Source organism: Salvelinus alpinus, chromosome 11 (genome assembly GCF_045679555.1).
Source record: "Salvelinus alpinus chromosome 11, SLU_Salpinus.1, whole genome shotgun sequence".
In the NCBI taxonomy this organism is placed as follows: Eukaryota; Metazoa; Chordata; class Actinopteri; order Salmoniformes; family Salmonidae; genus Salvelinus; species Salvelinus alpinus.
The window spans coordinates 69,595,230-69,667,318 of NC_092096.1; the positions used below are offsets into that span (position 1 = coordinate 69,595,230).

At 44.0% G+C, this 72,089-nt stretch overlaps 3 protein-coding genes and 1 long non-coding RNA gene across 5 annotated transcripts; 2 read left to right on the forward strand and 2 right to left on the reverse strand.

Annotated features, from left to right (window-relative positions):
- Positions 1 to 10,781: 10,781 nt before the first annotated feature.
- Positions 10,782 to 19,308, forward strand: LOC139534712 (butyrophilin subfamily 1 member A1-like). Of its 2 annotated transcripts, XM_071334100.1 has the most exons (10): positions 10,782 to 11,253; positions 11,484 to 11,541; positions 14,054 to 14,419; positions 14,617 to 14,910; positions 15,136 to 15,228; positions 15,500 to 15,529; positions 15,866 to 15,892; positions 16,033 to 16,068; positions 16,351 to 16,395; positions 16,500 to 19,308. In XM_071334100.1, exons 1-10 carry the CDS (start codon positions 11,206 to 11,208, stop codon positions 17,600 to 17,602), a joined length of 2,100 nt encoding a protein of 699 aa, XP_071190201.1. In that variant the 5' UTR covers positions 10,782 to 11,205; the 3' UTR covers positions 17,603 to 19,308. The 2 variants fall into 2 exon arrangements, with proteins under 2 accessions (XP_071190201.1, XP_071190203.1); XM_071334102.1 differs by lacking the exon at positions 16,033 to 16,068.
- On the reverse strand, positions 14,520 to 29,354 carry LOC139534715 (uncharacterized). Its single transcript, XR_011666984.1, has 5 exons — positions 27,351 to 29,354; positions 26,975 to 27,070; positions 20,045 to 26,866; positions 15,119 to 15,214; positions 14,520 to 14,901 (listed from the first exon to the last, which is right to left on the reverse strand). It is a non-coding gene; the product is annotated as an uncharacterized lncRNA (long non-coding RNA).
- A 2,828-nt stretch (positions 29,355 to 32,182) lies between these two features.
- On the forward strand, positions 32,183 to 44,719 carry LOC139534713 (butyrophilin subfamily 1 member A1-like). Its single transcript, XM_071334103.1, has 9 exons — positions 32,183 to 32,537; positions 32,769 to 32,826; positions 35,020 to 35,385; positions 35,551 to 35,844; positions 36,110 to 36,202; positions 36,443 to 36,472; positions 36,809 to 36,844; positions 37,128 to 37,172; positions 37,277 to 44,719. Exons 1-9 carry the CDS (start codon positions 32,490 to 32,492, stop codon positions 37,942 to 37,944), a joined length of 1,638 nt encoding a protein of 545 aa, XP_071190204.1. The 5' UTR covers positions 32,183 to 32,489; the 3' UTR covers positions 37,945 to 44,719.
- Positions 44,720 to 46,822: 2,103 nt separating this feature from the next.
- LOC139534714 (L-rhamnose-binding lectin CSL1) lies at positions 46,823 to 56,922 on the reverse strand. Its single transcript, XM_071334104.1, has 13 exons — positions 56,710 to 56,922; positions 56,291 to 56,314; positions 56,105 to 56,167; positions 55,460 to 55,571; positions 53,932 to 54,047; positions 51,888 to 51,935; positions 51,666 to 51,801; positions 50,750 to 50,859; positions 48,165 to 48,209; positions 47,839 to 47,968; positions 47,592 to 47,698; positions 47,176 to 47,234; positions 46,823 to 47,069 (listed from the first exon to the last, which is right to left on the reverse strand). Exons 1-12 carry the CDS (start codon positions 56,738 to 56,740, stop codon positions 47,221 to 47,223), a joined length of 936 nt encoding a protein of 311 aa, XP_071190205.1. The 5' UTR covers positions 56,741 to 56,922; the 3' UTR covers positions 46,823 to 47,069; positions 47,176 to 47,220.
- Between the last annotated feature and the right edge of the window lie 15,167 nt (positions 56,923 to 72,089).

The window sequence follows — 72,089 nt, forward strand, 5'->3', positions numbered from 1 at the left end:
CTGATCGGGTGGACTCACTAAACAGAGAACATCCCTGGTCATCCCTACTGCCTCTGATCGGGTGGACTCACTAAACAGAGAACATCCCTGGTGATCCCTACTGCCTCTGATCTGGAGGACTCACTAAACAGAGAACATCCCTGGTGATCCCTACTGACTCTGATCTGGCGGACTCACTAAACAGAGAACATCCCTGGTGATCCCTACTGACTCTGATCTGGAGGACTCACTAAACAGAGAACATCCCTGGTCATCCCTACTGACTCTGATCTGGCGGACTCACTAAACAGAGAACATCCCTGGTCATCCCTACTGACTCTGATCTGGAGGACTCACTAAACAGAGAACATCCCTGGTCATCCCTACTGACTCTGATCTGGAGGACTCACTAAACAGAGAACATCCCTGGTGATCCCTACTGCCTCTGATCTGGCGGACTCACTAAACAGAGAACATCCCTGGTGATCCCTACTGACTCTGATCTGGCGGACTCACTAAACAGAGAACATCCCTGGTCATCCCTACTGCCTCTGATCTGGCGGACTCACTAAACAGAGAACATCCCTGGTCATCCCTACTGACTCTGATCTGGAGGACTCACTAAACAGAGAACATCCCTGGTCATCCCTACTGCCTCTGATCTGGCAGACTCACTAAACAGAGAACATCCCTGGTGATCCCTACTGACTCTGATCTGGCGGACTCACTAAACAGAGAACATCCCTGGTCATCCCTACTGCCTCTGATCGGGTGGACTCATTAAACAGAGAACATCCCTGGTGATCCCTACTGACTCTGATCGGGAGGACTCACTAAACAGAGAACATCCCTGGTCATCCCTACTGCCTCTGATCTGGTGGACTCACTAAACAGAGAACATCCCTGGTCATCCCTACTGCCTCTGATCTGGTGGACTCACTAAACAGAGAACATCCCTGGTCATCCCTACTGACTCTGATCTGGAGGACTCACTAAACAGAGAACATCCCTGGTGATCCCTACTGACTCTGATCGGGTGGACTCACTAAACAGAGAACATCCCTGGTCATCCCTACTGCCTCTGATCTGGAGGACTCACTAAACAGAGAACATCCCTGGTGATCCCTACTGCCTCTGATCTGGAGGACTCACTAAACAGAGAACATCCCTGGTGATCCCTACTGCCTCTGATCTGGAGGACTCACTAAACAGAGAACATCCCTGGTGATCCCTACTGACTCTGATCTGGTGGACTCACTAAACAGAGAACATCCCTGGTGATCCCTACTGCCTCTGATCTGGAGGACTCACTAAACAGAGAACATCCCTGGTGATCCCTACTGCCTCTGATCTGGAGGACTCACTAAACAGAGAACATCCCTGGTGATCCCTACTGCCTCTGATCTGGCAGACTCACTAAACAGAGAACATCCCTGGTGATCCCTACTGACTCTGATCTGGTGGACTCACTAAACAGAGAACATCCCTGGTGATCCCTACTGCCTCTGATCTGGAGGACTCACTAAACAGAGAACATCCCTGGTGATCCCTACTGCCTCTGATCTGGAGGACTCACTAAACAGAGAACATCCCTGGTGATCCCTACTGCCTCTGATCTGGAGGACTCACTAAACAGAGAACATCCCTGGTGATCCCTACTGACTCTGATCTGGAGGACTCACTAAACAGAGAACATCCCTGGTCATCCCTACTGACTCTGATCTGGCGGACTCACTAAACAGAGAACATCCCTGGTGATCCCTACTGCCTCTGATCTGGAGGACTCACTAAACAGAGAACATCCCTGGTGATCCCTACTGACTCTGATCTGGCGGACTCACTAAACAGAGAACATCCCTGGTCATCCCTACCACCTCTGATCTGGAGGACTCACTAAACAGAGAACATCCCTGGTGATCCCTACTGACTCTGATCTGGCGGACTCACTAAACAGAGAACATCCCTGGTCATCCCTACTGACTCTGATCTGGAGGACTCACTAAACAGAGAACATCCCTGGTCATCCCTACTGACTCTGATCTGGCGGACTCACTAAACAGAGAACATCCCTGGTCATCCCTACCACCTCTGATCTGGAGGACTCACTAAACAGAGAACATCCCTGGTCATCCCTACTGACTCTGATCTGGCGGACTCACTAAACAGAGAACATCCCTGGTCATCCCTACTGCCTCTGATCTGGAGGACTCACTAAACAGAGAACATCCCTGGTCATCCCTACTGCCTCTGATCTGGAGGACTCACTAAACAGAGAACATCCCTGGTGATCCCTACTGACTCTGATCTGGAGGACTCACTAAACAGAGAACATCCCTGGTCATCCCTACTGCCTCTGATCGGGTGGACTCACTAAACAGAGAACATCCCTGGTGATCCCTACTGCCTCTGATCGGGTGGACTCACTAAACAGAGAACATCCCTGGTGATCCCTACTGCCTCTGATCTGGAGGACTCACTAAACAGAGAACATCCCTGGTCATCCCTACTGACTCTGATCTGGCGGACTCACTAAACAGAGAACATCCCTGGTCATCCCTACTTTCTCTGATCGGGTGGACTCACTAAACAGAGAACATCCCTGGTCATCCCTACTGCCTCTGATCGGGTGGACTCACTAAACAGAGAACATCCCTGGTGATCCCTACTGCCTCTGATCTGGAGGACTCACTAAACAGAGAACATCCCTGGTGATCCCTACTGACTCTGATCTGGCGGACTCACTAAACAGAGAACATCCCTGGTGATCCCTACTGACTCTGATCTGGAGGACTCACTAAACAGAGAACATCCCTGGTCATCCCTACTTTCTCTGATCGGGTGGACTCACTAAACAGAGAACATCCCTGGTCATCCCTACTGCCTCTGATCGGGTGGACTCACTAAACAGAGAACATCCCTGGTGATCCCTACTGCCTCTGATCTGGAGGACTCACTAAACAGAGAACATCCCTGGTGATCCCTACTGACTCTGATCTGGCGGACTCACTAAACAGAGAACATCCCTGGTGATCCCTACTGACTCTGATCTGGAGGACTCACTAAACAGAGAACATCCCTGGTCATCCCTACTGACTCTGATCTGGCGGACTCACTAAACAGAGAACATCCCTGGTCATCCCTACTGACTCTGATCTGGAGGACTCACTAAACAGAGAACATCCCTGGTCATCCCTACTGACTCTGATCTGGAGGACTCACTAAACAGAGAACATCCCTGGTGATCCCTACTGCCTCTGATCTGGCGGACTCACTAAACAGAGAACATCCCTGGTGATCCCTACTGACTCTGATCTGGCGGACTCACTAAACAGAGAACATCCCTGGTCATCCCTACTGCCTCTGATCTGGCGGACTCACTAAACAGAGAACATCCCTGGTCATCCCTACTGACTCTGATCTGGAGGACTCACTAAACAGAGAACATCCCTGTTCATCCCTACTGCCTCTGATCTGGCAGACTCACTAAACAGAGAACATCCCTGGTGATCCCTACTGACTCTGATCTGGCGGACTCACTAAACAGAGAACATCCCTGGTCATCCCTACTGCCTCTGATCGGGTGGACTCATTAAACAGAGAACATCCCTGGTGATCCCTACTGACTCTGATCGGGAGGACTCACTAAACAGAGAACATCCCTGGTCATCCCTACTGCCTCTGATCTGGTGGACTCACTAAACAGAGAACATCCCTGGTCATCCCTACTGCCTCTGATCTGGTGGACTCACTAAACAGAGAACATCCCTGGTCATCCCTACTGACTCTGATCTGGAGGACTCACTAAACAGAGAACATCCCTGGTGATCCCTACTGACTCTGATCGGGTGGACTCACTAAACAGAGAACATCCCTGGTCATCCCTACTGCCTCTGATCTGGAGGACTCACTAAACAGAGAACATCCCTGGTGATCCCTACTGCCTCTGATCTGGAGGACTCACTAAACAGAGAACATCCCTGGTGATCCCTACTGCCTCTGATCTGGAGGACTCACTAAACAGAGAACATCCCTGGTGATCCCTACTGACTCTGATCTGGTGGACTCACTAAACAGAGAACATCCCTGGTGATCCCTACTGCCTCTGATCTGGAGGACTCACTAAACAGAGAACATCCCTGGTGATCCCTACTGCCTCTGATCTGGAGGACTCACTAAACAGAGAACATCCCTGGTGATCCCTACTGCCTCTGATCTGGCAGACTCACTAAACAGAGAACATCCCTGGTGATCCCTACTGACTCTGATCTGGTGGACTCACTAAACAGAGAACATCCCTGGTGATCCCTACTGCCTCTGATCTGGAGGACTCACTAAACAGAGAACATCCCTGGTGATCCCTACTGCCTCTGATCTGGAGGACTCACTAAACAGAGAACATCCCTGGTGATCCCTACTGCCTCTGATCTGGAGGACTCACTAAACAGAGAACATCCCTGGTGATCCCTACTGACTCTGATCTGGAGGACTCACTAAACAGAGAACATCCCTGGTCATCCCTACTGACTCTGATCTGGCGGACTCACTAAACAGAGAACATCCCTGGTGATCCCTACTGCCTCTGATCTGGAGGACTCACTAAACAGAGAACATCCCTGGTGATCCCTACTGACTCTGATCTGGCGGACTCACTAAACAGAGAACATCCCTGGTCATCCCTACCACCTCTGATCTGGAGGACTCACTAAACAGAGAACATCCCTGGTGATCCCTACTGACTCTGATCTGGCGGACTCACTAAACAGAGAACATCCCTGGTCATCCCTACCACCTCTGATCTGGAGGACTCACTAAACAGAGAACATCCCTGGTCATCCCTACTGACTCTGATTTGGCGGACTCACTAAACAGAGAACATCCCTGGTCATCCCTACCACCTCTGATCTGGAGGACTCACTAAACAGAGAACATCCCTGGTCATCCCTACTGACTCTGATCTGGCGGACTCACTAAACAGAGAACATCCCTGGTCATCCCTACTGCCTCTGATCTGGCAGACTCACTAAACAGAGAACATCCCTGGTCATCCCTACTGACTCTGATCTGGCGGACTCACTAAACAGAGAACATCCCTGGTCATCCCTACTGCCTCTGATCGGGTGGACTCATTAAACAGAGAACATCCCTGGTGATCCCTACTGACTCTGATCGGGAGGACTCACTAAACAGAGAACATCCCTGGTCATCCCTACTGCCTCTGATCTGGTGGACTCACTAAACAGAGAACATCCCTGGTCATCCCTACTGCCTCTGATCTGGTGGACTCACTAAACAGAGAACATCCCTGGTCATCCCTACTGACTCTGATCTGGAGGACTCACTAAACAGAGAACATCCCTGGTGATCCCTACTGACTCTGATCGGGTGGACTCACTAAACAGAGAACATCCCTGGTCATCCCTACTGCCTCTGATCTGGAGGACTCACTAAACAGAGAACATCCCTGGTGATCCCTACTGCCTCTGATCTGGAGGACTCACTAAACAGAGAACATCCCTGGTGATCCCTACTGCCTCTGATCTGGAGGACTCACTAAACAGAGAACATCCCTGGTGATCCCTACTGACTCTGATCTGGTGGACTCACTAAACAGAGAACATCCCTGGTGATCCCTACTGCCTCTGATCTGGAGGACTCACTAAACAGAGAACATCCCTGGTGATCCCTACTGCCTCTGATCTGGAGGACTCACTAAACAGAGAACATCCCTGGTGATCCCTACTGCCTCTGATCTGGCAGACTCACTAAACAGAGAACATCCCTGGTGATCCCTACTGACTCTGATCTGGTGGACTCACTAAACAGAGAACATCCCTGGTGATCCCTACTGCCTCTGATCTGGAGGACTCACTAAACAGAGAACATCCCTGGTGATCCCTACTGCCTCTGATCTGGAGGACTCACTAAACAGAGAACATCCCTGGTGATCCCTACTGCCTCTGATCTGGAGGACTCACTAAACAGAGAACATCCCTGGTGATCCCTACTGACTCTGATCTGGAGGACTCACTAAACAGAGAACATCCCTGGTCATCCCTACTGACTCTGATCTGGCGGACTCACTAAACAGAGAACATCCCTGGTGATCCCTACTGCCTCTGATCTGGAGGACTCACTAAACAGAGAACATCCCTGGTGATCCCTACTGACTCTGATCTGGCGGACTCACTAAACAGAGAACATCCCTGGTCATCCCTACCACCTCTGATCTGGAGGACTCACTAAACAGAGAACATCCCTGGTGATCCCTACTGACTCTGATCTGGCGGACTCACTAAACAGAGAACATCCCTGGTCATCCCTACTGACTCTGATCTGGAGGACTCACTAAACAGAGAACATCCCTGGTCATCCCTACTGACTCTGATCTGGCGGACTCACTAAACAGAGAACATCCCTGGTCATCCCTACCACCTCTGATCTGGAGGACTCACTAAACAGAGAACATCCCTGGTCATCCCTACTGACTCTGATCTGGCGGACTCACTAAACAGAGAACATCCCTGGTCATCCCTACTGCCTCTGATCTGGAGGACTCACTAAACAGAGAACATCCCTGGTCATCCCTACTGCCTCTGATCTGGAGGACTCACTAAACAGAGAACATCCCTGGTGATCCCTACTGACTCTGATCTGGAGGACTCACTAAACAGAGAACATCCCTGGTCATCCCTACTGCCTCTGATCGGGTGGACTCACTAAACAGAGAACATCCCTGGTGATCCCTACTGCCTCTGATCGGGTGGACTCACTAAACAGAGAACATCCCTGGTGATCCCTACTGCCTCTGATCTGGAGGACTCACTAAACAGAGAACATCCCTGGTCATCCCTACTGACTCTGATCTGGCGGACTCACTAAACAGAGAACATCCCTGGTCATCCCTACTTTCTCTGATCGGGTGGACTCACTAAACAGAGAACATCCCTGGTCATCCCTACTGCCTCTGATCGGGTGGACTCACTAAACAGAGAACATCCCTGGTGATCCCTACTGCCTCTGATCTGGAGGACTCACTAAACAGAGAACATCCCTGGTGATCCCTACTGACTCTGATCTGGCGGACTCACTAAACAGAGAACATCCCTGGTGATCCCTACTGACTCTGATCTGGAGGACTCACTAAACAGAGAACATCCCTGGTCATCCCTACTTTCTCTGATCGGGTGGACTCACTAAACAGAGAACATCCCTGGTCATCCCTACTGCCTCTGATCGGGTGGACTCACTAAACAGAGAACATCCCTGGTGATCCCTACTGCCTCTGATCTGGAGGACTCACTAAACAGAGAACATCCCTGGTGATCCCTACTGACTCTGATCTGGCGGACTCACTAAACAGAGAACATCCCTGGTGATCCCTACTGACTCTGATCTGGAGGACTCACTAAACAGAGAACATCCCTGGTCATCCCTACTGACTCTGATCTGGCGGACTCACTAAACAGAGAACATCCCTGGTCATCCCTACTGACTCTGATCTGGAGGACTCACTAAACAGAGAACATCCCTGGTCATCCCTACTGACTCTGATCTGGAGGACTCACTAAACAGAGAACATCCCTGGTGATCCCTACTGCCTCTGATCTGGCGGACTCACTAAACAGAGAACATCCCTGGTGATCCCTACTGACTCTGATCTGGCGGACTCACTAAACAGAGAACATCCCTGGTCATCCCTACTGCCTCTGATCTGGCGGACTCACTAAACAGAGAACATCCCTGGTCATCCCTACTGACTCTGATCTGGAGGACTCACTAAACAGAGAACATCCCTGTTCATCCCTACTGCCTCTGATCTGGCAGACTCACTAAACAGAGAACATCCCTGGTGATCCCTACTGACTCTGATCTGGCGGACTCACTAAACAGAGAACATCCCTGGTCATCCCTACTGCCTCTGATCGGGTGGACTCATTAAACAGAGAACATCCCTGGTGATCCCTACTGACTCTGATCGGGAGGACTCACTAAACAGAGAACATCCCTGGTCATCCCTACTGCCTCTGATCTGGTGGACTCACTAAACAGAGAACATCCCTGGTCATCCCTACTGCCTCTGATCTGGTGGACTCACTAAACAGAGAACATCCCTGGTCATCCCTACTGACTCTGATCTGGAGGACTCACTAAACAGAGAACATCCCTGGTGATCCCTACTGACTCTGATCGGGTGGACTCACTAAACAGAGAACATCCCTGGTCATCCCTACTGCCTCTGATCTGGAGGACTCACTAAACAGAGAACATCCCTGGTGATCCCTACTGCCTCTGATCTGGAGGACTCACTAAACAGAGAACATCCCTGGTGATCCCTACTGCCTCTGATCTGGAGGACTCACTAAACAGAGAACATCCCTGGTGATCCCTACTGACTCTGATCTGGTGGACTCACTAAACAGAGAACATCCCTGGTGATCCCTACTGCCTCTGATCTGGAGGACTCACTAAACAGAGAACATCCCTGGTGATCCCTACTGCCTCTGATCTGGAGGACTCACTAAACAGAGAACATCCCTGGTGATCCCTACTGCCTCTGATCTGGCAGACTCACTAAACAGAGAACATCCCTGGTGATCCCTACTGACTCTGATCTGGTGGACTCACTAAACAGAGAACATCCCTGGTGATCCCTACTGCCTCTGATCTGGAGGACTCACTAAACAGAGAACATCCCTGGTGATCCCTACTGCCTCTGATCTGGAGGACTCACTAAACAGAGAACATCCCTGGTGATCCCTACTGCCTCTGATCTGGAGGACTCACTAAACAGAGAACATCCCTGGTGATCCCTACTGACTCTGATCTGGAGGACTCACTAAACAGAGAACATCCCTGGTCATCCCTACTGACTCTGATCTGGCGGACTCACTAAACAGAGAACATCCCTGGTGATCCCTACTGCCTCTGATCTGGAGGACTCACTAAACAGAGAACATCCCTGGTGATCCCTACTGACTCTGATCTGGCGGACTCACTAAACAGAGAACATCCCTGGTCATCCCTACCACCTCTGATCTGGAGGACTCACTAAACAGAGAACATCCCTGGTGATCCCTACTGACTCTGATCTGGCGGACTCACTAAACAGAGAACATCCCTGGTCATCCCTACCACCTCTGATCTGGAGGACTCACTAAACAGAGAACATCCCTGGTCATCCCTACTGACTCTGATTTGGCGGACTCACTAAACAGAGAACATCCCTGGTCATCCCTACCACCTCTGATCTGGAGGACTCACTAAACAGAGAACATCCCTGGTCATCCCTACTGACTCTGATCTGGCGGACTCACTAAACAGAGAACATCCCTGGTCATCCCTACTGCCTCTGATCTGGAGGACTCACTAAACAGAGAACATCCCTGGTCATCCCTACCACCTCTGATCTGGAGGACTCACTAAACAGAGAACATCCCTGGTGATCCCTACTGCCTCTGATCTGGAGGACTCACTAAACAGAGAACATCCCTGGTCATCTCTACTGCCTCTGATCTGGAGGACTCACTAAACACATGCTTCGTTTGTAAATGATATCTGAGGGTTTGAGCGTGCCTTAATATAAAGAATTTGAAATTATTTATATAGTTTTGCTTTTGATACGTAAGCATATTTTAGCGATTTACATTTACTTTTAATACTTAAGTATATTTAAAACTAAACACCTTTAGACTTTTACTCAAGTAGGATTTTACTGGGTGACTTTCACTTTTACTTGAGTCATTTTCTATTACAGTATCTCTACATTAACTCAAGTATAACAATTAGGTACTTTTTCAACCACTGTGTTTCATGCGTTGCATTTCACAATGATTAAAAATAAAAAATAAAAAAACTCTAATTGAATTAAAGGTGGTAATTCACACCAGAGTTTGCCTTTCAGCTTGATCCCTCCGACTGTAAAATAGATGTTCTTCATTTAATACAAATATATAAATGGTCTATACCTGACCATTCAACTGTACAACAATATGTACACTGTATTACAATAAAAGTAATTCTTTCAAATTATTTGAGTGAATGTGTTTTTTTAAGATAACATCTATTATTGCTATTGCTATTCTTTACATAATGGCCTGGAAAGATGTTGGAGAAGTGGAAAGGTAAAAGGACCAATCAGTAACGCTCGTCGCCGTAAGAAAGAGTGGACCAAACCGCAGCGTGGAAAGTGTTCATGATATTTATTTTCAAGAAACACTCAAACAAAAATAACAAATTCAAAAACGAACACGAACAGTTCCGTCAGGCACAGACACTAAACAGAAAATAACACTCCACAAAACCAAAACGGAAAATCACAACTTATATATGATCCCCAATCAGAGACAACGATAGACAGCTGCCTCTGATTGGGAACCACACTCCGCAAAACAACACAGAAATAGGAAACATAGATTTTCCCACGGAGTCACACCCTAACCAAACATAGAGAATAAATAAGGATCTCTAAGGTCAGGCCGTGACACAATCTGCAATTGATACATCCATTTATAGACTTTTAAATTAAAGATATATAGGTCACCCGTTGATTCTTGAAGAATATAACTTAACCCATTAGAACACAAAATTTAAAGCTAGTATTTGTAAACAAACACTGTATAGCCTCAACATGGTTAACATTTGTTATTATGGATTGATAACTCTGTCTATGAATTTAAGAGTGGTTACATTTTTCCAGCCCAATCCCTCGGATGTTTATCAAAAACTGTCGAGATGTCCACATAATGTGAGGAAGGAGGTGGGTTTTGGCCGACATTCTGCACATTTTCTCATCAATTAAACATTTGATCTCAATGCAGTGTTCTGTTCCCAAAACTATAATCTGTTACGAACAGAGGACGAAGTTTTATAGATTTGACCTTTTGCCAAAGTATAAAACAATCTAGCTGTTTAGAAGGAGTGCCAAGGCACATTGAGTTATTGCAAACGCGCCATCAGAGTAGTCGTTCCCCGAAGGAAATATGCAGATTAAATATATCATCTTTGGTGATACAGTATATTTGAACAAATTCGAAAGTGAAAGTCCTGCGACAAATAGGCACAGCACGTTTATTGTATAACGGTCTTGTCGGGGGAAGATCAGGTCTAGTTATTCGCACAAGTGTGATTGAGATATTATATGATAAACTATTATTAGCATTATTTTCTGAACTAATATTTCCCGACTTCATTTGGACGTCGTGATTTTTCAGAGATTTTACGCACGACATGCCACCTTGCGTTATTGAAAAAGACAGCTCCAGGGCCCTGTATACAGTAAGTAGACCTTCGCTTCTATAGGTACCTCATGGCGTAATGTGCTTTACCTTTGTCTCATTTGTAAGAAGCTATTGCGGAAATACAGTATTTAAATGATTTTTGCGACGATCGACCATAGGCCAATCAATATATTTTAGATTGCTATTTGAAGGTGAAAGTAATATGTGCCCACGAACGATAGGCAAGATTTCCATATAATGAAATTAACTATTTTTCATTCTCTTCAGGTTATGTGGTTGTGCATATTGGCAGCTTGGTGTGTGTCTCTCTCCACTGCCACTTCTGGTGAGTAGCCAAGACTAGTAGTGACGTTTTAACATCTTTACTGAATTATAACAATGATTCAATAAAGGAACTGTAATATATTAATTACTATATTTGTATAGGACTATTTGGAATCTTTTGCCGGCGCAATTCCTTCCCGTCACACCGACACCGACATGTTATTCAATTATTGCACCCACACTGTTCTCGCGCGCCAAAGAGGGTCTGCGTTGCCAAAGGCAAGGAACCCACACCGGATGCGTGCGTGCGCCATCCTGCATGTATTTTGTTCCCCAACACCAAACGCAATCACGAAACGCAGGTTAAAATATCAAAACAAACTCTGAACCAATTGTAAAAAAATATATATATATATAATTTAAAAAAACTCTGAACCAATTATATTAATTTGGGGACAGGTCGAAAAGCATTAAACATTTATGGCAATACTCTTTCAGTCACCCACATGGGTATAACCAATGAGGGGATGGCACGTGGGTACCTACTTCTATAAACCAATGAGGAGATGGGAGAGGCAGGACTTGCAGTGCGATCAGTGTTACAAATAGACCTGATATCTATTTTATCCCTTGGCAACGCAGACCCTCGTTAGCGCTGCAGTCTACACCGCTGGCGGCGCATGCAGGATGGTTGCAAAATAATTTTGAAATCTATATTATTCAATTATTGCACCCACACTTCTTGCGCGCTCCAATGAGGGTCTGCGTTGACTAGAAACAATTGTTTTGATCGTTTTATGTGTGGATTAATTGTCGTAGTAGATGACCTTGTGCATTTCAGGTAAAATAACACCTCAATGTTTATATCCCAGGACAAATAGCTGCAAGTCCTGCCTCTCCCATCTCCTCATTGGTTTATAGAAGCAGATACCCATGTCCCATCTCCTCATTCGTTTATAGAAGCAGATACCCATGTCCCATCTCCTCATTGGTTTATAGAAGCAGATACCCATGTCCCTTCTCCTCATTGGTTTATAGAAGCAGATACCCATGTCCCTTCTCCTCATTGGTTTATAGAAGCAGATACCCATGTCCCATCTCCTCATTGGTTTATAGAAGCAGATACCCATGTCCCTTCTCCTCATTGGTTTATAGAAGCAGATACCCATGTCCCTTCTCCTCATTGGTCTATAGAAGCAGATACCCATGTCCCTTCTCCTCATTGGTTTATAGAAGCAGATACCCATGTCCCTTCTCCTCATTGGTTTATAGAAGCAGATACCCATGTCCCTTCTCCTCATTGGTTTATAGAAGCAGATACCCATGTCCCTTCTCCTCATTGGTTTATAGAAGCAGATACCCATGTCCCTTCTCCTCATTGGTTTATAGAAGCAGATACCCATGTCCCATCTCCTCATTGGTTTATAGAAGCAGATACCCATGTCCCTTCTCCTCATTGGTTTATAGAAGCAGATACCCATGTCCCTTCTCCTCATTGGTTTATATAAGCAGATACACATGTCCCATCTCCTCATTGGTTTATAGAAGCAGATACCCATGTCCCTTCTCCTCATTGGTTTATAGAAGCAGATACCCATGTCCCGTCTCCTCATTGGTTTATAGAAGCAGATACCCATGTCCCATCTCCTCATTGGTTTATAGAAGCAGATACCCATGTCCCATCTCCTCATTGGTTTATAGAAGCAGATACCCATGTCCCATCTCCTCATTGGTTTAAACCAATGAAAGACGTCAGTGGTGGTAATACACCTTTTATGAAAGTTAGTTGCCAACCACCATCTAAGTCCAAAGAAGAAAAAGCCTGAAAGGAGGAGAGATGACTAGAAACGATTCTGTTGACCGTTTTATGTGTGGTTTAATTGTCAGAGTAGAGGACCTTGTGCATTTCCGGTGAAACAACTCAATGTTTATATCCCAGGACAAATTAACGAGCAATAGCAAGCTAGTTAAATAGGACAAATTAGCTTGCAACAGCAAAATTCCGAGCTAAATTGCCAGAAATGTTTAATGCTTTTCAACCTGTCCCCAAATTAATATAATTGGTTCAGAGTTTGTTTTGATATTTTAACCTGCGTGTCGTGATTGCGTTTTATGTGGGGGAACAAGATACATTTATGCACAATGGCGTGCGGCCGGTGTGGTTGCAGTGTTAGGCAGGGTTTATAACTTTGTGGCTGTGGTATCTAGTGACAGTTTTCTTGCTTTGCAAAGCCGCCTGATCCCGCAAGCTTATATTGATGTTGTATCTGCAGCATGAATCAGTCTGGTATTTACGAGGCTACCAGTTTTCTATTGGATGTTACAAATTTAAAGATATCGAATCTTTGGATACCAGACCACAAATGCCTTGTAGGCTATATTTTGGAGTTGCCTTGAGATGTATTTTACAAAAAACAAACAACACATTTCTGAGGCTTATACTTTTAGCAACAATAATAATAATAATAACTTTATATAACTTATGGCATTTTAAACTCACCAAGTTAAAACAAAGTAAAACAGTGTAATCAGAAGATGGTGATAGTTTGAACACCTTCTTCTTCCTGTATCAGACATTTTCACATGTTCGGTACCTGAGGATCCGGTCTCGGCTCGGTTGGGACATGTTGCCACCATGCCATGCTGGCTCACCCCTTCCACGAACGCAGAGGGTCTGGAGGTGCGTTGGTACCGGCCCAAAGATTTCGACAACCCGGTCTTGCTCTACAGCGAGAGAAAGATCCAGGAAGCCTCACAGCAGTCCCAATACGTGGGCCGCACCTCCCTAGGGCTCCGGGAGGTTACGTCAGAAGGGCTGAAGGGAGGGGATGTGACCTTGAAGCTGGTTAATGTCACTCTGAGAGACCAAGGGGAGTATGTGTGCTACATCAGCAGTAACCAGGACTATGAGACTGCCAGTGTCTTTCTCAACGTAACTGGTGAGTTCATTCAAGCAAAACATATCCAGGAAGGATGCTACAGAAATGAAATGGTCTCCATCATTCTTTCACAAATAGTTAGTTGAATTTGCTGAGGTACAAAAAATGTAATATAATTTTTATTTGATACTCTCGGAGACTTGACATTATTTAGTTTAATCCCCTCCTCCTTAATGTGCACTTAATCTCCTTCCCAGTGATGGGCACCCCTCCTCTCCTCTCAGCAGTCAGAACAGATGCTGACTCTGTGAATGTGAGCTGTGTTTCCCATGGATGGAAGCCAAGGCCCAGGCTACAGTGGTCAGATGGGAGGCAGACTCTGAAACCTGAGAAGCTGGACTACAGCAGTGGTGCCCATGGTCTGGTGTCTGTCCGCAGCTGGGTCCTCTCTTCCCCCTCCAGTGCTCCCTGGGTATCCTGTTCTCTGGTTCTGTCTGAAGGGGAGGAGTTGGAGGGAAGAGTGGACCTATGGAACCTTGGCTCTGTACCAGGTAAATAAGGATAATAACCGTGTTTCTTTCTGCTATGAGCATATGCTGATCTGGAACCAATCACAAGGAGTGTGTGTGTGTGTGTGTGTGTGTGTGTGTGTGTGTGTGTGTGTGTGTGTGTGTGTGTGTGTGTGTGTGTGTGTGTGTGTGTGTGTGTGTGTGTGTGTGTGTGTGTGTCCACCAGTTAGTTGAATGAAATAAGGGATACCTTCTTTCCACTTCCAGAGACTTCATCAGGACTGCAAACAGCTGTCATCATTTTAGCGCTGGTTCTGCTCCTGTCCGTTGTCTTCGTCGGTGTGCTCTACAAAAAGAGAGGTCAGGGCTGTGTTTTGGTTTGATAGTTATACTATATATTGATAAGCATACAATGCCATGAAAATGTTAGACTAGACTGGCCTACAATGCAATTAAAATGTTAGACTGGGTCAAATTTGAACTTGAGCCTAAGAGGGTATGGAATCCTCTTTCCACCATATTTGGATTCCCTACATGAGAAAACATTAGGCAAGTCATCAAGTCATCTCCCAAGCCCACCTTTATCCCTCCTATAATTGGATTGAAAACTCATGTGTGTTTTGCTTTTCAGGAAACAAATCAACACATGTGCCTAACGGAGGTAAGGAATCTATTTAACCACATCACACTTTTCAATGTCAGTGTTCATAATTTGATTTCCAATGCTTAACTTTATAACCATGTGTCCTAAATGTTGTGGTATATTATACTGTAACTAGGCCTACATTGATCCTGTAAGAGAATACAATTAAAACTCTAAATTAGTACTAAATCAAGTCAATGGAGACTCAATTATAAACACTACCTATGGACCATATTCAGTGCGTTCAGTCACCGCAATGTAAGAAATTCCATTATCATATGGCAAATATTGATCCAGAATACTTACTGTACAGAATACATTAAACATTTTTCCACTGTCACTGTTTTTCTGTAGATATAGAGACTATGAGACAAGCTGAAGGTAATCTATTTAGACATTTTCCAGAGAGAATCCGAATTTATTTTGATTTTGCCTTTCTTTATCATATGGCAAATATTGATCCAGAATACTTACTGTACAGGATACATTTAACATTTTCCCACTGCCCCTGTTTTCTGTAGATATAGTGGATATAGAGACAATGAGACAAGCTGAAGGTAATCTATTTAGACATTTTCCAGAGAGAATCTGAATTTATTCTGATATTGCCTTTATCATGCAAGGTGCTATCTAGAACCTAAAAGGGTACCTTTTGAAGAACCATTTTGTTTCTACATTTAACCCAAAAGGGTTCTACCTGGAATCAAAAGGGTTCTCCTATGGGGATATCTGAAGAACCCTTTTTTCTAAGAGTGTATAGCAAATATTGATCCCTAATACAGAATACTTACTGTACAGAATACATTTAACATTTACCCACTGTTCCTGTTTTTGTGTAGATTTAGTGGATATAGAGACAATAAAGACTATGAGACAAGCTGGAGGTAATCTATTTCAAAACATTTCTGATACATTCTGATTATTATCATTATTGTTGTTGTTATTACGGTTCATTGTCATCTCCTAATTCTGTGTTTGTCCTCAACAGTGGATGTCACATTGGATCCCAAGACAGCTCCTCCTTATCTGACAGTTGGTTCAAATGGTAAAATTGTGAGAGACAGTTTATATAATCCATGTCCTCCGGGTGAGCATGCTTATATACTTGGAACCCATGGTTTTACCTCGGGCAGCAATGCTTACTGGGAGGTGGGACTGGGTGATCAGAAGGTAGGCGTTAAAGAATCCTGGTGGGTTGGACTGGCAAGTGGGTCTGTTAAAAGACAAGGTGATGTACCAGCCACACCTTCCAATGGTTTCTGGTTCCTGTCCTCAGACAAAGAGAAAGGCTTACGGCTTAATATGAACCCCAACATCCTACTTCCTGCCAATCCTAGACCTCAGACAGTAGGTGTGTATTTGGACTATGACCAAGGAGTACTCTCTTTTATCAATGTAAAAGACAATAAACATATTGTCACTGTGGGAGCTATGTTCACAGGGGAGGTGTTTCCTCTTTTTAACCCAGGTAAAGGTGACAGAGCCCCTATGACGATATCAGATGTCAGACACTATAAAACAGAACCTGGACAAGTGACTGTTTCTGAGACAGAGAGACATGAAGAGACTGAGACTGATGGTGACCAAGCCCCTATGACGATATTAGATGTCAGCCACTATAAAACAGAACCTGTACAAGTGACGGTTTCTGAAAGAGAGGGTAATGTCTCTCCACCTGCTGAAGAGGCTGAGACTGATGGTGACCAAGCCCCTATGACGATATTAGATGTCAGCCACTATAAAACAGAACCTGTACCAGTGTCTGTTTCTGAGACAGAGAGACATGAAGAGACTGAGACTGATGGTGACCAAGCCCCTATGACGATATTAGATGTCAGCCACTATAAAACAGAACCTGTAAAAGTGACTGTTTCTGAGACAGAGAGACATGAAGAGACTGAGACTGATGGTGACCAAGCCCCTATGAAGATATTAGATGTCAGCCACTATAAAACAGAACCTGTATCAGTGTCTGTTTCTGAAAGAGAGGGTAATGACGCTCCTCCTGCTGAAGAGGCTGAGACTGATGCCCTTCTAGCTTTTAACCAAAGTCGCAATCATCAGACTTCTGAATCCAAAGACGGTCTTTAAATGTCTGTGAATAAACTAGAGCACTATGTATTAACACATTGTTTTGTGTATCAAGTGCACTTCATATTAGGGTGTGTACAGTAGTATTCTGTACTGGTCCAATTCATCATCATCTCCTTCCTCTTCTCCTTTGTCTGCAGTGCAATTTGATTTGATTACCATGGAAACATATGATTGGTGAAAGCAGTGTAGTACTTGGATGTAGTGGATGGATTGATGTGGTAGATTGATGGATGTAGTGGATGGATGGATGGATGGATGGATGGATGGATGGATGGATGTAGTAGAGGGATGGATGGATGGATGGATGTAGTGGATGGATGGATGTAGTAGATGGATGGATAGATGGAAGGATGGATGTAGTAGATGGATGGATGGATGTAGTAGATGGATGGATGGATGGATGGATGGATGTAGTGGATGGATGGATGGATATAGTAGATGGATGGATGTAGTAGATGGATGGATGTAGTAGATGGATGGATGTAATGGATGGATGGATGTAGTAGATGGATGGATGTAGTAGATGGATGGATGTAGTAGATGGATGGATGGATGGATGTAGTAGATGGATATAGTAGATGGATGTAATGGATGGATGGATGTAGTAGATGGATGGATGTAGTGGATGGATGGATGTAGTTGATGGATGGATGGATGGATATAGTAGATGGATGGATGTAGTAGATGGATGGATGTAGTAGATGGATGGATGTAGTGGATGGATGGATGTAGTTGATGGATGGATGGATATAGTAGATGGATGGATGTAGTAGATGGATGGATGGATATAGTAGATGGATGGATATTGTAGATGGATGGATGTAGTAGATGGATGGATGTAGTTGATGGATGGATGGATATAGTAGATGGATGGATGGATGGATGTAGTTGATGGATGGATGGATGTAGTTGATGGATGGATGGATATAGTAGATGGATGGATGGATGTAGTAGATGGATGGATGGATGGATGTAGTTGATGGATGGATGGATGTAGTAGATGGATGGATGGATGTAGTAGATGGATGGATGTAGTAGATGGATGGATGGATATAGTAGATGGATGGATGGATGGATGGATGTAGTTGATGGATGGATGGATGTAGTAGATGGATGGATGGATGTAGTAGATGGATGGATGTAGTAGATGGATGGATGGATGTAGTGGATGGATGGATGTAGTTGATGGATGTCTACTTGGTGTTTGGTTGGACCATCCTCTGTTTTTCACAGCAGTGCAGAGAACAGGAGACAGTTGAGAAGCTCCTTCAATAGAGTCACTCTCTATAGTGTTCACTGATTGTTATTGTTATTATTTCAACGGTAGAGCCATCTGGTGACATTTAAATTGAAACCGTAGATTTTTCCGTTACAGTTTGTAATATACTGCTAACTAGAAAATATCAGATTAAACTGACTGGTGCCAAGAGTATGTGCATTTAACATTTCACTGATAGTTATGTATACATAGAGAATCCGAGTTTCTCTTGAAACTGTTTGTTGAGACAGGCATGGTTTCACATGCTTGGGCTCTCCACTTGTACAAATAATATGATTTAACGGTCCAGTGCAGTCAAAAAACATTTTAATATTTCTCCACTGAGGTCAACATGATACTGTGGAGTGAAAACAATCCGAATACTTATGTAAATAAGGTATTTCTGTTTTTTTATTTGTAATAAATATGCAAACATTTGTGAAAACCTGTTTTCTCTTTGTCATTATGGGGTATTGTGTGTAGATAGATGAGTATTTTTTAAGAATAAGGCTGTAATGTAACAAAATGTGGAAAAAGTCAATGGGTCTGAATACATCCCAAATGCACTGAACATGAGCAGCAGTGTTGGAGAAGCTACTCTGAAAATATAGTTTACCAAGCTACCAATTACTTTACACTGGAACAAGTTAAGCTATATTAAAGGTACACTTAAGAAAAATATAGTTTACTTAACTCAAGTTACCTTGGAAAAACTAAAACAGTATTGTGTAGTTCCAGTAGTTAGCTACACCGCTACATGGTAAAACAGTATTGTGTAGTTCCAGTAGTTAGCTATACCGCTACATGGTAAAACAGTATTGTGTAGTTCCAGTAGTTAGCTACACCGCTACATGGTAAAACAGTATTGTGTAGTTCCAGTAGTTAGCTACACCGCTACATGGTAAAACAGTAATGTGTATTCCCAGTAGTTAGCTACACCGCTACATGGTAAAACAGTAGAGTGTAGTTCCAGTAGTTAGCTACACGGTAAAACAGTAGTGTGTGTAGTTCCAGTAGCTAGCTACATGGCAAAAGATTAATGAACTATTAAAACACCACTAAGTTTTGATTTTAGCTCAACTACCACTAAGCTACTGCAAAATATAGGTTAGTTAAATGAAGGCTGTTCATTTAACTGTTGAATGAAGAGGACCAAGGTGCAGCGTGGTGAGCGTACATACTCTTTTTATTAGAAAAGACGCCGAACAAAACAATAAACACTACAAAACAAACCGTGAAGCTAAAGGCTATGTGCCATAAACAAAGTCAACTTCCCACAAAGAAAGGAGGGAAAAAGGGCTACCTAAGTATGGTTCCCAATCAGAGACAACGATAGACAGCTGTCCCTGATTGAGAACCATACCCGGCCAAAACATAGAAATACAAAATCATAGAAAAACAAAACATAGAATGCCCACCCCAAATCACGCCCTGACCAAACCAAATAGAGACATTAAAAGGCTCTCTACGGTCAGAGCGTGACATATAGGTTAGTTACATCCACAACACTGATGTCTAGGGCTACATAATCTGTTTTAACCCAAGTTAGACCACCTTCATTCACTAAGTCCTAACTTGATGTATTGGTGATGTTGTTTCTCCTTTATTCAGTCTTCACTGTAATGTAAAAATATGGCTTTCAATTGTTGTGGACAAACACACTGTTAAATGTGAGCAGCCATCGTTGCAATGGTAACTGACGAAGTGGAATCCACCTTTGTACAATCATTTTCTTAGCAGCTGTGGTTCCTGCCAACCACATTCTACGTTGGCGTTCTGACAAGTGCCAGTCAGAGTCATCACAAAGCAACATTACTGTTGTATTTAATGGCAGTATGTCACGCCCTGACCTTAGTTATCTTTGTTTTCTTTATTTATTTGGTTAGGTCAGGGTGTGACGAGGGTGGAATGTGTGTTTTGACTTGTCTAGGGGTTTTTGTATATCAATGGGGATTTGGTATTGTCTAGGTAATGTAGGTCTATGGTGGCCTAAATTGGTTCCCAATTAGAGACAGCTGTTTATCGTTGTCTCTGATTGGGGATCCTATTTAGGTTGCCATTTTCCATTTTGGTTTTGTGTGTTATTGTCTATGTGAAGTTGCATGTCTGCACTCATTGTTTATAGCGTTCACGGTCATTTGGTTATTTTGTTTGTTTAGTGTTCTTCGTGTTGATTCGTCGTTCATTAAAAGTATGTATTCACATCACGCTGCGCTTTGGTCTCCTCACTACAACGATCGTGACACAGTATTTTATCTTTAAGTACAGAGATGACATTGTTGACTTTCCCCCAGAATTCAACCACCCCTGGGTATTTCCACAGCACATGTTGAAAAGTACCAAGTTCCTCTGTGGCGCAGAACACACATAATGGCGATGGACTAATACCTATGTGATGTCTTTTTTGATGAATTACCAATAAATTGGTAATTGGGGTTTCTAGATGATCCAAATATATTTTTCCATGTTGTCTCCCAATGTATTTGTCTGTCAGCAAGTGTAAAGTCCTTTTCCCATACAGTGGATAGAGTTCATGGTTTTTGTGCAGCTAGAATTAATTGACTATAGATATCAGAAACAACTCCTTTTGAGGGGCGTCTGTCCTTTAGAAGTTTGACCAATGGGTGTACTGCTAGTTCTGCTCCCCAGGGGACCCCATAGGCTGGCATGGATAGACTAGTTCTGCTCCCCAGGGGACCCCATAGGCTGGCATGGATAGACTAGTTCTGCTCCCCAGGGGACCCCATAGGCTGGCATGGATAGACTAGTTCTGCTCCCCAGGGGACCCCATAGGCTGGCATGGATAGACTAGTTCTGCTCCCCAGGGGACCCCATAGGCTGGCATAGATAGACTAGTTCTGCTCCCCAGGGGAACCCCATAGGCTGGCATAGATAGACTAGTTCTGCTCCCCAGGGGACCCCATAGGCTGGCATAGATAGACAGAGTTGAAGGTAAAGACAAAATTATGAACCTGAGACATTAAAACACTGGCGGATTTCCTGGAAACTGAGGAGTACAATCAAATTGAATATGTCTTTGAAAGTATAAATACCCTTAGACCAAGAATCTAATATAAATGGTTTCTTACATGCTAAGAATTCTTTATTACGCCATAGTGGAGAGTATGAATTCCATTTTAAGATTAGATCTCATATGCTTCTCTGTAGCTTTCCACACATTTACTGAGTATGTTATAACTTCTTAACTACTTCCGGCGCCGACAGAGATGGTCGCCTCGCTTCGCGTTCCTAGGAAACTATGCAGTATTTTGTTTTTTTTATTACTGCATTGTCGGAACTAGAAGCACAAGCATTTCGCTACACTCGCATTAACATCTGCTAACCATGTGTATGTGACAAATACAATTTGATTTGATTTGATAATGGGTCCAAACAATAACAGAATTTTTTTTAGGCGTCAAGCCAGAAAATAATACATCTTGTAATCTAATTGGTGAAACTATTGACTCTTCTATAGCGCGCCAAGGAACAGAAGCCTCTGGGTTTAACCAGTTCTTCAGGAAATTCTTTAGGAATGATAGGTGATAACATTTTAGAGTTGGAACTGCAAGTCTACCTGATGCTTTTGTTCTCTGTGGTGTTGCATATTTAATCTGTGGTCTCTTTTCTCCCCCAAATCAACTTCTTTATGACAGAGTCAAGTTTAGACCAATAGTCTATAGGAGGAGGCAGTGGTAACATGGAACTCATAAAATTGATACGAGGGTGTCTTGTCGTGTGTGTAGGTGGCAGGGAAGTCAGGCGCAGGATAATCAAACTTGGTATAATGGAGTAGTTTAATAACTTAAAACAAAAACTCCAAAACCAAAGTACATAATAAAATAAATGTGGGTACAAGAACCCGTTTCATACCAATCCATAAAACACGAGCATAACAACAAACAATCTCTGACAAGGACATGAGGGGAAACAGGTGTGTAGGAAGACAAGACAAAACTAATGGAAAATGAAACATGGATCAATGATGGCTAGAAGACCGGTGACGTCGACCGCCCGAACAAGGAGAGGCATCGACTTCGGCAGAAGTCGTGACAGAACGAGGACATTCATTTTAATAATTGAGATTCTAGCATGCTAAGAAGTGGCCATAGTGAACCATCTTTTTATGTATTTTTTGATATTTTGAAAGGTTTCTAAGTACTTCTTCCTGCAAGTAGTGTGAATAGAGATGGATATGGTGATGCCTAATTAGGTGATTTGTTTCCTCACTGGGATCATGGGTGGTAGTTGCCTGGTTCCCATAGCGGAGCTAAGAGGTAGTAAAGCTGATTTAGACCTGTTGATCTTGTAACCAGACCGTGAGCTGAATGCTGTGATAATAGACATTGACTGGAGGGATTTCTGAGCGTTCGCAACGTAGAACAGTATGTCATCTAAATACAGAAAAATTGCTTGTTCAGTTTGTTTGATTTTGACAAGTGAGGAAGCCACATTTTTAAGTATGCTTTGTGCCAGCGGTTCAAGCGAGAGAGAGCAACGTAAGGTTCTCCAGGAACTTCCGACAAGCAGAAGTATCAAAGCTATGTTAGGAACTGTATACATTTTGAAAGGTATGCTCTAAAAGTTGTATTTTCTATAGGATCAGATATCAGTCCCTTAGTAGGAGATCTGATCAGCTGTATTGATGATCTCGTTTCAGCATGTTTAGTTGCAGCGTCAGTAAGTGGCTAGCCCTACTCTCTTGAAAATAGTACTTTCGTCACATCCTCTGCAAAATGAATTCTGCTGTGTTGCAACAGGTCTTAAGTTCCAGTCTACTTGTTTTAAGCTCAATTTCTCTCTGTTGAATAGTTGTTTTTAAGAGTCTTCCAGCATTTTACAATGATTTTCCAATTCACTGATCTTCTGATCGTCTTAATTTCTGCAAATTAGAGGAAAAATGTGTAGTGTTTCCTCTTAGGAAACCTTTTACAGCTAACCATACCATAGTTGAGTCCTCCACTGAGTGGTAATTTATTTCTAAATATTATTTTAAATAGGATATGAACTGAAAGATGAAATCAGAGTTGTGTAGTCAATTATTATTAAACCTCCATCTAAATTCACGCTTTTTCATTGGGAAGATTTTAAATTGACAAAGAATGGGATTATGATCAGATAGAATGGCCGGTAAGGTTTTTATAAATTCCGTTACCTATAATATCAGTAGATGTTAAAATATAGTCATTTCTGAAGACAGTCTTCAATCTAGCAGAAAAGCAGGTATTGTCCTTAGTCGTGGGATTATGAAATCTCCAGCAGTCATTAAGATGATCTTTAAGAAATGGTTTAAGTGCATTGGAAGCGTTCACTTGTGATGAGCTATGAGAAGGTCCAGATCTATCTATCTTAGAGCTATGAGAAGCTCCAGATCTATCTATCTAGAGCTATGAGAAGGTCCAGATCTATCTATCTTAGAGCTATGAGAAGGTCCAGATCTCTCTATCTGAGAGCTATGAGAAGGTCCAGATCTCTCTATTTTAGAGCTATGAGAAGGTCCAGATCTATCTATCTTAGAGCTATGAGAAGGTCCAGATATATCTATCTTAGAGCTATGAGAAGGTCCAGATCTCTCTGAGAGCTATGAGAAGGTCCGGATCTCTCTATTTTAGAGCTATGAGAAGGTCCAGATCTCTCTATCTGAGAGCTATGAGAAGGTCCAGATCTCTATATTTTAGAGCTATGAGAAGGTCCAGATCTATCTATCTTAGAGCTATGAGAAGGTCCAGATCTATCTATCTAGAGCTATGAGAAGGTCCAGATATATCTATCTTAGAGCTATGAGAAGGTCCAGATCTCTCTGAGAGCTATGAGAAGGTCCAGATCTCTCTATTTTAGAGCTATGAGAAGGTCCAGATCTATCTAGAGCTATGAGAAGGTCCAGATATATCTATATTAGAGCTATGAGAAGGTCCAGATATATCTATATTAGAGCTATGAGAAGGTCCAGATATCTCTATCTGAGAGCTATGAGAAGGTCCAGATCTCTCTATTTTAGAGCTATGAGAAGGTCCAGATATATCTATTTTAGAGCTATGAGAAGGTCCAGATATATCTATATTAGAGCTATGAGAAGGTCCAGATATATCTATATTAGAGCTATGAGAAGGTCCAGATCTCTCTGAGAGCTATGAGAAGGTCCAGATCTCTCTATTTTAGAGCTATGAGAAGGTCCACATCTATCTAGTTTAGAGCTATGAGAAGGTCCAGAAATACTTATTTTCCACCATAATTTGCAAATAAATTCATTAAAATTCCTACAATGTGATTTTCAGATGTACCTATGATGAAAATTACAGGCCTCTCTCATCTTTTTAAGTGGGAGAACTTGCACAATTGGTGGCTGACTAAATACTTTTTTGCCCCACTGTATATAGCTTAGAGCTATGAGAAAGTCCAGATCTATCTAGCTTAGAGCTATGAGAAAGTCCAGATCTATATAGCTTAGAGCTATGAGAAAGTCCAGATCTATATAACTTAGAGCTATGAGAAAGTCCAGTTCTATCCAGATTAGAGCTATGAGAAGGTCCAGATCTATCCAGATAAGAGCTATGAGAAAGTCCAGATCTATCTAGCTTAGAATAAATAATGGCATTCATGTCAGTTCCAATAATAAGCGTAATAATCCGATAAATTGATCAGGCTTCTGGTTACAGAATGGAGAAATCCTTGTCCTATGAGGAGCATGAATAGATACAAATGCTATTTTCCGTCCATACAGTGGAAGGAACCTTAGTCTAAACTGAACTGAAACACCCCAGCCTGTTTTGATGACAGAACATTTCAGCTATATTTGTAATTGATTTAAACCACAATCGCCTACACACGAAGGCCTATATTTACTCTGGATTTGACAAACAATAGATTGACTAGGATCCTTTGAATTTCCCCCACGTTATATTTGTTCCCAATTAGGCTAAATGTAGTCCTATTAATGAGCTTTTAATGTTTTCCTATTCATTTGCATAGGCTAACCATTGAGATGAATGATATTTAATATCTTATCAAATAATGACATGATAATAACAGTAGCTGTAGAGAATGTAATGAAAAGTTGAAGGGTGGTTGGTAATGGAGGACATCAGGTGGATCCACATCTGGGTTTTGGGCAGAACCCCTAGGTCCTGGAGAACAGGAGCAGAGTTAAAGGGAACAAGGTTGGAGAAAGATACGTAAACAAGCAAACACACAGGTTACAGATTGATCAGGTATGTAAAAATACAGTTATTAGGGGCCTCCCGGGTGGCGCAGTGGTCTCTGGGTTCGCGCCCAGGCTCTGTCGCAGCCGGCCGCGACCGGGAGGTCCGTGGGGCGACGCACAATTGGCCTAGCGTCGTCCGGGTTAGGGAGGGTTTTGCCGGTAGGGATATCCTTGTCTCATCGCGCTCCAGCGACTCCTGTGGCGGGCCGGGCGCAGTGCGCGCTAACCAAGGGGGCCAGGTGCACGGTGTTTCCTCCGACACATTGGTGTGGCTGGCTTCCGGGTTGGAGGCGCGCTGTGTTAAGAAGCAGTGCGGCTTGGTTGGGTTGTGCTTCGGAGGACGCGTGGCTTTCGACCTTCGTCTCTCCCGAGCCCGTACGGGAGTTGTAGCAATGAGACAAGATAGCGATTGGATACCACAAAAAAAATTGGGGAGAAAAGGGGGTAAAATTTAAAAAATAATAATAATCATAATAATAATTAAAAAAAAACAGTTATTGAATGATTTAATTTAAATGTTTGATTAGACATGCAATATTGTTAATGGCAGACAGAAAAGAAAGGATACCTGTCTGTAATTTTTTTTATGTCAGTGGGGTTGATGAGGGGTGGTCCCTGGAAAAGGTGAGCGAGGTGAAAAACTTAAGGGAGGTGTCATGACCACTGGAGTCATACACTACCTACCTGGCAGCGGAGGTTACTTAACGTGACCCTTGAGATTTACTATTTGGAAAAACCTCTCGGTCCCCTCCTTGATTCTCCTCTGGTAGCTGTCCTTCTGTTTCTCCTTGTTCAATCTCACCTTGATTGATAATAGAAATCAATGCAATTTATGTGTCATATTATCACAAATACATCTCTCACATATTTCTTGGAGGGACAGAAAATAAATGAATTAACAGCGGACAACCTCCACATCCTTCTCATGCTGTGCCTGAAGGTTGTCCTCGAAGGCGTTCTGATCTGGTTCGACAACTTCCATCACATCACGTGGAGTTTCAGTGATCTGAAAGTATGTCATACAAAAATAGCAATAGACAAACAACACAAAGTCAATGACAAATTTGAAATAGTGAAATATTGTATTTGAAATACATTTACATTTAAGTCATTTAGCAGACGCTCTTATCCAGAGCGACTTACAATAATTGTATTTACAATTGCTTTGTTCACCTCAGTCAACAGCTGCAGCTCCCGTCCATACAGCAGGCGATATGGTGAGTACTCAAATAAAGCGACCATAACAAAACAACGTATCAGGGCAAAATTTGAACTGTGACACTTACCGATCATGTGCCGTGGTAAAACTACTGATGGGCTTCAACTCCTTCACCCTCTCAAAGTCTTCACCCTATCAAACTTCTGTCAGGCTAGACAGGGTACTGACTTTTAAGCACAAGGTGACAAATTGAAATATTATGTTCTCTGATATGAAATCATAATAATTTCAGATATAATAGAATGTGATCGATAAACAAAAGGTTATTTCACTTGCTCAGCTGTCCACATTCTTGACAATCCCATGCCAAATGCCAAATGCCAAAATAAGAGTATGTTGATGTTGGCAATCATGTGCTTCACTCCAAAATGGTCAGCTTGCATCTCGGTCAGCATGGCCTCCTTCTCCTCAGTTAAAAATCACCCTCCTGTGAGGCTGGCCATCCTTCCCCCGTAGGTACATGTGATTGCCTAACAAGTTCGAAGACAAGAGTTGTGGAAATACTCTTGTCTAAGTAATTTTCCACCACTGTCTTTCTATGTTTCTCCCCCCCCCCATCTCTCTCTCTGTCTTTCACTCTCTTCCCCCCTCTCTCTTTCACTTTCACTCTCTTCCCCCCTCTCTCTTTCACTTTCACTCTCTTCCCCCCTTTCTCTTTCACTTTCACCCCCGTCTGTGTGTCTTTCTAGCAAAGACACCTAGTTAAGGGCTGTTGGAATGACCATAATTGCTTAGACCTATCCATTTGATTGATCAGGGTTAACTTATAGCTAGATAACTCAATATGACAGATATATAACTAACTGTATAACTAGCCACTTCTAGATGACCAACTACCTAGATGGAAAATGGTTGTTCATAGCTAAATCCTTCCAGTTATGTAATATAAGTTAAATGCCTAACGTTACCCTGAATAGTGAATTTCTGTCCCCTACGAATGTTGCTCCTCTTGTCGAGATCAGCGGTGCCTTCGTAGTATTTCGTCTGGTTGGAAAGAAAAAAATAGCATCTCCTCGAGGGATGACATTGAAGTGCAAGCTACGTACAAACAGAAAGCTACAAAAACAGTTAGCTAGCTAGCTAACGTTAGCTAAAACAAACTGTCTGGTTAGCTAGCTAGTTAACGTTAGCTAAAACAAACTGTCTGGTTAGCTAGCTAGCTAACGTTAGCTAGCTAGCTAACGTTAGCTAAACAAAACTGTCTGGTTAGCTAGCTAGCTAACGTTAGCTAAACAAAACTGTCTGGTTAGCTAGCTAGCTAACGTTAGCTAAACAAAACTGTCTGGTTAGCTAGCTAGCTAACGTTAGCTAAACAAAACTGTCTGGTTAGCTAGCTAGCTAACGTTAGCTAAAACAAACTGTCTGGTTAGCTAGCTAGCTAACGTTAGCTAAAACAAACTGTCTGGTTAGCTAGCTAGCTGACTAGGCAGTCTGATGTAAGTAAATAAGTAACGTACAGTAGCTACATAGTAGCACATACAATTACATTATTGTAGAATAGGCTACTCCTGTATCCACACTATATTAGGATACCGTTATGATTTAATTATTGTAGAATAGGCTAGTCCTGTATCCACACTATATTAGGATAGCGTTATGATTTCATTATTGTAGAATACGCTACTCCTGTATCCACACTATATTAGGATACCATTATAATTTCATTGGTCTTCTCAGGCATGATTTTAGGTATTTGATCGAAGATGTATGTTGTAGGCTGGTGCTGGGCAGTAGATGTCATAGAGAGAGTGACGCTGAGGCTGGTGCTAGGCAGTGGACGTAACAGAGAGGCTGGGGCTGGGCAGTGGACGTCGTCACAGAGAGGCTGAGGCTGGTGCTGGGCAGTGGACGTCACAGAGAGGCTGAGGCTGGTGCTGGGTAGTGGACGTCACAGAGAGGCTGAAGCTGGTGCTAGGCAGTGGACGTCACAGAGAGGCTGAGGCTGGTGATGGGCAAGAGTGTGCTATGTGTCTGGACTGTCCGTCTGCCCGTCATCACACACTGTGCACACGTCTACTGCAGAGGCTAGTGAGCTGGTGGAGTTTCTTCAGGAAGAAGAGGAGAGTAACCTCTCAGAGACCTGTCGGAGCCGCTCCAAGGTGGAGGCTCTGTCTAGCCTGCTCAGACTGCGCAGTGAGGACAACAACATCAAGAGTCTGGTTGTCTCTGTTCACACACTTCCTCACTCTGCTGGAGGTCCCACTCAGGGAGGTCAGTTTTCAGGTATGTGCGTCTGAACGGCACAGAGCCAGAAGAGGCGGGCTCAAGAGATCCTGGAGTTCCAGAGCAATACACCCGGCAGCTCATTGATCATGCTGCTGTCATTCAAAGCCAGAGGGGTGGGGCATTCTACAAATGTGTTTGTGGGAATAAAGTTTGACAAACCAGAAAGAAAGAAAATCACCAGGGACCTCACAATACGATATGTACTGAATCACCAGGGACCTCACAATACGATATATATTGAGTCACCAGGGACCTCACAATACGATATGTATTGAATCACCAGGGACCTCACAATACAATATGTTTTGAATCACCAGGGACCTCACAATACGATATGTATTGAATCACCAGGGACCTCACAATACGATATGTTTTGAATCACCAGGGACCTCACAATACGATATGTATTGAATCACCAGGGACATCACAATACGACATGTATTGTATCACCAGGGACATCACAATACGATATGTATTGAATCACCAGGGACCTCCCAATACTATATGTATTGAATCACCAGGGACCTGACAATACGATATGTATTGTATCACCAGGGACATCACAATACGATATGTATTGAATCACCAGGGACCTGACAATATGATATGTATTGAATCACCAGGGACCTGACAATACGACATCACGATACTTAGGTGCCGATACGATATGTATTGCGATTCTCACGATTCTATACGTACTGCGATTTTGATGCTGCGATTCGATGTTCCAAACATTTAGCTCACTATGTGTGTGGTGCAGAGGGACGAGAGAGACCCACGAGGAAACAAGTTATGAGCAGTCATGGAAATGCAAGAAATATCTCACAATAAAAATGCCTCTTTCATTATTTCTTTTTGGCTTTCATTTTTGACGTTTTGCCAAGCTAGAATTTGTACATTGTATTGTCAGAAACGTAAAGTGTAGAAAAAGAGGCCTGTGAAGAGGGGTGGGTTCTTTTAGGATCCAGATTAGGCAGAGATGCTTGTTAATGTCCAACTGGTTTAGTCATGATGATAACACTGACATATCATGACACCCCTCCATCTCAAGAACTACAGCACAGTATACTTCAAACGCCATTCTGTTTGGGTTGTAGTTTGTTAGATGAATATTTCACATTAAAATGTCCTCTTTCATCATTTCATTCTGTCTTTCATTTTTGTCCTGTTGTCCACATGGGAAACCATCAGACCAGGCTAAACATTTTGTGTGAATTTTGATTCCATCTAGTATCATTACCTGTACTGCATGTAATATCTGTGGTTTGGCATTGTTTAGCTTGAGCTGAATAGGCAATATATATATTATTTACAGTGGTGTAAAGTACTTAAGTAAAAATATGTTAAAGTACTACTTAAGTCATTTTTTGGAGTATCTGTACTTCACTTTAATATTTATATTATTGACAACTTTTACTTTTACTTCACTATTTTTGGAAAGAAAATAATGTACTTTTTACTCCATACATTTTCCCTGACACCTAAAACTACTAGTTACATTTGAATGCTTAGCAGGACAGGAAAATAGTCCACTCAGGCACTTATCAAGATGCCATCCCTACTGCCTCTGATCTGGCGGACTAACTAAATGCAAATGCTTTGTTTGTACATTATGTCTGTGTCACGCCCTGATCTGTTTCACCTGTTCCTGTGATTGTCTGCACTCCCTCCAGGTGTCGCTTATTTTCCCCAGTGTATTTATCCCTGTGTTTCCTGTCTCTCTGTGCCAGTTCGTCTTGTATGTTTAGTCAAGTCAATCATTGTGGTTTTTTCCTGTACTCTTTTGCGATTCTCCTTTTTCATGTCCTCCCGGTTTAGACCTTTGCCTGTTTCTGGACCTGCCTGCCTGACGATTCTGCCTGCCTTGATCATGAGCCTGTCTGCCACTCTGTACCTCTGTACCTGTACCTCCTGTTCTGGTTTTGACCTTTTTGCCTGTCCACGACTATTCTCTTGCCTACCCCTTTGGATTATTAAACATTGTAAGAGTCCAACCATCTGCCTCCTGTGCCTGAATCTGGGTCTCGCCTTGTGCCTCAATTGTCTGCGTGTTGGAGTGTGCCCCTGGCTATATGTACATTTAAAAAAACAAGACAATTGTGCAGTCTGGTTTGCTTCATTTAAGGAATTTTATTTAGCAAGTATTTTAGCAAGTACATTTACTTTTGATACTTAAATATATTTAAAACCAAATACTTTTAGACTTTTACTCAAGTAGGATTTTACTGGCTGATTTTCACTTTTGCTTGAGTCATTTTCTATTAAGGTATCTTTATTTTTACTCAAGTATGACAATTGGATACTTGTTTTCACCACTGTGTATCATGAGTTGCATTTCACTCTGATTTTTAAAAAACTAATTGAATTGAAGGGGATATTTCACACCAGTTAGTCTTTCTGCGTGATCCTTCCGACTGTAAAATAGATGTTCATAATTTAATACCTACTGTAGATAGAAATGGTCTATACCTCACCATTCAACTGTACAACAATATGTACATAGTGTTACAATAAAAGTTTATTTTTTCAGATTATTTGAATGTGCTTTTTTAAAACACATTCATTTGACGCGTGTATCTTTTTTTGACACGCAAACACCCAAACGGCGTTACATACAACATTCTATAATAAAATTGTGTTATTTGAAATTTAAAGCTTATTTGACATGTCAAATAGTGTTATTTGACGTGTATATGTTTTTTGACACTCAAAGACCCAAACCGCGTTCCATATCTTATCTTGGTTTAGTTATAAAAGTCTACAATACATTTGAAACGAATTCGAAAGTGAAAGTAAACTGCGACAAATAGTCACAGCACATTTATTGTTCGACGGTCTTGTCGGGGGAAGATCAGGTCTAGTTATTCGCACAAGTGTTATTGAGATATTATATTATAAAGGATTATTAGCATTATTTTCTGAACTAATATTTCCCGACTTCATTTGGACGTCGTGATTTTTCAGAGATTTTACGCACGACATGCCACCTTGCGTTATTGAAAAAGACAGCTCCAGGGCCCTGTATACAGTAAGTCGACCTTCGCTTCTATAGGTACCTCATGGCGTAATGTGCTTCACCTTTGTCTCATTTGTAAGAAGCTATTGCGGAAATACAGTATTGAAATGATTTTTTGCGACGATCGACCATAGGCCAATCAATATATTTTAGATTGCTATTTGAAGGTGAAAGTATTATGTGCCCACGAACGATAGGCAAGATTTCCATATAGTGAAATTAATAATTTTTCATTCTCTTCAGGTTATGTGGTTGTGCATATTGGCAGCTTGGTGTGTGTCTCTCTCCACTGCCACTTCTGGTGAGTAGCCAAGATTAGTAGTTGCGGTTTAAAATCTTTACTGAATTATAACAGTGATTAAATAAAGGAACTGTAATATACAAATTACAATATTTGTATAGGCCTATTTAGAATATTTTGCCGGCGCAATTCCTTCCCGTCACACCTACACCGACATACGATAATTAATTCAATTATTGCACCCACACTGCTTGCGCGCGCCAACGAGTGTCTGCGTTGCCAAGGGATAAAATAGTAGTCGGTTCTATTTGTGACGCTGATCTCGCTGCAAGTCCTGCCTCTCCCATCTCCTCATTGGTTTATAGAAGCAGATACCCAAGTCCCTTCTCCTCATTGGTTTATAGAAGCAGATACCCTTGTCCCTTCTCCTCATTGGTTTATAGAAGCAGATACCCATGTCCCTTCTCCTCATTGGTTTATAGAAGCAGATACCCATGTCCCATCTCCTCATTGGTTTATAGAAGCAGATACCCATGTCCCTTCTCCTCATTGGTTTATAGAAGCAGATACCCATGTCCCATCTCCTCATTGGTTTATAGAAGCAGATACCCAGGTCCCATCTCCTCATTGGTTTATAGAAGCAGATACCCATGTCCCTTCTCCTCATTGGTTTATAGAAGCAGATACCCATGTCCCATCTCCTCATTGGTTTATAGAAGCAGATACCCATGTCCCTTCTCCTCATTGGTTTATAGAAGCAGATACCCATGTCCCTTCTCCTCATTGGTTTATAGAAGCAGATACCCATGTCCCTTCTCATTGGTTTATAGAAGCAGATACCCATGTCCCTTCTCCTCATTGGTTTATATAAGCAGATACCCATGTCCCTTCTCCTCATTGGTTTATAGAAGCAGATACCCATGTCCCATCTCCTCATTGGTTTATAGAAGCAGATACCCAGGTCCCATCTCCTCATTGGTTTATAGAAGCAGATACCCATGTCCCTTCTCCTCATTGGTTTATAGAAGCAGATACCCATGTCCCTTCTCCTCATTGGTTTATAGAAGCAGATACCCATGTCCCTTCTCATTGGTTTATAGAAGCAGATACCCATGTCCCTTCTCCTCATTGGTTTATAGAAGCAGATACACAGGTCCCATCTCCCCATTGGTTTATAGAAGCAGATACCCATGTGCCATCTCCTCATTGGTTATACCCACGTTTGTGACTGAAAGACGTTAGTGGTGGTAATAAACCTTTTATGAAAGTTAGTTGCCAATGAGATTTTTTCAGAGTGATTACAATTGCACTAGAATTGTTTATTTTTATTATTTCATTGATATTTTTTGTATGTTTTAGTGTTTTCTTGTTAGTACCTGCGTTTTGTTTTGCATTATGTAGCAATGTAAGTTGTCGATCTGTATTATGAATAAAATATATATATATATAAGAAAAAAGAAAGTTAGTTGCCAATTGCCATCTAAGTCCAAAGAAGAAAAAGCCTGAAAGGAGGAGAGATGACTAGAAACGATTCTGTTGACCGGTTTATGTGTGGATTAATTGTCGGAATAGAGGACCTTGTGCATTTCAGGTAAAATAACAACTCAATGTTTATATCCTAGGGACAAAATCAGTTTGTTCACGATGGTGCGCGGCCGGTTTGGGTACAGTGTTACACAGAACATAAACCGGCTGCGCGCAGGCGCCATCATGCATACATTTATTTTGTCCCCTCACGCCAAACACGATCCCGACACGCAGGTTAAAATATCAAAACAAACTCTGAACCAATTATATTAATTTGGGGACAGGTTCGAAAAGCATTAAACATGTATGGCAATTTAGCTAGCTAGCTTGCAGTTGCTAGCTAATTTGTCCTGGGATATAAACATTGAGTTGTTATTTGCGAAGCCGCCTGATCCCGGAAGCTTATATTGATGTTGTATCTGCAGCGTGAATCAGTCTGGTATTTACGAGGCTACCAGTTTTCTATTGGATGTTACAAATTTAAAGATATCAAATCTTTGGATACCAGACCACAAATGCCTTGTAGGCTATATTTTGGAGTTGCCTTGAGATGTATTTTACAAACAAAAATTGTAACACTTTTCTGAGGCTTATACTTTTAGCAACAATAATAATAATAATAATAACTTTATATAACTTATGGCATTTTAAACTCACCAAGTTAAAACAAAGTAAAACACCTAAGTAAAACACCAAAGTTTGAACACCTTCTTCTTCCTGTATCAGACATTTTCACATGTTCGGTACCCGAGGATCCGGTCTCGGCTCGGTTGGGACATGTTGCCACCATGCCCTGCTGGCTCACCCCTTCCACGAACGCAGAGGGTCTGGAGGTGCGTTGGTACCGGCCCAAAGATTTCGACAACCCGGTCTTGCTCTACAGCGAGAGAAAGATCCAGGAAGCCTCACAGCAGTCCCAATACGTGGGCCGCACCTCCCTAGGGCTCCGGGAGATTACGTCAGTAGGGCTGAAGGGAGGGGATGTGACCTTGAGTCTGGTTAATGTCACTCTGAGAGACCAAGGGGAGTATGTGTGCTACGTCAGCAGTAACCAGGACTATGAGACTGCCAGTGTCTTTCTCAACGTAACTGGTGAGTTCATTCAAGCAAAACATATCCAGGAAGGATGCTACAGAAATGAAATGATCTCCATCATTGTTTCACAAATAGTTGAATTAGCCAAGGTAAAAAATGCATATATAATTTTTATTTGAGACTTTAATCCCCTCCTTAATGTGCACTTAATCTCCTTCCCAGTGATGGGCAGCCCTCCTCTCCTCTCAGCAGTCAGAACAGATGCTGACTCTGTGAATGTGAGCTGTGTTTCCCATGGATGGAAGCCAAGGCCCAGGCTACAGTGGTCAGATGGGAGGCAGACTCTGAAACCTGAGAAGCTGGAATACAGCAGTGGTGCCCATGGTCTGGTGTCTGCCCACAGCTGGGTCCTCTCTTCCCCCTCCAGTGCTCCCTGGGTATCCTGTTCTCTGGTTCTGTCTGAAGGGGAGGAGTTGGAGGGAAGAGTGGACCTACGGAACCTTGGCTCTGTACCAGGTAAATAAGGATAATAACCGTGTTTCTTTCTGCTATGAGCATATGCTGATCTGGAACCAATCACAAGGTGTGTGTGTGTGTGTGTGTGTGTGTGTGTGTGTGTGTGTGTGTGTGTGTGTGTGTGTGTGTGTGTGTGTGTGTGTGTGTGTGTGTGTGTGTGTGTGTGTGTGTGTGTGTGTGTGTGTGTGTGTGTGTGTGTGTGTGTGTGTGTGTGTGTCCACCAGTTTGTTGAATGAAATAAGGGATACCTTCTTTCCACTTCCAGAGACTTCATCAGGACTGCAAACAGCTGTCATCATTTTATCTCTGCTTCTGCTCCTGTCCGTTGTCTTCGTCGGTGTGCTCTACAAAAAGAGAGGTCAGGGCTGTGTTTTGGTTTGATAGTTATACTATATATTGATAAGCATACAATGCCATGAAAATGTTAGACTAGACTGGCCTACAATGCAATTCAAATGTTAGACTGGGTCAAATTTGAACTTGAGCCTAAGAGGATATGGAATCCTCTTTCCACCCTATTTGGATTACCTACATGAGAAAACATTAGGCAAGTAATCTTAAGATTGGATTGAAAACTCATGTGTGTTTTGCTTTTCAGGAAACAAATCAACACATGTGCCTATTGGAGGTAAGGAATCTATTTAACCACATCACACTTTTCAATGTCAGTGTTCATAATTTGATTTCCAATGCTTAACTTTATAACCATGTGTCCTAAATGTTGTGGTATATTATACTGTAACTAGGCCTACATTGATCCTGTAAGAGAATACAATTAAAACTTTAAATTAGTACTAAATCAAGTCAATGGACACTAAATTATAAACACTACCTATGGACCATATTCAGTGCATTCAATCACTGCAATGTAAGACATTTCTTTATCATATGGCAAATATTGATCCAGAATACTTACTGTACAGGATACATTTAACATTTTCCCACTGTCCCTGTTTTTGTGTAGATATAGTGGACATAGAGACTATGAGACAAGCTGAAGGTAATCTATTTAGACATTTTCCAGAGAGAATCTGAATTTATTCTGATATTGCCTTTATCATGCAAGGTGCTATCTAGAACCTAAAAGGGTACCCTTTGAAGAACCATTTTTGTTTCTACATGTAACCCAAAAGGGTTCTACCTGGAATCAAAAGGGTTCTCCTATGGAGACAGCTGAAGAACCCTATTTTCTAAGAATGTATAGCAAATATTGATCCCTAATACAGAATACTTACTGTACAGAATACATTTAACATTTACCCACTGTTCCTGTTTTTGTGTAGATTTCGTGGATATAGAGACTATAGAGACTATGAGACTAGCTGGAGGTAAAATATTTAGATTTATTTCTGATACATTCTGATTATTATCATTATTGTTGTTGTTGTTACAGTTCATTGTCATCTCCTAATTCTGTGTTTGTCTTCAACAGTGGATGTCACATTGGATCCCAAGACAGCTCCTCCTTATCTGACAGTTAGTTCATCAGGTAAAGTTGTGAGAGACAGTAAAGATAATGTATGTCCTCCGGGTGAGCATGCTTATATACTTGGAACACATGGTTTTACCTCGGGCAGACGTGCTTACTGGGAGGTTAGACTGGATAAGGAGCAGGTAGGCGTTAAAGAATCCTGGTGGGTTGGACTGGCAAGTGGGTCTGTTAAAAGACAAGGCGATATACCAGCCACACCTTCCAATGGTTTCTGGTTCCTGTCCTCAGACAAAGAGAAAGGCTTACGGCTTAATATGACCCCCAACATCCTACTTCCTGCCAATCCTAGACCTCAGACACTAGGGGTGTATTTGGACTATGACCAAGGAGTACTCTCTTTTATCAATGTAAAAGACAATAAACTGATTGTCACCGTGAGAGCTATGTTCACAGGGGAGGTGTTTCCTCTTTTTAACCCAGGTAAAGGTGACATAGCCCCTATGACGATATTAGATGTCAGCCACTATCAAACAGAACCTGGAAAAGTGTCTGTTTCTGAAAGAGAGGGTAATGTCGCTCCTCCTGCTGAAGAGGCTGAGACTGATCCCCTTCTAGATTCTAACCAAAGTCACAATCATCAGACTTCTGAATCCAAAGAGAGTCTTTAAATGACTGTAACACAATGAAAACTACAGCACTATATATTAACACATTGTTTTGTGTATCAAGTGCACTTCATATTAGGGTGAGTACAGTAGTATTCTGTACTGGTCCAATTCATCATCATCTCCTTCCTCTTCTCCTTTGTCTGCAGTGAATTTGATTTGATTTGACTACCATGGAAACATATGATTGGTGAAAGCAGTATAGTGGATGGATGTAGTGGATGGATGGATGTATGTAGTGGATGGATGTGGTAGATGGATGGATGGATGTAGTAGATGGATGGATGTACTAGATGGATGGATGTAGTGGATGGATGGATGGATATTGTAGATGGATGGATATTGTAGATGGATGGATGTAGTAGATGAATGGATGGATGGATGTAGTAGATGGATGGATATAGTGGATGGATGGATGGATGTAGTAGATGAATGGATGGATGTAGTAGATGGATGGATGTAGTGGATGGATGGATGGATGTAGTAGATGGATGGATGGATGTAGTGGATGGATGGATGTAGTGGATGGATGGATGTAGTAGATGGATATAGTAGATGGATGGATGTAGTGGATGGATATAGTAGATGGATGGATGTAGTGGATGGATATAGTAGATGGATGGATGTAGTGGATGGATGGATGTAGTTGATGGATGTCTACTTGGTGTTTGGTTTGACCATCCTCTGTTTTTCACAGCAGTGCAGAGAACAGGAGACAGTTGAGAAGCTCCTTCAATAGAGTCACTCTCTATAGTGTTCACTATTATTATTTTAATGGTAGAGCCATCTGGTGACATTTCATTTGAAACCGTAGATTTTCCCCTGTTACAGTTTGTAATATAGAGCAATGTACTGCTCACTAGAAAATATCAGATTATACTGAGTATGTGCATTTAAAAACAACACAAATCCTATTGGGAAAAATCATTTTCAACATCCAACTTGAAAACATGGCCATCTTTCTAGAGTTCCATCTTGCTAGAGCTCCATCTTTCTAGAGCTCCATCTAGCTAGAGTTCCATCTTTCTAGAGCTCCATCTAGCTAGAGTTCCATCTTGTTAGAGCTCCATCTAGCTAGAGTTCCATCTTTCTAGAGCTCCATCTTGCTAGAGCTCCATCTTGTTAGAGCTCCATCTTGCTAGAGCTCCATCTTGCTAGAGCTCCATCTTGTTAGAGCTCCATCTTGTTAGAGCTCCATCTTGCTAGAGCTCCATCTTGTTAGAGCTCCATCTTTCTAGAGCTCCATCTTTCTAGAGCTCCATCTTTCTAGAGCTCCATCTTGCTAGAGCTCCATCTTGCTAGAGCTCCATCTTGTTAGAGCTCCATCTTGCTAGAGCTCCATCTTGCTAGAGCTCCATCTTGTTAGAGTTCCATCTTGCTAGAGCTCCATCTTGCTAGAGCTCCATCTTTCTAGAGCTCCATCTAGCTAGAGTTCCATCTTTCTAGAGCTCCATCTTGTTAGAGCTCCATCTTGTTAGAGCTCCATCTTGCTAGAGCTCCATCTTGTTAGAGCTCCATCTTGCTAGAGCTCCATCTTGCTAGAGCTCCATCTTTCTAGAGCTCCATCTTTCTAGAGCTCCATCTTGCTAGAGCTCCATCTTGCTAGAGCTCCATCTTGCTAGAGCTCCATCTTTCTAGAGCTCCATCTTTCCGACCTGAAGTTCACTGACTTCATGATTTGACCTCGTTTTTTTCCCAAGTTCTCAGTTGTCTTGAAAGCAACATGACCATCACATGCAGGTACCATCAGTTCAAGTAAAATAAAAAAGCTAATTATTTAAATTTATGCTCAGCTGTGCATCGCAAGTGCTACACCAACTGATCTGTTTTATTAATCAAAGTTTGAGATTTGAAATATAATATTGTCTGAGAACAATATTGGCAGTCTAGGCCTATAGCCAATATCCTGTGATAATGTATTAGGCCTCCTGTAAACCCTAATTCCTACAGAACTGTGTTTATTATTTGAATGTAAAAATCTGCAAATCGTGTTTAAAAGAAAAAATCTGAGCAGTTGATCTCGGCAGGGAATATGGTTTCTGGTTGTGGGAGTCTCACCTGGCCCAATGGGCAAACAGAAACAGATTACGGGACTTCTTAGCCTGCGTTTACACAGGCAGCCCAATATTTATATATTTTTTCACTATTTGGTCTTTTGGCCAATCAGACCAGGTCTGAAAAGATCTGATGAGAAAAGATCTGATGTAATTGGTCAAAATACCAATTAGTGGGAAAAATATGAATTACTGAGGATAATAGCGGACAATATTGCCACTCCTATTTACCATATCTTAATACCATTTATTGCATCTTGCCTACGCCCCTTGGTCATTGTGTCACGCCCTGACCTTAGTTTTCTATGTTTTCTGTATTATTTTGGTCAGGTCAGGGTGTGGCGAGGGTGGGTATGTGTGTTTTGTCTAGTCTAGGGTTTTTGTAGATCTATGGGGATTTTGTATGTCTAGGTAATTGTAGGTCTATGGTGGCCTGAATTGGTTCCCAATCAGAGGCATCTGTTTATCGTTGTCTCTGATTGGGGATCCTATTTAGGTTGCCATTTTTCCCTTTTGGTTTCGTGGGTTATTGTCTGTGTAGTTGCCTGTCACCACTCGTATTATATAGCTTCACTTTCGTTTTGTTATTTTGTTTAGTTTGTTCAGTGTTCATTCGTTTTAATAAATAGAATGTACGCATACCACCCTGCGCCTTGGTCCCCTCACTACGACGAACGTGACAGAAGAACCCACCATAAAAGGACCAAGCAGCGTGTGAATGAGGAGCGGACATCATGGACCCGGGAGAGAGATGAGTGGAGGACATCCTGGACCTGGGAGGAGGTAATGGCAGGGGACAAGACTCTGCCATGGAAGCAGGTAGAAACAGCGCAGGAGGAACGGCAAAGATATGAGGGGACACGGCTAGCACGGAGGCCCGAGGGGCAGACCCAATAAAAGAAAATTGGGGGGGGGGGGGACACGAGGAGATTGGCTGAGTCAGGTTTGAGACCTGAGCCAACTCCTCGTGCTTACTGTGTGGAGCGTGTGACTGGTCAGGCACCATGTTATGCAGAGATGCGCACAGTGTCTCCAGTTCGCATTCTTAGCCCGGTGCGCTCTATTCCAGCTCCTCGCAGTTGCCGGGCTAGAATGGGCCTCCAGCCAGGACGGATGGTGCCGGCTCAGCGCTCCTGGTCTCCAGTATACCTCCTTGGACCAGGATATCCTGCGCCGGCTCTGCGTACTGTGTCTAAGGTGCGTCTGCATAGCCCAGTGCGTCCTGTGTTAGCGCCCCGCACTTGCCAGGCTCAAGTGAGCATCAGGCCAGGATGCATTGTGTCAGCTCTACACTGCAGATCTCCAGTGCGCCTCCACAGTTTAGTACGTCCTGTTCCTCCTCCCCGCACTCGCCCTGAGGTGCGTGTCCTCAGCCTGGTACCACCAGTTACGGCACCACGCATCAGGCTTCCAGTGCGCTTCCAGAGTCCAGAGCTTCCGGCGACAGTACCCAGTCCAGAGCTTCCGGCGACAGTACCCAGTCCGGAGCTTCCGGCGACAGTACCCAGTCCGGAGCTTCCGGCGACAGTACCCAGTCTGGAGCTTCCGGCGACAGTACCCAGTCTGTAGCTTCCGGCGACAGTACCCAGTCCGGAGCTTCCGGCGACAGTACCCAGTCCGGAGCTTCCGGCGACAGTACCCAGTCCGGAGCTTCCGGCGACATTTCACAGTCTGGAACCTCCGGCGACATTTCACAGTCCGAAACCTCCGGCGACGGGCCACAGTCCGAAACCTCCGGCGACGGGCCACAGCCCGGAACCTCCGGCGACGGGCCACAGTCCGGAGCTTCCGGCGACGATCCCCAGTCCGGAGCTTCCGGCAACATTTCACAGTCCGGAACCTCCGGCGATGGGCCACAGTCCGGAACCTCCGGCGACGGGCCACAGTCCGGAACCTCCGGCGACGATCCCCAGTCCGAAGCTTCCGGCGACATTTCACAGTCCGGAACCTCCGGCGACGGGCCACAGTCCGGAACCTCCGGCGACGATCCCCAGTCCGGAGCCTCCGGCGACGATCCCCAGTCCGGAGCCTCCGGCGACGATCCACAGTCCAGAGCCTCCGGCGATGAGCCACGGTTCAGCTCTACAAAGGCGGAGGGACCAGTGTAAAGATGGGGGGGGGGGCGGCGTCCAGAACCAGAGCCGCCACCAAAGGTAGATGCCCACCCGGACCCTCCCCTATAAGTTCAGGTTTGCGGTCGGGAGTCCGCACCTTTGGGGGGGGTACTGTCACGCCATGACCTTAGTTATCTATGTTTTCTTTATTATTTTGGTCAGGTCAGGGTGTGATGTGGGTGGGTATGCGTGTTTTGTCTTGTCTAGGGGTTTTTGTAGATCTATGGGGTTTTTGTAAGTCTAGGTAATTGTAGGTCTATGGTGGCCTGAATTGGTTCCCAATCAGAGGCAGCTGTTTATCGTTGTCTCTGATTGGGGATCCTATTTAGGTTGCCATTTTCCCTTTTGGTTTCGTGGGTTCTTGTCTGTGTAGTTGCCTGTCAGCACTCGTATTATATAGCTTCACGTTCGTTTTGTTATTTTGTTCAGTTTGTTCAGTGTTCATTCATTTTAATAAATAGATAAATAGATAAATAAATAAATAGTCTCCTCACTACGACGAACGTGACACATTGCTCATCGATATGTGTATATATTCCTTTACTTAAATTTGTGTGTATTAGGTAGTTGTTGTGGAATTGTTAGATTAGTTGTTAGATATTACTGCACTGTCGGAACTAGAAGCACAAGCATTTCGCTACACACACAATAACATCTGCTAACCATGTGTATGTGGCCAATAACATTTGATTTTATTTGTCTAATTTCAGCCACACAGCCAAGACAAGCATTCACTCAATTGCATTGCTTTTCATAAAGCAATATAATTTTGAAAAAGTGCGACTGATATCGATATAGATTTTCCATATCGTTACCCATCAATTCTTTTACCTCTGTCTATTCATCTATGAAAACCAAGCTAAAACTGCACACCCCTGAGAACAACCCATCTCGACCAGCTGACAGCTAATTATGCTAGCTAGCTAATTCAAGGGAGAGGAAAGATGTGGGAGAGAGACATCCGCACGAGCTCAGCAATCCACATAAAGAGACACGCATGCAATTATTGAACGTTTGCTTTATCTTGGCCAGATCGCAGTTGTAAATGAGAACTTGTTCTCAACTAGCCTACCTGGTTAAATAAAGGTGAAATAAAAAATATATTTAAAAAATTACGCTGTGAGAAATTTTACCACGTCACAATCAAATCAAATTGTATTTGTCACATTCGCCGAATACAACAGGTGTAAACCTTATAGTGAAATGCTTACTTACAAGCCCTTAACCAACAAAATATAAGTAACAAAAGTAACAAAATATAAGAAATATAAGTAACACATAATTAAGAGCAGCAGTAAATAACAATAGCGAGGCTATATACAGGGGGTACCGGTACAGAGTCAATGTGCGGGGCACTGGTTAGTCGAGGTAATTGAGGTAATATGTACATGTAGTTAGAGTTATTAAAGTGACTTATGCATAGATAATAACAGAGTAGCAGGGGGTAGAAGCTGTTTAGAAGCCTCTTGAACCTAGACTTGGCGCTCCGGTACCGCTTGCCGTGAGACAACAGTCTATGACAATTTTTAGGGCCTTTCTTTGACACCGCCTGGTATAGAGGTCCTGGATGGCAGGAAGCTTGACCCCAGTGATGTACTGTGCCGTACGCACTACCCTCTGTAGTGCCTTGCGGTCGGAGGCCGAGCAGTTGCCTTACCAGGCAGTGATGCAACCAATCAGGATGCCCTCGATGGTGCAGCTGTAAAACCTTTTGAGGATCTGAGTACCCATGCCCAATCTTTTTAGTCTCCTGAGGGGGAATAGGTTTTGTCGTGCCCTCTTCACGACTGTCTTGGTGTGCTTGGACCATGTTAGTTTGTTGGTGATGTGGACACCAAGGAACTTGAAGCTCTCAACCTGCTCCACTACAGCCCCGTCAATTAGAATGGGGGCCTGCTCAGTCCTCCTTTTCCTGTAGTCCACAATCATCTCCTTAGTCTTGATCACGTTGAGGGGGAGGTTGTTGTCCTGGCACCACACGGTCAGGTCTCTGACCTCCTCCCTATAGGCTGTCTCATCATTGTTGGTGATCAGGCCAACCACTGTTGTGTCATCGGCAAACTTAATGTTGGTGTTGGAGTCATGCCTGGCCATGCAGTCATGAGTGAAAAGGGAGTACAGGAGGGAACTGAGAACACAATCTGAACGTCTGGGAACATTTTCACGTTAGGAATGTTTTTACACGAGTTAGGATGTTTTAATTTTTGATAGGATGTTTCCAAATATATATTTAGTGATTTTTTTATGTATTGACATAATTTCTAATTCCATGTATTTGCTACATTTGTATAATGTCAAGAAAATGTAACGTGTCAGTTTAAGAATGTGTTTCTCGTAAAAATGTATTTATTACATATTTTTTTTTACAATGGATTATTTTTCAGTAATGTTGCGGTAATGCTAATGTTTTTCCTGCTGTATCTGTCACCATAATGGGGGAAACACTTCAGAAGTTCCCTTGAAAAGGGAAGTATATTTAATGCAACACAATAATACCAACTTAATAAGCTGTCTAATTTTTATTGTTGATTAGTAATGATGTACACTGTGCCAATATAATATTGTAAATGACAAAAAAAATGAATAAAAAAAACTGGCATCATAAACAAATTCAAGTAGGTATGCCTTGTTTCATAGTAGTTTGACTGAGACAGCGGTAGAGGTAGAGTGAGGTAATCAGGCACACATTGTGTCTGGATATCTTACAAGTGTAGATGGATCTGGACAGTGAAACCATTTTAAACCATAATTAGTGAGTGTGGATGAGATTAAAAAATTATTGTTGTCTATCAACAATGACAAGCCACCGAGGTCTGACAACTTGAACGGAAAATTACTGAAGATAATAGCGAACGATATTGTCATATCTTCAATTTAAGCCTACTAGAAAGTGTGCCCTCAGGCCTGGGGGGAAGCAAAAGTCATTCCGCTACCTAAGAATAGTAAAGCCCCCTTTACTGGCTCAAATAGCCGACCAATCAGCCTGTTACCAAACCTTGGTAAAGTTTTGGGAAAAATTGTGTTTGACCAGGTACAATGCGATTTTACAGTAAACAAATTGACAACAGACTTTCAGCATGCTTATAGAGAAGGACATTCAACAAGCACAGCACAGCACAAATTAATGATTGGCTGAGAGAAATTGATGATGCTGTTTATGACATTATCGATCATAGTCTGCTGATGGAAAAACGTATATGTTATGGCTTTACATCCCCTGCTATATTGTGGATAAAGAGTTACCTGTCCAACAAAACACAGAGGGTGTTCTTTAATGGAAGCCTCTCCAACATAATCCAGATACAATCAGGAGATCCCCAGGGCAGCTGTCTAGGCCCATTACTTTTTTCAATCTTTACTAAGGACAAGCCACTGGCTTTGAGTAAAGCCAGCCTGTCTATGTATGCGGATGACTCAACACTATACACGTCAGCTTCTACAGCACAGCAACTGAAATGACTGCAACACCTAACAAAGAGCTGCAGTTAGTTTCAGAGTGGGTGGCAAGGAATAAATTAGTCCTAAATATTTCAACTCATTCACTAAACCTCAACTAAATCTTGTAGTAAATAATGTGGAAATTGAGCAAGTTGAGGTGACTAAACTGCTTGTAGTAACCCTGGATTGTAAACTGTCACGGTCAAAACATATTGATACAACAGTTGCTAGGATGGGGAGAAGTCTGTCCATAATAAAGTGCTGCTCTACCTTAACAACACTATCAACAAGGCTCTAGTTTTGTCGCAGGATGAACCAGACTTGTGGAGGTCTACAATTTTTTTTTCTGAGGTCTTGGCTGATTTCTTTTGATTTTCCCATGATGTCAAGCAAAGAGGCACTGAGTTTGAAGGTAGGCCTTGAAATACATCCACAGGTACACCTCCAATTGACTCAAATGATGTCAATTAGCCTATCAGAAGCTTCTAAAGCCATGACATCATTTTCTGGAATTTTCCAAGCTGTTTAAAGGCACAGTCAACTTAGTGTATGTAAACTTCTGACCTACTGGAATTGTGATACAGTGAATTATAAGTGAAATAATCTGTCTGTAAACAATTGTTGGAACAATTATTTGTGTCATGCACAAATGTTACGCCCTGACCGTAGAGAGCTTTTTATGTCTCTATTTTGGTTTGGTCAGGGTGTGATTTGGGTGGGTATTCTATGTTTTATTTTCTATGTTTTGTATTTCTTTGTGTTTGGCCGGGTGTGGTTCTCAATCAGAGGCAGCTGTCTATCGTTGTCTCTGATTGAGAACCATACTTAGGTAGCTTTTTCCCACATGGTTTTTGTGGGTAGTTGTTTTCTGTTTTGTGTCTGCACCAGACAGAACTGTTTTCGTGGTCTAATTTTGGTTATTTTGTCTCAGTGTTTTAATAAAAAAAGCCTGAACACTTACCACGCTGCACTTTGGTCCACACCTTCTTTCATACGACGACCGTGACAACAAATTTGTGGAGTGGTTGAAAAATGAGTTTTAATGACTCCAACCTAAGTGTATGTAGACTTCTGATTTCAACTGTATATATTTATTTTTATTCGCTAATCACACCTTTTTAGTAGCTAAGGCTATAATCACTTCCAGAGTATTCATTGTGTAATACCAATGAAAAGTGTCTATTTTGTGTAAATAGTCTTCCAGGCTAGAGTCAGGCACGACTAACATGGTAAAACGTTAAGGAAAACGTTCTCTGTTTCAGAAGAAAAAGTGAATTTCTCAGCTGCCTCACATTAATTTTATTTTAAATGTAACATATTTGTTAACATCTAAATCATTAACATAAGTAGGGTTGTGTTCTCTAAAAACACTGGTCTGAACATGAGCTGGCTACACAACAACATACAGTCACTAGTTTGCACATTGACTTATTGATTGGTTGCTTAGTTGATTTATCAGTGATTCATCGTGTTTGATTATGGAGTAAATCCAGAGTAAAAATGGCATCCAGTCGGAGTTCTTCTGTTGAATGAAAGAAAAACACAAATAAAAAGATTCAGTCATGCGTTTATCACATCACTTAATGTAGGTTCATATGTAGACCAGCAGTAGAGTAGACAGGACTCACCGATGGAGGAGGACAGGAAGTGGTAGCAGCCGAGCCAGGCCATCATTACACTGTAGGGGCTGAGGTAGGTTACAGTCAGAGGGTGTGTCTCCATAGTCTAGAGTGGCTACCTCTCTACCATCTCAATAGTCTACAGTAGCTTCCTAATTTCCTCATCTTCTCTCCTCTCCTTCCTATTCTTGTTTCCTCATCTCCTTCGTATTATTGTTTCATCTCCTCATCTCCCTCTCCTCATCTCCTCTTCTTCCTCTCCTGGTCTCCTCTCTTTACCTTCCCCTCCTTATCTCCTCATCTCCTTCCTCATCTTCTTCCACTCCTCATCTTCTCTTCTTCCTCTCCTGGTTTCCTCTCTTTCCTCCCCTTCCCTCCTCTCTTCTCCTTATTCTGCACTTAGCTGATAGCTGTTTTGTACTTACAGCCTCCCAGACAGGTGTAGGAAACCTCCAGGTATTTGTAGGTTCCGTAGCAGGGGTCCCCGAAGACCGGATCAAGCCCCACAGTGCATTGACTCTTTCCCTCACACCTGCAGAGTTACACATTTATAACACCGTTGTAACACACATGCACACACAGGGGGGATATTTGTATACCACCTTTCAACACCACTGACATCCCCAAACCAGAGAGGAGAGATGGGGAGATGGATAGAGAGGGAGAGTGTACCATTGTTTGACAACGTCCAGGGTTTTGGGTTGCAGACAGTTCTGGTTGCTGAGCTCGTGGCGTCCAGCAGAACAGGTAGAGCCGTCTCTACGGCCGTAGTTAGCATGAAACACATTTATCACACCCTTACCTACACACACACACACACACACACACACACACACACACACACACACACACACACACACACACACACACACACACACACACACACACACACACACACACACACACACACAATCATTGAATTGCACCCTTACCTACACAGGAGGAGGGCTGAGGGGGGTGTTAGGTGAGGGTGTTTGTGGGTGTAATCGTGTGCTCACCACAGTCCAGGGAGCTGGTTGAGCCTTCGCAGGTGATACTGGTCTCTGAAAACACAAAGCACACACAGAACATCAGCCCTGCTGCTGAGACACAACATCAGCCCTGCTGCTAAGACACAACATCAGCCCTGCTGCTAAGACACAACATCAGCCCTGCTGCTAAGACACAACATCAGCCCTGCTGCTGAGACACAACATCAGCCCTGCTGCTAAGACACAACATCAGCCCTGCTGCTGAGATAATGGGGGGTAAGGAAAAGGATGAAGAGCAAGAAAGGGAGGGTGGGAGGAGCAATCAAAGAAAGGTGGGAGGAGTAATCAAAGAGAGGTGGGAGGAGTAATCAAAGAGAGATGGGAGGAGTCATCAAAGAGAGATGGGAGGAGCAATCAAAGAGAGGTGGGAGGAGTAATCAAAGAGAGGTGGGAGGAGTAATCAAAGAGAGGTGGGAGGAGTAATCAAAGAGAGATGGGAGGAGTAATCAAAGAGAGGTGGGAGGAGTAATCAAAGAGAGATGGGAGGAGTAATCAAAGAAAGGTGGGAGGAGTAATCAAAGAGGTGGGAGGAGTAATCAAAGAAAGGTGGGAGGAGCAATCAAAGAGAGGTGGGAGGAGCAATCAAAGAGAGGTGGGAGGAGTAATCAAAGAGAGGTGGGAGGAGTAATCAAAGAGAGGTGGGAGGAGCAATCAAAGAGAGGTAGGAGGAGTAATCAAAGAGAGGTGGGAGGAGCAATCAAAGAGAGGTGGGAGGAGTAATCAAAGAGAGGTGGGAAGAGTAATCAAAGAGAGGTGGGAGGAGCAATCAAAGAGAGGTGGGAGGAGTAATCAAAGAGAGGTGGGAGGAGTAATCAAAGAGAGGTGGGAGGAGTAATCAAAGAGAGGTGGGAGGAGTAATCAAAGAGAGGTGGGAGGAGCAATCAAAGAGAGGTGGGAGGAGTAATCAAAGAGAGGTGGGAGGAGTAATCAAAGAGAGGTGGGAGGAGTAATCAAAGAGAGGTGGGAGGAGTAATTAAAGAGAGGTGGGAGGAGTAATCAAAGAGAGGTGGGAGGAGTAATCAAAGAGCGGTGGGAGGAGTAATCAAAGAGAGGTGGGAGGAGTAATCAAAGAGAGGTGGGAGGAGTTATCAAAGAGAGGTGGGAGGAGTAATCAAAGAGAGGTGGGAGGAGCAATCAAAGAGAGGTGGGAGGAGTAATCAAAGAGAGATGGGAGGAGTTATCAAAGAGAGGTGGGAGGAGTAATCAAAGAGAGGTGGGAGGAGTAATCAAAGAGAGGTGGGAGGAGTTATCAAAGAGAGGTGGGAGGAGTAATCAAAGAGAGGTGGGAGGAGTAATCAAAGAGAGGTGGGAGGAGTAATCAAAGAGAGGTGGGAGGAGCAATCAAAGAGAGGTGGGAGGAGTAATCAAAGAGAGGTGGGAGGAGTAATCAAAGAGAGGTGGGAGGAGCAATCAAAGAGAGGTGGGAGGAGCAATCAAAGAGAGGTGGGAGGAGTAATCAAAGAGAGGTGGGAGGAGTAATCAAAGAGAGCTGGGAGGAGCAATCAAAGAGAGGTGGGAGGAGCAATCAAAGAGAGGTGGGAGGAGTAATCAAAGAGAGCTGGGAGGAGCAATCAAAGAGAGATGGGAGGAGTAATCAAAGAGAGCTGGGAGGAGCAATCAAAGAGAGGTGGGAGGAGCAATCAAAGAGAGGTGGGAGGAGCAATCAAAGAGAGGTGGGAGGAGTAATCAAAGAGAGGTGGGAGGAGTAATCAAAGAGAGGTGGGAGGAGTTATCAAAGAGAGGTGGGAGGAGTAATCAAAGAGAGGTGGGAGGAGCAATCAAAGAGAGGTGGGAGGAGTAATCAAAGAGAGGTGGGAGGAGTAATCAAAGAGAGGTGGGAGGAGTAATCAAAGAGAGGTGGGAGGAGTAATCAAAGAGAGGTGGGAGGAGTAATCAAAGAGAGGTGGGAGGAGTAATCAAAGAGCGGTGGGAGGAGTAATCAAAGAGAGTTGGGAGGAGTAATCAAAGAGAGGTGGGAGGAGTTATCAAAGAGAGGTGGGAGGAGTAATCAAAGAGAGGTGGGAGGAGCAATCAAAGAGAGGTGGGAGGAGTAATCAAAGAGAGATGGGAGGAGTTATCAAAGAGAGGTGGGAGGAGTAATCAAAGAGAGGTGGGAGGAGTAATCAAAGAGAGGTGGGAGGAGTTATCAAAGAGAGGTGGGAGGAGTAATCAAAGAGAGGTGGGAGGAGTAATCAAAGAGAGGTGGGAGGAGTAATCAAAGAGAGGTGGGAGGAGTAATTAAAGAGAGGTGGGAGGAGTAATCAAAGAGAGGTGGGAGGAGCAATCAAAGAGAGGTGGGAGGGAAGGAGAGATTGTGACAACACAGTGTGGGGCTCCATTCATGATAAGTCTTGACTACTTTGTATCATGCACAAGCACATTTCAATTGACTAGTTGTTCACTCGACACCACACACAGGTTGTTGTCCATTGTTCAAGTACATTATAGGTGTCAGAAGTGGAATGGCAGTGAACAACAACCTGTGTGGGGTATCAAGTGAACGACAAGCCCATTGGACAGGAGAGGGAGAGCGCCAGAGGGAGAATACTGACTAGCAGGCAGGCAGATGTAGGTGACGTCCAGGTATTTGTAGGTTCCGTAACAAGGGTCCGAGATTTGATTCACTCTCATGTTCACCTCACACATCTGCTTCCCGTCACACCTGGTACAACCACAGAGCAACACCAGTAGAACCATAACAAAGCCACAACACAACTCCAACATAACCTGTAAAAACGGATATCTGGAGCTTGTCTGAGTGGTTGGCCTCCGAGCCCTCTGAGCCCTCTGAGCCCTCCGAGCCCTCCGAGCCCTCCGAGCCCTCTGAGCCCCTGTACTTGATGCTGATTTGATCAACAAGCTCTCACAGTCTCACTGCAAAATTAGATGTTTGTCTCCAAACGTCAAATTTTGAAGTTGCTTTAAATGGAAGCCTACTTGATGGTAATAGCGTTGCCCCCTAGTGGCGATGTGGCCTAAGTTAAGGGTTTAGGCATATCAGGGTTTAGAGACATAAACAACTCTAAGATTAACTTCAGGCATTCATTCTGATTGGTTACATTAAGGTTAAAAACAGAAAAATGACTACACTGTTAAGTTTTGCGATGTATTAAGACTTGATAACTAAATGTGGATGGATGGTGCTGTGGTCTGAACAGCAGCAGTCTGTCATATAGACCTGGGTTCTAGCTCCAGGTACTTGTTTTGTTTGCACCCTAGTGGACGGATTTGACGGAGCCTCCTGACCTCCTGAGAACGTTCAAAAATGTCAAATTCCAACTTGGATCTGGAGGGATCTACCTGGATTTCACTTATATCTGGAGGGATCTACCTGGATTTTACATGGATCTGGAGGGATCTCCCTGGATTTGACTTGGCTCTGCACACTATAGGGGGGGGGGGGGGGGGGTGCGTGTGTGCGTGTGTGTGCGTGTGTGTGTGTGTGTTTGTGTGTCTGTGTGTTTGTACCTCTGTGACCAGAGTGCCAGAGTTCCTTCTTGGGAACACTTTGTGTTAGTCAGCTGACTCTGAGGTCGTCCCTGACTGCAGGTCTGGCTGTCTGTGCGTCCATACAGTGCTTTCTGGAGAAAGACCACCCCGTCTCCTATGAGAGAGAGAGAAGAGGGAGCATGAGAGACTCACGAGTCAACTCAACTAAGAAACCGATTGACACACAGTGTTGTTTCTTACCACATTCCAAATGCACCACACCGGCACCCTCACAGGTAGTCACCTTCTCTGTGGACGACAACAATCTGATTGATACAAACACATCACACATACATCATATAGAGAAAAGGATTCAGCAATTTCCTGCGTGTTTGTGTGTGAGAGTGTGTGTGTGAGCATGTATGTACAGTTGAAGTCGGAAGTTTACGTACACTTAGGTTGGAGTCATTAAAACTAGTTTTTCAACCACTCCACAAATTTCTTGTTAACAAACTATAGTTTTGGCAAGTCGGTTAGGACATCTAGTTTGTGCATGACAAGTAATTTTTCCAACAATTGTTTACAGACAGATTATTTCACTTATAATTCACTGTATCACAATTCCAGTGGGTCAGAAGTTTACATACACTAAGTTGACTGTGCCTTTAAACGGCTTGGAAAATTCCAGAAAATGATATCATGGCTTTAGAAGCTTCTGATAGGCTAATTGACATCATTTGAGTCAATTGGAGGTGTACCTGTGGATGTATTTCAAGGCCTACCTTCAAACTCAGTGCCTCTTTGCTTGACATCATGGGAAAATCAAAAGACATCAGCCAAGACCTCAGAAAAAATTGTAGACCTCCACAAGTCTGGTTCATCCTTGGGAGCAATTTCCAAACGCCTGAAGGTACCGCGTTCATCTGTACAAACAATAGTATGCAAGTATAAGCACCATGGGATCACGCAGCTGTCATACCGCTCAGGAAGGAGACGCGTTCTGTCTCCTAGAGATGAACGTACTTTGGTTCGAAAAGTGCAAATCAATCCCAAAACAACAGCAAAGGACCTTGTGAAGATGCTGGAGGAAACAGGTACAAAAGTATCTATATCCACAGTAAAACGAGTCCTATATCGACATAACCTGAAATGCCGCTCAGTAGGGAAGAAGCCACTGCTCCAAAACCGCCATAAAAAAAGCCAGACTACAGATTGCAACTGCACATGGGGACAAAGATCATACTTTTTAGAGAAATGTCCTCTGGTCTGATGAAACAAAAATAGAACTGTTCGGACATAATGACCATCGTTATGTTTGGAGGTAAAATGGGGAGGCTTGCAAGCTGAAGAACACCATCCCAACCGTAAAGCACGGGGTTGGCAGCAACATGTTGTGGGGGTGCTTTGCTGCAGGAGGGACTGGTGCACTTCACAAAATAGATGGCATCATGAGGGAGGAAAATTATGTGGATATATTGAAGCAACATCTCAAGACATAAGTCAGGACGTTAAAGCTTGGTCGCAAATGGGTCTTCCAAATGGACAATGACCCCAAGCATACTTCCAAAGTTGTGGCAAAATGGCTTATGTACAACAAAGTCAAGGTATTGGAGTGGCCATCACAAAGCCCTGACCTCAATCCTATAGAAAATGTGTTGGCAGAACTGAAAAAGCATGTGCGAGCAAGGAGGCCTACAAACCTGACTCAGTTACACCAGCTCTGTTAAGAGGAATGGGCCAAAATTCACCCAACATATTGTGGGAAGCTTGTGGAAGGCTACCCGAAACATTTGACCCAAGTTAAACAATTTAAAGGCAATGCTACCAAATACTAATTGAGTGTATGTAAACTTCTGACCCACTGGGAATGTGACGAAATAAATAAAAGCTGAAATAAATCATTCTCTCTACTATTATTCTGACATTTCCCATTCTTAAAATAAAGTGGCGATCCTAACTGACCTAAAACAGGGAATTTTTACTAGGATTAAATGTCAGGAATTGTGAAAAACTGAGTTTAAATGTATTTGGCTCAGGTGTATGTAAACTTCCGGCTTCAACTGTATGTGTGTGTGAGTGTGTGTGTGTGAGTGTGTATGTCTGTGTGTGTGAGTGTGTCTGTCTGTGTGTGTGTGTGTGTGTGTGTGTGTGTGTGTGTGTGTGTGTGTGTGTGTGTGTGTGTGTGTGTGTGTGTGTGTGTGTGTGTGTGTGTGTGTGTGTGTGTGTGTGTGTGTGTGTGTGTGTGTGTGTGTGTGTGTGTGTGTGTGTGTGTGTGTGTGTGTGTGTGTGTGTGTAGGTTACTCACTGCTCTCCAGGCAGCCATAGGTAACGTCCAGGAAGATATTATTCTGGTATGCGGAGTTACAGAGGTCACACACACTGCCGGAGGTCGCCACATCACACTTCCCATTTCCATCACACCTGGATGATTAGTAGTAATGTCACACACCTAAAACACCACGGACACTGTCCTTACTTAGGTTTTTAAAAAACATGATGTTATTTCTCTCCATTTCCCCTCTCTGTGCTGTCAGTTTTAGGACCACTTCCTGATTCAGTGCAGCTCAGTTTTGCTGTGAAGCTGTTCTTGATATGATTCCCATCTGTCTGAACTAATACAGGGAGTGGTTACATACAGGGCATTCGGAAGGGATTCAGACCCCTTGACTTTTTCCACATTTTGTTACGCTTCGGCCTTATTCTAATGTATTAAATTGTATTTTGTCTCCTTTAATCTACACACAATACCCCATAATGACAAAGCAAAACAGATTTTTCATATTTTTTCAAATTTATAAGGAGAAAATCACGGAAATATCACATTTACATAAGTATTCAGGCCCTTTACTCAGTACTTTGTTGAAGCACCTTTGGCAGTGATTACAGCCTCGTATTTTTGGGTATGACGCTACAAGCTTGGCACATCTGTATTTGGGGAGTTTCTCACATTCTTCCCTGCAGATTCTCTCAAGCTCTGTCAGGTTGGATGGGGAGTGTCGCTGCACAGCTATTTTCAGGTCTCTCCAGAGATGTTCGATGGGGTTCAAGTCCAGGCTCTTGCTGGGCCACCCAAGGACATTCAGAGAGTTGTCCCAAAGCCACTCCTGCATTGTCTTGGCTTTGTGCTTAGAGTCGTTGTCCTGTTGGAAGGTGAACCTTCGCCCCAGCTCTGGAGCAGGTTTTCATCAAGGATCTCTCTGTACTTTGCTACATTCATCTTTCCCTCGATCATGACTAGTCTCCCAGTCCCTGCCTCTGAAAAACATCCCCACAGCATGATGCTGCCACCACCATGCTTCACTGTAGGGATTACGCTCGGCATTCAGGCCAAAGAGTTCAATCTAGGTTTCATCAGACCAGAGAATCGTGTTTCTCATGGTCTGAGAGTATCTAAACATTATTTTAATATCTCCCAAGCAATTGCCTCTCTATGAGCCACTGGCTACCTTTTCTATATCAACACACCTGCTGGTAACTCTGAACTGGTTAGGACAGCTCATGATGTCTCCTCAGTATCTGTCGACTAGGTAGGACTCTTATGACTAAAGAGGTTTCAGGCATAGCTTTTATTTCTACCCATAAGAGTAGGAGGAAATTGTATCTATTCTCAGCACTTACGACACATTTTCTACTCTGAGACGCTTTGTGGATATGGCCCGATTACTGTCAAATTGCTGGAAACATGCCAACAGGACACTGAAGTTGGGAAATAAACGATGTTGTAAGCAGAACATTGCAAACATTATAGACTCAGTGAGCTTGCTATTGACTGAAGTTGTGTACTTTCCGTGTACTTTCCGTGTGTGTGTGTGCACATGCGTGTGTGTACATACCTCTTAGACACACCGTTGAAGGCCTCTGTATCGGAGCAGGCTTTAGGGCTCTCGTTTGATGACTTCTCAATAGTGCTGAATTTGACCCCATACACTATGATCACACCGTCATCTACACACACACACACACACACACACACACACACACACACACACACACACACACACACACACACACACACACACACATAGTGGGTTTAACACTTGCTAAACCATATGAGGCCAGTTTCCTCAACTAAAAAGAACATTATCTCCATTCAAAGTGCTTTTTAGTCCAGGACTTTTGTGTCCGGGAAACTGCCCTGTAAAAGAAACTCAGTGCACAGGTGTAGATATACTAGGAGCTGAAGGTTCTGAAGGAAAACTGGAGTTACTTTACCACACTGGAGTTACTTTACCACACTGGAGTTACTTTACCACACTGGAGTTACTTTACCGCACTGGGGTTACTTTACCACACTGGAGTTACTTTACCACACTGGTGTTACTTTACCGCACTGGAGTTACTTTACCACACTGGAGTTACTTTACCGCACTGGAGTTACTTTACCACACTGGAGTTACTTTACCGCACTGGAGTTATTTTACCACACTGGAGTTACTTTACCGCACTGGAGTTACTTTACCGCACTGGAGTTACTTTACCACACTGGAGGCTGGGATCACCACACGTCAGGAACCTGTGTCGAATCTCTGACATTCCATAACCTGGAACAGGAAAAAAAAATAATAATAAAAATAAAAATAAATTATTCTCTGACACCTCGATGAGTGTTTTCAGCCTCGAGCTACACATAGCATCCGTAATCACTGTAAGATGATTCGACTTACCCAGAAAGAGGCTGGCCTGCAGCGCTGGAAGAACAGACAAGAGAATATACTCTTTATAAATGTCTCCTTTTGCTGATAAAAATACGACATACACAACACATAGGAGGAGCAGCGCCCCCTGGAGCAGCACCCCCAGGAGCAGCACCCCCAGGAGCAGCACCCCCTGGAGCAGCACCCCCAGGAGCAGCACCCCCAGGAGCAGCACCCCCTGGAGCAGCACCCCCTGGAGCAGCACCCCCTGGAGCAGCGCCCCTGGAGCAGCACCCCCTGGAGCAGCACCCCCTGGAGCAGCACCCCTGGAGCAGCACCCCCAGGAGCAGCCACCCTGGAGCAGCACCCCAGGAGCACGTTAGAGGTTGAGAGGAGAAGAAAGGAAAAAGATGAAAAAACAAAGAGAAATTAGAAGAGTAGAGACTTACCGGCGATCAAAAAGGATTGTCCAAGGAGCATTCTGTCTACTTTATCAGGGATCTCTATAGGAGAGACAGCTTCTGAGTGTCTGACTGTATTGAATGGCTTTGCCCACGTAGTGAGATACGAATAACAGTTGAACACATGAGCTATTACTGGAACATATTCCCTCTTTACTCTGTTGACCAATCCCCCACACACACATAAACACACACCTTCAGTCAATATAGCGTGAGCATGAAAGAAAGTACAAATGATTATAAAACAGGCGGGTCTAATCCTGGATGCCGATTGGTTGAAAGAGTATGTCAGACGTTATCTATTTCTACCCACGGCTGTACCCCAATCAAAATGCCTATTTACTGTTCTATCTGAGGAATCACTGTGCATCCACTGTCCCATCAGCCCAGCCATTCATAAATATAATCTCCACTGTCCCATCAGCCCAGCCATTCATAAATATAATCTCCACTGTCCCATCAGCCCAGCCATTCATAAATATAATCTCCACTGTCCCATCAGCCCAGCCATTCATAAATATAATCTCCACCGTCCCATCAGCCCAGCCATTCATAAATATAATCTCCACTGTCCCATCAGCCCAGCCATTCATAAATATAATCTCCACTGTCCCATCAGCCCAGCCATTCATAAATATAATCTCCACTGTCCCATCAGCCCAGCCATTCATAAATATAATCTCTACTGTCCCATCAGCCCAGCCATTCATAAATATAATCTCCACTGTCCCATCAGCCCAGCCATTCATAAATATAATCTCTACTGTCCCATCAGCCCAGCCATTCATAAATATAATCTCCACTGTCCCATCAGCCCAGCCATTCATAAATATAATCTCCACTGTCCCATCAGCCCAGCCATTCATAAATATAATCTCCACTGTCCCATCAGCCCAGCCATTCATAAATATAATCTCCACTGTCCCATCAGCCCAGCCATTCATAAATATAATCTCCACTGTCCCATCAACCCAGCCATTCATAAACATAATATCCACTGTCCCATCAGCCCAGCCATTCATAAATATAATCTCTACTCTCCCATCAGCCCAGCCATTCATAAATATAATCTCCACTGTCCCTTCAGCCCAGCCATTCATAAATATAATCTCCACTGTCCCATCAGCCCAGCCATTCATAAATATAATCTCCACTGTCCCATCAGCCCAGCCATTCATAAATATAATCTCCACTGTCCCATCAGCCCAGCCCAGCCATTCATAAATATAATCTCTACTGTCCCATCAGCCCAGCCATTCATAAATATAATCTCCACTGTCCCATTAGCCCAGCCATTCATAAATATAATCTCCACTGTCCCATCAGCCCAGCCCAGCCATTCATAAATATAATCTCTACTGTCCCATCAGCCCAGCCATTCATAAATATAATCTCCACTGTCCCATCAGCCCAGCCATTCATAAATATAATCTCCACTGTCCCATCAGCCCAGCCATTCATAAATATAATCTCCACTGTCCCATCAGCCCAGCCATTCATAAATATAATCTCCACCGTCCCATCAGCCCAGCCATTCATAAATATAATCTCCACTGTCCCATCAGCCCAGCCATTCATAAATATAATCTCCACTGTCCCATCAGCCCAGCCATTCATAAATATAATCTCCACTCTCCCATCAGCCCAGCCATTCATAAATATAATCTCTACTGTCCCATCAGCCCAGCCATTCATAAATATAATCTCCACTGTCCCATCAGCCCAGCCATTCATAAATATAATCTCTACTGTCCCATCAGCCCAGCCATTCATAAATATAATCTCCACTGTCCCATCAGCCCAGCCATTCATAAATATAATCTCCACTGTCCCATCAGCCCAGCCATTCATAAATATAATCTCCACTGTCCCATCAGCCCAGCCATTCATAAATATAATCTCCACTGTCCCATCAGCCCAGCCATTCATAAATATAATCTCCACTGTCCCATCAACCCAGCCATTCATAAACATAATATCCACTGTCCCATCAGCCCAGCCATTCATAAATATAATCTCTACTCTCCCATCAGCCCAGCCATTCATAAATATAATCTCCACTGTCCCTTCAGCCCAGCCATTCATAAATATAATCTCCACTGTCCCATCAGCCCAGCCATTCATAAATATAATCTCCACTGTCCCATCAGCCCAGCCATTCATAAATATAATCTCCACTGTCCCATCAGCCCAGCCCAGCCATTCATAAATATAATCTCTACTGTCCCATCAGCCCAGCCATTCATAAATATAATCTCCACTGTCCCATTAGCCCAGCCATTCATAAATATAATCTCCACTGTCCCATCAGCCCAGCCCAGCCATTCATAAATATAATCTCTACTGTCCCATCAGCCCAGCCATTCATAAATATAATCTCCACTGTCCCATTAGCCCAGCCATTCATAAATATAATCTCCACTGTCCCATTAGCCCAGCCATTCATAAATATAATCTCTACTGTCCCATCAGCCCAGCCATTCATAAATATAATCTCCACTGTCCCATCAGCCCAGCCCAGCCATTCATAAATATAATCTCTACTGTCCCATCAGCCCAGCCATTCATAAATATAATCTCCACTGTCCCATTAGCCCAGCCATTCATAAATATAATCTCCACTGTCCCATCAGCCCAGCCCAGCCATTCATAAATATAATCTCTACTGTCCCATCAGCCCAGCCATTCATAAATATAATCTCCACTGTCCCATTAGCCCAGCCATTCATAAATATAATCTCCACTGTCCCATTAGCCCAGCCATTCATAAATATAATCTCTACTGTCCCATCAGCTATTCATTAATATAATCTCTACTGTCCCATCAGCCCAGCCATTCATTAATATAATCTCCACTGTCCCATCAGCCCAGCCATTCATTAATATAATCTCTACTGTCCCATCAGCCCAGCCATTCATAAATATAATCTCCACTGTCCCATCAGCCCAGCCATTCATAAATATAATCTCTCCTGTCCCATCAGCCCAGCCATTCATAAATATAATCTCTACTGTCCCATCAGCCCAGCCATTCATAAATATAATCTCTACTGTCCCATCAGCCCAGCCATTCATTAATATAATCTCTACTGTCCCATCAGCCCAGCCATTCATAAATATAATCTCTACTGTCCCATCAGCCCAGCCATTCATAAATATAATCTCTACTGTCCCATCAGCCCAGCCATTCATTAATATAATCTCTACTGTCCCATCAGCCCAGCCAGGCATTAATATAATCTCCACTGTCCCATCAGCCCAGCCATTCATAAATATAATCTCTACTGTCCCATCAGCCCAGCCAGGCATAAATATAATCTCCACTGTCCCATCAGCCCAGCCATTCATTAATATAATCTCTACTGTCCCATCAGCCCAGCCATTCATAAATATAATCTCCACGGTCCCATCAACCCAGCCATTCATAAATATAATATCTCCTGTCCCATCAGCCCAGCCATTCATTAATATAATCTCTACTGTCCCATCAGCCCAGCCATTCATAAATATAATCTCCACGGTCCCATCAACCCAGCCATTCATAAATATAATATCTCCTGTCCCATCAGCCCAGCCATTCATTAATATAATCTCCACTGTCCCATCAGCCCAGCCATTCATTAATATAATCTCCACTGTCCCATCAGCCCAGCCATTCATAAATATAATCTCTACTGTCCCATCAGCCCAGCCATTCATAAATATAATCTCTACTGTACCATCAGCCCAGCCATTCATTAATATAATCTCCACTGTCCCATCAGCCCAGCCATTCATAAATATAATCTCCACTGTCCCATCAGCCCAGCCATTCATAAATATAATCTCTCCTGTCCCATCAGCCCAGCCAGGCATTAATATAATCTCCACTCTCCCATCAGCCCAGCCAGGCATTTCATTAATATAATCTCCACTGTAAAAAACAACAACATCTAGACCTTATTTCCACTCGCTTTTAGACTAAACTATGAGGAAACAAAGTGGTGATAAAGTTTATTTTGTGACTGTATATGAAGGGCAGAAAGAGAGGAGAGAGAGAGAGAGAGAGAGAGATTGACCAAGGACTGATCACTCTAATCCACAAAAGTGGAGACAAATTTGACCCCAATAACTACCATGGCATAAACGTCAACAGCAACCTTGGGAAAATCCTCTGCATTATCATTAACAGCAGACTTGTACATTTCCTCAGTGAAAACAATGTATTGAGCTAATGTCAAATTGGCTTTTAACCAAATCTCCGTACGTCAGACCACGTATTCACCCTGCAAACCCTAATTGACAAACAATCCAAAACAAGTGGAAAGTCTTCTCATGATTTGTTGATTTAAAAAAAAAGCTTTTGACTCAATTTGGCATGAGTGTCTGCTATACAAATCGATGGAAAGTGGTGTTGAGGGAAAAACACATGACATTATAAAATCTGTGTACCCAAACAACAAGTGTGCTGTTAAAATTGGCAAGAATCACACATATTTCTTTCCACAGGGGCTTGAGGTGATACAATGATTCAGCTTAAGCCCCACCCTCTTCAACATATACAGTGGGGAGAACAAGTATTTGATACACTGCCGATTTTGCCGATTTTCCTACTTACAAAGCATGTAGAGGTCTGTAATTTTTATCATAGGTACACTTCAACTGTGAGAGACGGAATCTAAAACAAAAATCCCGAAAATCACATTGTATGATTTTTAAGTAATTAATTAGCATTTTATTGCATGACATAAGTATTTGATACATCAGAAAAGCAGAACTTAATATTTGGTACAGAATCCTTTGTTTGCAATTACAGAGATCATACGTTTCCTGTAGTTCTTGACCAGGTTTGCACACACTGCAGCAGGGATTTTGGCCCACTCCTCCATACAGACCTTCTCCAGATCCTTCAGGTTTCGGGGCTGTCGCTGGGCAATACGGACTTTCAGCTCCCTCCAAAGATTTTCTATTGGGTTCAGGTCTGGAGACTGGCTAGGCCACTCCAGGACCTTGAGATACTTCTTACGGAGCCACTCCTTAGTTGCCCTGGCTGTGTGTTTCGGGTCGTTGTCATGCTGGAAGACCCAGCCACGACCCATCATCAATGCTCTTACTGAGGGAAGGAGGTTGTTGGCTAAGATCTCGCAATACATGGCCCCATCCATCCTCCCCTCAATACGGTGCAGTCGTCCTGTCCCCTTTGCAGAAAAGCATCCCCAAAGAATGATGTTTCCACCTCCATGCTTCACGGTTGGGATGGTGTTCTTGGGGTTGTACTCATCCTTCTTCTTCCTCCAAACACGGCGAGTGGAGTTTAGACCAAAAAGCTATATTTTTGAATCATCAGACCACATGACCTTCTCCCATTCCTCCTCTGGATCATCCAGATGGTCATTGGCAAACTTCAGACGGGCCTGGACATGCGCCTGCTTGAGCAGGGGGACCTTGTGTGCGCTGCAGGATTTTAATCCATGACGGCGTAGTGTGTTACTAATGGTTTTCTTTGAGACTGTGGTCCCAGCTCTCTTCAGGTCATTGACCAGGTCCTGCCGTGTAGTTCTGGGCTGATCCCTCACCTTCCTCATGATCATTGATGCCCCACGAGGTGAGATCTTGCATGGAGCCCCAGACCGAGGGTGATTGACCATCATCTTGAACTTCTTCTATTTTCTTCTATTTTCTAATAATTGTGCCAACAGTTGTTGCCTTCTCACCAAGCGGCTTGCCTATTGTCCTGTAGCCCATCCCAGCCTTGTGCAGGTCTACAATTTTATCCCTGATGTCCTTACACAGCTCTCTGGTCTTGGCCATTGTGGAGAGGTTGGAGTCTGTTTGATTGAGTGTGTGGACAGGTGTCTTTTATACAGGTAACGAGTTCAAACAGGTGCAGTTAATACAGGTAATGAGTGGAGAACAGGAGGGCTTCTTAAAGAAAAACTAACAGGTCTGTGAGAGCCGGAATTCTTACTGGTTGGTAGGTGATCAAATACTTATGTCATGCAATAAAATGCAAATTAATTACTTAAAAATCATACAATGTGATTTTCTGGATTTTTGTTTTAGATTCCGTCTCTCACAGTTGAAGTGTACCTATGATAAAAATTACAGACCTCTACATACTTTGTAAGTAGGAAAACCTGCAAAATCGGCAGTGTATCAAATACTTGTTCTCCCCACTGTATATCAACGAATTGGCGAGGGCACTAGAACAGTCTGCAACACCCGGCCTCACCCTACTGGACTCAGAAGTCAAATGTCTACTGTTTGTTGATTATCTGGTGCTTCTGTCCCCAACCACGGAGGGCCTACAGCAGCACATAGATCTTCTGCACAGATTCTGTCAGACCTGGGCCCTGACAGTAAATCTCAGTAAGACAAAAATAATGGTGTCCCAAAAAAGGTCCAGTTGCTAGGTCCAGAAATACAAATTTCATCTAGACACCGTTGCCTTAGAGCACACAAAAAAACGATACATACCTCGGCCTAAACATCAGCGCCACAGGTAACTTCCACAAAGCTGTGAACGATCTGAGAGGCAAGAAGGGCCTTCAATGCCATCAAAAGGAATGTCAAATTTGACATACCAAATAGGATCTGGCTAAAAATACTTGAATAAGTTATAGAACTCATTGCCCTTTATGGTTGTGAGGTCTGGGGTCCGCTCACCAACCAAGAATTTACAAATTGAGACTCTACATGCAGAATTCTGCAAAAATATTCTCGGTGTAAAATGCAAAACACCAAATAATGCATGCAGAGCAGAATTAGGCCAATACACACTAATGATCAAAGTCCAGAAAAGAGGCGTTAAATTCTACAAATACCTAAAAGGAAGAGATTGCAAAAACTTCCATAACAAAGCCATCACCTACAGAGATGAACCAGAAGAAGAGTCCCCTGAGCAAGCTAATTTTGATAAACTCCCATATCTATTGGGTGAAATACCACAGTGTGCAATCACATTAACTGTTGCCACAAGAAAAGGGCAGCCAGTGAAGAACAAACACCATATTAATGTTTATTTATTTTCCATGGCTGGGATGGTGGAGCATCAACTGTTAAGCAGGTGAACCATGTCTGGGGTGGCGAAGTAACAACTGTTAAGCAGGCGAACCATGTCTGGGGTGGCAGAGCATCAACTGTTAAGCAGGTGAACCATGTCTGGGGTGGCAGAGCATCAACTGATAAGCAGGTGAACCATGTCTGGGATGGCAGAGCATCAACTGTTAAGCAGGTGAACCATGTCTGGGATGGCAGAGCATCAACTGTTAAGCAGGCGAACCATGGCTGGGATGGTGGAGCATCAACTGTTAAGCAGGCGAACGATGGCTGGGGTGGCATAGCATCAACTGTTAAGCAGGTGAACCATGTCTGGGGTGGCAGAGCATCAACTGTTAAGCAGGTGAACCATGTCTGGGGTGGCATAGCATCAACTGTTAAGCAGGTGAACCATGTCTGGGGTGGCAGAGCATCAACTGTTAAGCAGGCGAACCATGTCTGGGGTGGCAGAGCAACAACTGTTAAGCAGGTGAACCATGTCTGGGGTGGCAGAGCATCAACTGTTAAGCAGGTGAACCATGGCTGGGATGGTGGAGCATCAACCGTTAAGCAGGCGAACCATGTCTGGGATGGCAGAGCAACAACTGTTAAGCAGGCGAACCATGTCTGGGATGGTGGAGCATCAACTGTTAAGCAGGCGAACCATGGCTGGGGTGGCAGAGCATCAACTGTTAAGCAGGTGAACCATGTCTGGGGTGGCAGAGCATCAACTGTTAAGCAGGTGAACCATGGCTGGGATGGTGGAGCATCAACCGTTAAGCAGGCGAACCATGTCTGGGATGGCAGAGCAACAACTGTTAAGCAGGTGAACCATGGCTGGGATGGTGGAGCATCAACTGTTAAGCAGGCGAACCATGGCTAGGATGGTGGAGCATCAACTGTTAAGCAGGCGAACCATGTCTGGGGTGGCAGAGCATCAACTGTTAAGCAGGTGAACCATGTCTGGGATGGCAGAGCATCAACTGTTAAGCAGGTGAACCATGTCTGGGATGGCAGAGCATCAACTGTTAAGCAGGTGAACCATGTCTGGGGTGGCAGAGCATCAACTGTTAAGCAGCCGAACCATGTCTGGGATGGCAGAGCAACAACTGTTAAGCAGGCGAACCATGTCTGGGGTGGCAGAGCATCAACTGTTAAGCAGGCGAACCATGGCTGGGGTGGCAGAGCATCAACTGTTAAGCAGGTGAACCATGTCTGGGGTGGCAGAGCATCAACTGTTAAGCAGGCGAACCATGGCTGGGATGGTGGAGCATCAACTGTTAAGCAGGTGAACCATGGCTGGGATGGTGGAGCATCAACTGTTAAGCAGGCGAACCATGGCTGGGGTGGCAGAGCATCAACTGTTAAGCAGGTGAACCATGTCTGGGGTGGCAGAGCATCAACTGTTAAGCAGCCGAACCATGTCTGGGATGGCAGAGGAACAACTGTTAAGCAGGTGAACCATGGCTGGGATGGCAGAGCATCAACTGTTAAGCAGGTGAACCATGTCTGGGGTGGCAGAGCATCAACTGTTAAGCAGCCGAACCATGTCTGGGATGGCAGAGCAACAACTGTTAAGCAGGCGAACCATGTCTGGGGTGGCAGAGCATCAACTGTTAAGCAGGCGAACCATGTCTGGGATGGCAGAGCAACAACTGTTAAGCAGGCGAACCATGTCTGGGATGGCAGAGCAACAACTGTTAAGCAGGCGAACCATGTCTGGGGTGGCAGAGCATCAACTGTTAAGCAGGCGAACCATGGCTGGGGTGGCAGAGCATCAACTGTTAAGCAGGTGAACCATGTCTGGGATGGCAGAGCATCAACTGTTAAGCAGGCGAACCATGTCTGGGGTGGCAGAGCATCAACTGTTAAGCAGGCGAACCATGTCTGGGGTGGCAGAGCATCAACTGTTAAGCAGGCGAACCATGGCTGGGATGGCAGAGCATCAACTGTTAAGCAGGTGAACCATGTCTGGGGTGGTGGAGCATCAACTGTTAAGCAGGCGAACCACGGCTGGGATGGCAGAGGAACAGAAATCAGTCCTGCAGTGGATATTTCTGCCATGTGTCAAACACAGTCTTGGTCAAAATCTGTAGATTTTTAGTAGAATCTGTGGACTGGGCTGATAGAATCTGTGGACTGGGCTGATGTTACAGCATAGTAACCACTCCCCCTACAACACCACTGAGGTTCATTGCAGCCTTTCACTTTGATGATTACAACCCTTCAGAAGTCTTTGTTTGTTCCGATGGTTTTTGCCATTCTAAAGGACATTAATTTTCCAAATCAAACATTTTATACCCCTTTTTAACAAATTGTGTTGGTTAATTTGAAGGGAAAAAAACCAACGACTCTGGAATCAATCTCCCTGGTTGGGCAGAGAGGAGGGGCAACCTGTTCTCAGAGCTTTTCATATTATACTGTATGTAAATCCGGAAACCTCCATTTAGTATGTTATGTTACATTTTGTATGGTACTGTATGTATTCATTTGTTGACATCCATCACCCATTTTGTATGATACGTTACGAATTACAATTAGTATTATACGTTACGATTTGCAAAATGTACAATATGTTACGATTTCTAGCTAGATGGCTCGGTGGCTAATGTTAGCTAGCTCGCTAGCGTTAGCTAGGCTAGGGGCGAGGGGTTAAGGTTAGGTGAAGGTTTAGCTAAAAGAGTTAAGGTTATGAATAGGGGAAGGATTAGCTAACATGCTAAGTAGCTGCAAAATAACAAAAAAGTAGGAAGTTGTTGAAAAGTTGAAAATTAGAAAAATGTTGCTAGACGTTATACACCTTCCCGTCAACCCCTACCGACTACCCTCCTTTCGTTTTTGACCTAAGTAACCATGTCTTATGTACAAAACGTAACATATCATACTACATGGAGTGTCCCCAATTTACATAGAGAACAATAAGACAAGCTCTAAGACCAGGTTGGGAGGGGAGGTACAGTGAGGGAAAAAAGTATTTGATCCCCTGCTGATTTTGTACGTTTGCCCACTGACAAAGAAATTATCAGTCTATAATTTTAATGGTAGGTTTATTTGAACAGTGAGAGACAGAATAACAACAAAAATTACCAGAAAAATGCATGTCAAAAATGTTATAAATTGATTTGCATTTTAATGAGGGAAATAAGTATTTGACCCCTTCTCAATCAAAAAGATTTCTGGCTCCCAGGTGTCTTTCATACAGGTAACGGACGGAGATTAGGAGCACACTCTTAAAGGGAGTGCTCCTAATCTCAGTTTCTTACCTGTATAAAAGATACCTGTCCACAGAAGCAATCAATCAATCAGATTCCAAACTCTCCACCATGGCCAAGACCAAAGAGCTCTCCAAGGATGTCAGGGACAAGATTGTAGACCTACACAAGGCTGGAATGGGCTACAAGACCATCGCCAAGCAGCTTGGTGAGAAGGTGACAACAGTTTCTGTGATTATTCGCAAATGGAAGAAACACAAAAGAACTGTCAATCTCCCTCAGCCTAGGGCTCCATGCAAGATCTCACCTCGTGGAGTTGCAATGATCATGAGAACGGTGAGGAATCAGCCCAGAACTACACAGGAGGATCTTGTCAATGATCTCAAGGCAGCTGGGACCATAGTCATCAAGAAAACAATTGGTAACACACTATGCCGTGAAGGACTGAAATCCTGCAGCGCCCGCAAGGTCCCCCTGCTCAAGAAAGCACATATACATGCCCGTCTGAAGTTTGCCAATGAACATCTGAATGATTCAGAGGACAACTGGGTGAACGTGTTGTGGTCAGATGAGACCAAAATGGAGTTCTTTGGCATCAACCCAACTTGCCGTGTTTGGAGGAGGAGGAATGCTGCCTATGACCCCAAGAAACCATCCCCACCGTCAAACATGGAGGTGGAAACATTATGCTTTGGGGGTGTTTTTCTGCTAAAGGGACAGGACAACTTCACCGCATCAAAGGGACGATGGACGGGGCCATGTACCGTCAAATCTTGGGTGAAAACCTCCTTCCCTCAGCCAGGGTATTGAAAATGGGTCGTGGATGGGTATTCCAGCATGACAATGACCCAAAACACACGGCCAAGGCAACAAAGGAGTGGCTCAAGAAGAAGCACATTAAGGTCCTGGAGTGGCCTAGCCAGTCTCCAGACCTTAATCCCATAGAAAATCTGTGGAGGGAGCTGAAGGTTCGAGTTGCCAAACGTCAGCCTCGAAACCTTAATGACTTGAAGAAGATCTGCAAAGAGGAGTGGGACAAAATCCCTCCTGAGATGTGTGCAAACCTGGTGGCCAACTACAAGAAACGTCTGACCTCTGTGATTGCCAACAAGGGTTTTGCCACCAAGTACTAAGTCATGTTTTGCAGAGGGGTCAAATACTTATTTCCCTCATTAAAATGCAAATCAATTCATAACATTTTTGACATGCGTTTTTCTGGATTTTTTTGTTGATATTCTGTCTCTCACTGTTCAAATAAACCTACCATTAAAATTATAGACTGATCATTTCTTTGTCAGTGGGCAAACGTACAAAATCAGCAGGGGATCAAATACTTTTTTCCCTCACTGTAAGTAACCCTGTGCCAAACTTACAGTATGAGTTACAGTATGTTATTTTTCTGTTGTGTGGGTTGAAGCACTGTTTGTGAAATACACTTAATAATAAATTAATATTACCTCGGGGGAGGAGTCAATAGTCCCTCAGGGGAGGAGTCAATAGTCCCACAGGGGAGGAGTCAACAGTCCCGCAGGGGAGGAGTCAATAGTCCCCCAGGGGAGGAGTCACTAGTCCCTCAGGGGAGGAGTCACTAGTCCCTCAGGGGAGGAGTCAATAGTCCCTCAGGGGAGGAGTCAACAGTCCCTCAGGGGAGGAGTCAATAGTCCCTCAGGGGAGGAGTCAATAGACCCACAGGGGAGGAGTCAACAGTCCCTCAGGGGATGAGTCAATAGTTCCTCAGGGGAGGAGTCACTAGTCCCCCAGGGGAGGAGTCAATAGACCCTCGGGGGAGGAGTCAATAGTCCCACAGGGGAGGAGTCAACAGTCCCTCAGGGGAGGAGTCAATTGTCCCTCAGGGGAGGAGCAATGTTCCAGACAATATTTTGGGATTTTGATTGAAATTCTTCTTTAACAAAACAACTCTGTCTCATATATACTGTCACAATATAAACTCTGATGGTGACGTTTTGCAGTGTAGTGGTTGGTCTGTAACTCTGATCAGATCTGAACAGCATAAAGAGAGGACTTAGTGTATTTTGATACATTTGAATACACATATACAGTGGGGAGAACAAGTATTTGATACACTGCCGATTTTCAGGGTTTTCCTACTTACAAAGCATGTAGAGGTCTGTACTTTTTATCATAGGTACACTTCAACTGTGAAAGACGAAATCTAAAACAAAAATCCAGAAAATCATTTTGTATGATTTTTAAGTAATTAATTTGCATTTTATTGCATGACATAAGTATTTGATCACCTACCAACCAGTAAGAATTCCGGCTCTCACAGACCTGTTAGTTTTTCTTTAAGAAGCCCTCCTGTTCTCCACTCATTACCTGTATTAACTGCACCTGTTTGAACTCATTACTTGTATAAAAGACACCTGTCCACACACTCAATCAAACAGACTCCAACCTCTCCACAATGGCCAAGACCAGAGAGCTGTGTAAGGACATCAGGGCTAAAATTGTAGACCTGCACAAGGCTGGGATGGGCTACAGGACAATAGGCAAGCAGCTTGGTGAGAAGGCAACAACTGTTGGCGCAATTATTAGAAAATGGAAGAAGTTCAAGATGACGGTCAATCACCCTCGGTCTGGGGCTCCATGCAAGATCTCACCTCGTGGGGCATCAATGATCATGAGAAAGGTGAGGGATCAGCCCATAACTACACGGCCAGACCTGGTCAATGACCTGAAGAGAGCTGGGACCACAGTCTCAAAGAAAACCATTAGTAACACACTACGCCGTCATGGATTAAAATCCTGCAGCGCACGCAAGGTCCCCCTGCTCAAGCCAGCGCATGTCCAGGCCCGTCTGAAGTTTTCCAATGACCATCTGGATGATCCAGAGGAGGAATGGGAGAAGGTCATGTGGTCTGATGAGACAAAAATAGAGCTTTTTGGTCTAACTCCACTCGCCGTGTTTGGAGGAAGAAGAAGTAGGAGTACAACCCCAAGAACACCATCCCAACCGTGAAGCATGGAGGTGGAAACATCATTCTTTGGGGATGCTTTTCTGCAAAGGGGACAGGACGACTGCACCGTATTGAGGGGAGGATAGATGGGGCCATGTATCGCGAGATCTTGGCCAACAACCTCCTTCCCTCAGTAAGAGCATTGAAGATGGGTCGTGGCTGGGTCTTCCAGCATGACAACGACCCGAAACACACAGCCAGGGCAACTAAGGAGTGGCTCCGTAAGAAGCATCTCAAGGTCCTGGAGTGGCCTAGCCAGTCTCCAGACCTGAACCCAATAGAAAATCTTTGGAGGGAGCTGAAAGTCCGTATTGCCCAGCGACAGCCCCGAAACCTGAAAGATCTGGAGAAGGTCTGTATGGAGGAGTGGCCCTGCTGCAGTGTGTGCAAACCTGGTCAAGAACTACAGGAAACATATGATCTCTGTAATTGCAAACAAAGGTTTCTGTACCAAATATTAAGTTCTGCTTTTCTGATGTATCAAATACTTATGTCATGCAATAAAATGCAAATTAATTACTTAAAAATCATACAATGTGATTTTCTGGATTTTTGTTTTAGATTCCGTCTCTCACAGTTGAAGTGTACCTATGATAAAAATTACAGACCTCTACATGCTTTGTAAGTAGGAAAACCTGCAAAATCGGCAGTGTATCAAATACTTGTTCTCCCCACTGTAGGCCTACATACACACAACTAAGGACACCAAGACTCTTACCTGTCCCCTTCCCTTCCACTACCAAGAGTCTTACCTGTCCCCCCTCCACCACCTGTCCACCTGTCCCCCCTCCATACCTGTCCACCTGTCCCCCCCCACCAACTGTCCCCCCTCCACCACCTATCCACCTGCCCCCCTCCACCACCTGTCTCCCCTTTTCCACCACAAAGACTCTTACCTGTCCCCCTTCCCTTCCACCACAAAGACTCTTACCTGTCCCCCTTTCCTTCCACCACAAAGACTCTTACCTGTCCCCCTCCCTTCGACCACCAAGACTCTTACTTGCCCCCCCTCCACTACCTGTCCACCTGTCCCCTCTCCACCACCAAGACTCCCTCTTGCCCCCCCTGTCCCCCTTCCCTCCACCACCAAGACTCTTACTTGCCCCCCCCTGTCCCCCCTCCACTACCTGTCCACCTGTCCCCCCTCCACCACCCGTCCCCCACCTGGTGTCTCAGATGTGTGTTGTTGTAGGCTTATGCTATGTGCTGTATTTTGGGTGTGGGGCTTATTTCTGGAGTTTTTAGACATGACTCAGTATCTGGTCTCCCTCAAGTGGTCAAAGTCAGTAACTACAGTGTGTGTGGCTCTGTGGGATGCTGCTAACCCTCCAGACCAGGGACTGGCAACTGGCGTCCCCTTTTTTTGGCCCACGGATTAATTTCAGTTGGGGTCTCAACTTACTGTTGAGAGTTAGAATAGTAGAATATACCAGGTGCAATATCGAAACTTGGATGTGAATCAGCTGTTTTTTCTCTTGTGATGTCAGTCACTGACAGTCACTCAATTAGCCCATGTCAGCTAACATGTTTTATTATTGTTAAGTTAGTCTAGCCAGCTGTCTAAACTTACTAGTAATCATGGTAGAATTAGCGACCGGGGGGCCCCCATTGATCCCATTGACCAAGTCACTCTCACTCAGATATCCTATAAAAACTGCAAACATTTCTCTCCACTCCATGGCAACGTGCAGAATTGCAGGAAATGAACTCAAACTTAACATGTCAATTAGGACCTCCAACAGGCCGGCTCTGTCTAAACTTGTGTCGGTATGGATCGGTCTAAGGCCGGCTCTGTCTAAACTTGTGTCGGTATGGATCGGTCTAAGCCCGGCTCTGTCTAAACTTGTGTCGGTATGGATCGGTCTAAGCCCGGCTCTGTCTAAACTTGTGTCGGTATGGATCGGTATGGATGTGGGTACGCAGACCCGACAGCCAATCATGATGACTTCAGGTTTTTTGTGGCCACCACCCCATCAAAGTTACCCATCACCGCTCCAGACTCAACAATCAGTGCCTGTATTCGTAATGGCTGCCTTTACACAGGCAGCCCAATTCTGATCTTTTGCCCCATTATTGGCAAAAGATCTGATCTGATTGGTCAAAACACCAGTTAGTGGCAAAAGATCAAAATTGTGTGTTTCAGAGTATGATTTCAGTTTTG

Bases quoted from the DNA above. Each gene is read 5' to 3' on its own strand.
- LOC139534712 (XM_071334100.1), top strand. From the start codon at position 11,206: ATGCCACCTTGCGTTATTGAAAAAGACAGCTCCAGGGCCCTGTATACA. The intron at 11,542-14,053 runs GTGAGTAGCCAA...TTCCTGTATCAG, and splicing joins TCTCTCCACTGCCACTTCTG to ACATTTTCACATGTTCGGTA. The intron at 16,396-16,499 runs GTAATCTATTTC...TGTCCTCAACAG, and splicing joins GACTATGAGACAAGCTGGAG to TGGATGTCACATTGGATCCC.
- LOC139534713 (XM_071334103.1), top strand. From the start codon at position 32,490: ATGCCACCTTGCGTTATTGAAAAAGACAGCTCCAGGGCCCTGTATACA. The intron at 36,845-37,127 runs GTAATCTATTTA...GTTTTTGTGTAG, and splicing joins GACTATGAGACAAGCTGAAG to ATTTCGTGGATATAGAGACT. The intron at 37,173-37,276 runs GTAAAATATTTA...TGTCTTCAACAG, and splicing joins GACTATGAGACTAGCTGGAG to TGGATGTCACATTGGATCCC.
- LOC139534714 (XM_071334104.1), bottom strand. From the start codon at position 56,740: ATGCTCCTTGGACAATCCTTTTTGATCGCCG. The intron at 54,048-55,459 runs GTATGTACACAC...CTAATCATCCAG, and splicing joins TTCAACGGTGTGTCTAAGAG to GTGTGATGGAAATGGGAAGT. The intron at 47,699-47,838 runs GTACACTCTCCC...GTAACTCTGCAG, and splicing joins CTGGACGTTGTCAAACAATG to GTGTGAGGGAAAGAGTCAAT.